Raw genomic sequence first — 72,089 nt, forward strand, 5'->3', positions numbered from 1 at the left:
CCAGGGCTCCTAGAGAAAAATAATGAGGAGTTTCACGGGGTATGACTATATAGGTCTTGTAGAGGAGAAACAGGCATTACTTTGGCGCCAGGTATCGAAGAGAGCTATGTTTAAAAATCTGAAACTAGAGCCCAAAATTTGAATAAAAATGGTAAAAAAATAGGGGGGTCGGCCTATTCAAGGGCTCCGAAAGAAAAATAATGAGGAGTTTCACGGGGTATGACTATATAGGTCTTGTAGAAGAGAAACAGGCGCTTCTTCTTTGCATGGTATAAAAGGGTGCTATATTCAAATTCTGAAACTAGAGCCCAAAATTTGAAAAAAAATGGTAAAAAATAGGGGGGTCGGCCTATTCCAGGGCTTATAGAGAAATATAATGAGGGGTGTCACGGGGTATGTCTATATAGGTCTTGTAGAGGAGAAACAGGCGCTTCTCTTGCGCATGGTATCGAAGAGCGCTATGTTCAAAAATCTGAAACTAGAGCCCAAAATTTGAAAAAAATGGTAAACAAATAGGGTTTGGCCTATTCCAGGGCTCCTAGAGAAAATTAATGAGGGTTGTCACGGGGTTTGACTATATAGGTCTTGTAGAGGAGAAACAGGCGCTTCTTTGTCGCATGGTATAAAAGGGCGCTATGTTCAAATTCTGAAACTAGAGCCCAAAATTTGAAAAAAATGGTAAAAAACAGGGGGTGGTCCTTTTCCAGGGCTTCAAGAGAAAAATAATAAGGGGTGTTACGGAGTATGACTACATAGGTCTTGTAAAGGAGAAACAAGCGCTTCTTTTTCGCATGGCATCAAAGGGCGCTATGTTCAAAATTCTGAAACTAGAGCCCAAAATTTGAAAAAAAATGGTAAAAAATAGGGGAGTCGGCCTATTCCAGGCCTCCTAGAGAAAAATAATGAGGAGTGTCACGGGGTATGACTATATAGGTCTTGTAGAGAATGAACAGGTGTTTTTTTGGGCAAGGTATCAAAGAGTGCTATGTTCAAAATTCTGAAACTAGGTCCCAAAGTTTGAAAAAAATGGTAAAAAACAGGCGGGTCGACGTTTTCCAGGACTTCTAAAGAAAATTATGAGGGATGTGACGGAGTTTGACTATAAAGGTCTTGTAGAGGAGAAACAGGCGCTTCTTTTTTCGCATGGTATCAAAGGGCGCTATGTTCAAAATTCTGAAACTAGAGCCCAAAATTTGAAAAAATATGGTAAAAATCAGGGGGGTCGGCCTATTCCAGGGTTTTAAAGAAAAATAATGAGGGGTGTTACGGAGTATGACTATATAGGTCTTGTAGAGGAGAATCGGGCTCTTCTTTGTCGCATGGTATAAAAGGGCGCTATGTTCAAATTCTGAAACTAGAGCCCAAAATTTGAAAAAAAATGGTAAAAAACAGGGGGGTCGGCCTATTCCAGGGCTTATAGAGAAAAATAATGAGGGTGTCACGGGGTATGTCTATATAGGTCTTGTAGAAGAGAAACAAAGCTTCTTTTTCGCATGGTATCAAAGGGCGCTATGTTCAAAATTCTGAAACTAGAGCCCTAAATTTGAAAAAAAATGGTAAAAAATAGGGGGGTCGGCCTATTCCAGGGTTTTTAGAGAAAAATAATGAAGGGTGTCAAGGGGTATGACTATACATGTCTTGTAAAGGAGAAACAGGCGCTTCCTTTGCGCAAGATATCAAACAGAGCTCTGTTCAAAAATCTGAAACTAGAGCCCAAAATTTGAAAAAAATGGTAAAAAAATAGGGGATTTGCCTATTCCAGGGCTCCTAGAGAAAAATAATGCGGGGTTACATGGGTTATGACTATATAGGTCTTGTGGAGGAGAAACAGTCGCTTCTTTTTCGCATGGTATAAAAGGGCGCTATGTTCAAATTCTGAAACTAGAGTCCAAAATTTGAAAAAAAATGGTAAAATACAGGGGGAGGCCTATTCCAGGGCTTCAAGAGAAAAATAATGAGGGGTGTTACGGGGTATGACTACATAGGTCTTGTAGAGGAGAAACAGGCGCTTTTTTTCGCATGGTATCAAAGGCCGCTATGTTCTAAATTCTGAAACTAGAGCCCAAAATTTGAAAAAAAAAGGTAAAAAAACAGGGGGGTAGGCCTATTCCAGGGCTTCTAGAGAAAAATAATGAGGGGTGTCACGGGGTATGACTATATAGGTATTGTAGGAGAGAAACAGGCGCTTCTTTTGCGCATGGTATCGAAGAGCGCTATGTTCAAAAATCTGAAATTAGAGCCCAAAATTTGAAAAATATGGTAAACAAATAGGGGGTGTTGGCCTATTGCAGGGCTCCTAGAGGAAAATAATGAAGGGTGTCACGGGGTATGACTATATAGGTCTTGTAGAGGAGAAACAGGCGCTTCGTTTTCGCAAGGTACCAAAAGGCGCTATGTTCATTATTCTGAAACTAGAGTCCAAAATTTTAAAAAAATGGTAAAAAACAGGGGGTTGGCATATTCCAGGGCTTCTAGAGAAAAATAATGAGGGATGTCACGGAGTATGACTATATAGGTCTTGTACAGGAGAAACAGGCGCTTCTTTTGTGCAAGGTATCGAAGGGCGCTATGTTTAAAAATCTGAAACTAGAGCCCAAAATTTAAAAAAAATTGTAAAAAAATAGGGGGGGTCGGCTTATTCAAGGGCTCCGAAAGAAAAATAATGAGGGGTTTCACGGCGTATGACTATATAGGTCTTGTAGAAAATAAACAGGCGCTTCTTCTTCACATGGTATAAAAGGGTGCTATGTTCAAATTTTGAAACTAGAGCCCAAAATTTGAAAAAAATGGTAAAAAACAGGGGGGTCAGCCTATTCCAGGGCTTATAGAGAAAAATAATGAGGGTGTCACGGGGTATGTCTATATAGGTCTTGTAGAGGAGAAACAGGCGCTTCTATTGCGCATGGTATCGAAGAGCGCTATGTTAAAAAATCTGAAACTAGAGCCCAAAATTTGAAAAAAATGTTAAAAAAATAGGGGGGTTGGCCTATTCCAGGGCTCCTAGAGGAAAATAATGGACGGTGTCACGGGGTATGACTATATAGGTCTTGTAGAGGAGAAACAGGCGCCTCTTTTTCGCAAGGTATCAAAGGGCGCTATATTCATAATTCTGAAACTAGAGCCCAAAATTAAAAAAAAATTGTAAAAAACAGGGGGGTCGGCATATTCCAGGGCTTCTAGAGAAAAATAATGAGGAGTGTCACGGGGTATGACTATATAGGTCTTGTAGAAGAGAAACAGGCCCTTCTTTTGCGCAAGGTATTGAAGGGCGTTATGTTCAAAATTCTGAAACAAGAGCCCAAAATTTGAAAAAAAAAATGGTAAAAAACAGTGGGGTCGGCCTATTCAAGGACTTCAAGAGAAAAAAAATGAGGGGTGTCACGGGGTATGACTATATAGGTCTTGTAGACGAGAAACAGGCGCTTCGTTTTCGCAAGGTATCAAAAGGCGCTATGTTCATTATTCTGAAACTAGAGTCCAAAATTTTTAAAAAATGGTAAAAAACAGGGGGTTGGCATATTCCAGGGCTTCCAGAGAAAAATAATGAGGGATGTCACGAAGTATGACTATATAGGTCTTGTAGAGGAAAAACAGGCGCTTCTTTTTCGCATGGTATCAAAGGGCGCTATGTTCAAAATTCTTAAACTAGAGCCCAAAATTTTAAAAATAAATGGTAAAAAACAGGGGGGTCGGCCTATTCCAGGGTTTTAGAGAAAAATAATGAGGGGTGTCACGGAGTATGACTATATAGGTCTTGTAGAGGAGAAACAGGCGCTTCTTTTGCGCAAGAATAGAAGGGCGCTATGTACAAAAATCTTTAACTAGATCCCGAAATTTGAAAAAAAATGGTAAAAAAATAAGGGGATCGGCCTATTTAAGGGCTCCTAGAGAAAATAATGAGGAGTCTCAAGGGGTATTACTATTTAGGTCTTGTAGATAATAAACAGGCTGGTTTTTTTTTGCGCCAGGTATCAACGGACGCTATGTTCAAAATTCTGAAACTAGAGCCTAAAATTTGAAAAAAGGTAAAAAACAGGGGGGTCGGCCTATTCCATGGCTTCTAGAGAAAAAAAATGAGGGGTGTCATGGAGTATGACTATATAGGTCTTGTGGAGGAGAAACAGGCGCTTCTTTTGCGCAAGGTACCAAAGAGCGCTATGTTAAAAAATCTAAAACTAGAGCCCAAAATTTGAAAAAAATGGTAAAGAAATAAGGGGATCGGCCTATTTGAGGGCTCCTACAGAAAAAAAAGAGGTGTGTCACGGGGTATGACTATGTAGGTCTTGTAGAGGAGAAACAGTCGCTTCTTTTGCGTAATGTATCAAAGTGTGCTATGTTCAAAATTCTGAAACTAGGTCCCAAAATTTGAAAAGAAATGTTAAAAAACAGGCGGGTCGACGTTTTCCAGGACTTCTTAAGAAAATTATGAGGGATGTCACGGTGTTTGACTACTAAGTTCTTGTAGAGGAGAAACAATCGCTTCTTTTTTTGCATGGTTTCAAAGGGCGCTATGTTCAAAATTCTGAAACTAAAGCCCAAAATTTGAAAAAAAATGGTAAAAAACAGGGGGGTCGGCCTATTCCAGGGTTTTAAAGAAAAATAATGAGGGTGTTACGGAGTATGACTATATAGGTCTTGTAGAAAGGAAACAGGCGCTTCTTTTGCGCAAGGTATCGAGGGGCGCTATGTTCAAAAATCTTAAACCAGAGCCCAAAATTTAAAAAAAACGGTAAAAACATCAGGGGGTCGGCCTATTCCAGGGCTCCTAGAGAAAAATAATGAGGAGTTTCACGGGGTTTGATTCTAAAGGTCTTGCAGAGAATAAATAGGTGTTTTTTTGCGCAAGGTATCAAAGAGTGCTCTGTTCAAAAATTTGAAACTAGAGCCCAAAATTTGAAAAAAAATGGTAAAAAAATAGGGTTTGGCCTATTCCAGGGCTTCTAGAGAAAAATATTGAGGGGTGTCACGGGGTATGACTATATAGGTCTTGTAGAGGTGAAACAGGCGCTTTTTTGTCGCATGGTATAAAAGGGCGCTATGTTCAAATTCTGAAACTAGAGCCCAAAATTTGAAGAAAAAAAATGGTAAAAAACAGGGGATGGGCCTATTCCAGGGCTTCAACAGAAAAATAATAAGGGGTGTTACGGAGTATGACTACATAGGTCTTGTAGAGGAGAAACAGGCGCTTCTTTTTCGCATGGTATCAAAGGGCGCTGTGTTCAAAATTCTGAAACTAGAGCCCAAAATTTTAAAAATAAATGGTAAAAAACAGGGGGGTCGGCCTATTCCAGGGCTTTTAGAGAAAAATAATGAAGGGTGTCAAGGGGTATGACTATACATGTCTTGTAGAGGAGAAACAGGCGCTTCCTTTGCGCAAGATATCAAACGGAGCTTTTGTTCAAAAATCTGAAACTAGAGCCCAAAATTTGAAAAAAATGGTAATAAATAGGGTTTGGTATATACAAGGGCTCCAAGAGAAAATTAATGAGGGGTGTCACGAAGTAGGACTATATAGGTCTTGTAGAGGACAAACAGGCGCTTCTTTGCCGCATGGTATCAAAGGGCGCTGTGTTCAAAATTCTGAAACTAGAGCCCAAAATTTGAAAAAAAATGGTAAAAAATAGGGGAGTCGGCCTATTCCAGCGCTCCTAGAGAAAAATAATGAGGAGTGTCACAGGGTATGACTATATAAATCTTGTAGAGAATAAACAGGTGTTTTTTTGCGCAAGGTATCAAAGAGTACTATGTTCAAAATTCTGAAACTAGGTCCCAAAATTTGAAAAAAATGGTAAAAAAAAAGCGGATCGACGTTTTCCAGGGCTTCTAAAGAAAATTATGGGGGATGTGACGGAGTTTGACTATAAAGGTCTTGTAGAGGAGAAACAGGTGCTTCTTTTTTCGCATGGTATCAAAGGACGCTATGTTCAAAATTCTGAAACTAAAGCCCAAAATTTGAAAAAAATGGTAAAAAATAGGGGGGTCGGCCTATTCCAGGGCTCCTAGAGAAAAATAATGAGGAGTGTCACAGGGTATGACTATATAGGTCTTGTAGAGGAGAAACAGGCGCTTCTTTTTTCGCATGGTATCAAAGGGCGCTATGTTCAAAAATCTGAAACTAGAGCCCAAAATTTGAAAAAAAATGGTAAAAATCAGGGGGGTCGGCCTATTCCAGGGTTTTAAAGAAAAATAATGAGGGGTGTTACGAAGTATGACTATATAGGTCTTGTAGAGGAGACACAGGCACTTCATTTGTGCAAGGTATCGAAGGGCGCTAAATTTAAAAATCTTAAACTAGAACCCAAAATTTGAAAAAAATGGTAAAAAACAGGGGGTCGGTCTATTCCAGGGCTTCTAGAGAAAAATAATGAGTGGTGTCATGGAGTATGACTATATAGGACTTGTGGAGGAGGAACAGGCGTTTCCTTTGCGCAAGGTATCAAAGGGAGCTCTGTTCAAAAATTTGAAACTAGAGCCCAAAATTTGAAAAAAAAATGGTAAAAAATAGGGTTTGGCCTATTCCAGGGCTCCTAGAGAAAAATAATGAGGGGTGTCACGGGGTATGACTATATAGGTCATGTACAGGAGAAACAGGTGCTTCTTTGTCGCATGGTATAAAAGGGTGTTATGTTCAAATTCTGAAACTAAAGCCCAAAATTTGAAAAAAATGGTAAAAAAACAGGGGGTGGGCCTATTCCAAGGCTTCAAGAAAAAAATAATAAGGGGTGTTACGGAGTATGACTACATAGGTCTTGTAGAGGAGAAACAGGCGCTTCTTTTTCGCATGGTATCAAAGGGCGCTATGTTCAAAATTCTGAAACAAGAGCCCAAAATTTGAAAAAAAAATTGTAAAAAACAGGGGGTGGGCCTATTCCAGGGCTTCAAGAAAAAAATAATAAGGGGTGTTACGGAGTATGACTACATACGTCTTGTAGAGGAGAAACAGGCGCTTCTATTTCGCATGGTATCAAACGGCGCTATGTTCAAAATTCTGAAACTAGAGCCCAAAATTTGAAAAAAAAAATGGTAAAAAATAGAAGGGTCGGCCTATTCCAGGGCTTTTAGAGAAAAATAATGAAGGGTGTCAAGGGGTATGACTATACATGTCTTGTAGAGGAGAAACAGTCGCTCCCTTTGTGCAAGATATCAAACGGAGCTCTGTTCAAAAATCTGAAACTAGAGCCAAAAATTTGAAAAAATGGTAAAAAAATACGGTTTGGCATATTCCAGGGCTCCTAGAGAAAAATAAGGAGGGGTGTCACGGGGTATGACTATATAGGTCTTGTACAGGAGAAACAGGCGCTTCTTTGTCGCATGGTATAAAAGGGCGCTATGTTCAAATTCTGAAACTAGAGCCCAAAATTTGAAAAATAATGGTAAAAAACAGGGGGTGGTCCTATTCCAGGGCTTCAAGAGAAAAGTAATAAGGGGTGTTAGGGAGTATGACTACATAGGTCATGTAGAGGAGAAACAGGCGCTCCCTTTGTGCAAGATATCAAACGGAGCTCTGTTCAAAATTCTGAAACTAGAGCCAAAAATTTGAAAAAATGGTAAAAAAATACGGTTTGGCATATTCCAGGGCTCCTAGAGAAAAATAATGAGGGGTGTCACGGGGTATGACTATATAGGTCTTGTACAGGAGAAACAGGCGCTTCTTTGTCGCATGGTATAAAAGGGCGCTATGTTCAAATTTTGAAACTAGAACTCAAAATTTGAAAAATAATGGTAAAAAACAGGGGTGGTCCTATTCCAGGGCTTCAAGAGAAAAGTAATAAGGGGTGTTAGGGAGTATGACTACATAGGTCTTGTAAAGGAGAAACAGGCGCTTCTTTTTCGCATGGTATCAAAGGGCGCTATGTTCAAAATTCTGAAACAAGAGCCCAAAATTTGAAAAACAAATTGTAAAAAACAGGGGGTGGGCCTATTCCAGGGCTTCAAGAAAAAAATAATAAGGGGTGTTACGGAGTATGACTACATACGTCTTGTAGTGGAGAAACAGGCGCTTCTATTTCGCATGGTATCAAACGGCGCTATGTTCAAAATTCTGAAACTAGAGCCCAAAATTTGAAAAAAAAATGGTAAAAAATAGAAGGGTCGGCCTATTCCAGGGCTTTTAGAGAAAAATAATGAATGGTGTCAAGGGGTATGACTATACATGTCTTGTAGAGGAGAAACAGTCGCTCCCTTTGTGCAAGATATCAAACGGAGCTCTGTTCAAAAATCTGAAACTAGAAAATTTGAAAAAATGGTAAAAAAATACTGTTTGGCATATTCCAGGGCTCCTAGAGAAAAATAATGAGGGGTGTCACGGGGTATGACTATATAGGTCTTGTACAGGAGAAACAGGCGCTTCTTTGTCACATGGTATAAAAGGGCGCTATGTTCAAATTCTGAAACTAGAGCCCAAAATTTGAAAAATAATGGTAAAAAACAGGGGGTGGTCCTATTCCAGGGCTTCAAGAGAAAAGTAATAAGGGGTGTTAGGGAGTATGACTACATAGGTCTTGTAGAGGAGAAACAGGCGCTCCCTTTGTGCAAGATATCAAACAGAGCTCTGTTCAAAAATCTGAAACTAGAGCCAAAAATTTGAAAAAATGGTAAAAAAATACGGTTTGGCATATTCCAGGGCTCCTAGAGAAAAATAAGGAGGGGTGTCACGGGGTATGACTATATAGGTCTTGTACAGGAGAAACAGGCGCTTCTTTGTCGCATGGTATAAAAGGGCGCTATGTTCAAATTCTGAAACTAGAGCCCAAAATTTGAAAAATAATGGTAAAAAACAGGGGGTGGTCCTATTCCAGGGCTTCAAGAGAAAAGTAATAAGGGGTGTTAGGGAGTATGACTACATAGGTCTTGTAAAGGAGAAACAGGCGCTTCTTTTTCGCATGGTATCAAAGGGCACTATGTTCAAAATTCTGAAACTAGAGCCCAAAATTTGAAAAAAAAATGGTAAAAAATAGGGGGGTCGGCCTATTCCAGAGCTACTAGAGAAAAATAATGAGGAGTGTCACAGGGTATGACTATATAGGTCTTGTAGAGAATAAACAGGTGTTTTTTTGCGCAAGGTATCAAAGAGTGCTATGTTCAAAATTATGAAACTAGGTCCCAAAATTTGAAAAAAAATGGTTAGAAACAGGCGGGTCGACGTTTTCCAGGGCTTCTAAAGAAAATTATGAGGGATGTGACGGAGTTTGACTATAAAGGTCTTGTAGAGGAGAAACAGGCGCTTCTTTTTTCGCATGGTATCAAAGGGCGCTATGTTCAAAATTCTGAAACTATAGCCCAAAATTTGAAAAAAAAAGGTAAAAAATAGGGGGGTCGGCCTTTTCCAGGGCTTTTAGAGAAAAATAATGAAGGGTGTCAAGGGGTATGACATATTATTAGATGATTAGATATCAAACGGAGCTCTGTCCAAAAATCTGAAACTAGAGCCCAAAATTTGAAAAAAATGTTAAAAAACAGGCGGGTCGACGTTTTCCAGGGCTTCTAAAGAAAATTATGAGGAACGTCACGGTGTATGACTACATAAGTCATGTAAAGGAGAAACAGGCGCTTCTTTTTCGCATGGTATCAAAGGGAGCTATGTTCAAAATTCTGAAACTAGAGCCCAAAATTTGAAAAAAAAGGTAAAAAATAGGGGGGTCGGCCTATTCCAGGGCTTTTAGAGAAAAATAATATAGGGTGTCAACGGGTATGACTATACATGTCTTGTAGAGGAGAAACAGGCGCTTCCTTTGCGCAAGATATCAAACGGAGCTCTGTCCAAAAATCTGAAACTAGAGCCCAAAATTTGAAAAAAAATGGTAAAAGAATAAGGGGTTTGCCTATTCCAGGGCTCCTAGAGAAAAATAATGCTCTGTGTCACGGGGTATGACTATACATGTCCTGTAGAGGAGAAACAGGCGCTTCTTTTTCGCATGTTATAAAAGGGTGCTATGTTCAAATTCTGAAACTAGAGTCCAAAATTTGAAAAAAATTGGTAAAATACAGGGGTTGGGCCTATTCCAGGGTTTTAAAGAAAAATAATGAGGGGTGATACGGAGTATGACTATATATGTCTTGTAGAGGAGAAACAGGCGCTTCTTTTGCGTAAGGTATCAAAGGGTGCTATGTTCAAAAATCTTAAACTAGAGCCCAAAATTAAAAAAAAAACGGTAAAAAAATAGGGGGGTCGGCCTATTCCAGGGCTCCTAGAGAAAAATAATGAGGATTGTCACGAGGTATGACCATATAGGTCTTGTAGAAGAGAAACAGGCGCTTCTTTTTCGCATGGTATCAGAGGCTGCTATGTTCAAAATTCTGAAACTAGAGCCCAAAGTTTGAAAAAAAAAATAGTAAAAAATAGGGGGGTCGGCCTATTCCCGGTCTTTTAGAGAAAAATAATCAAGGGTGTCAAGGGTTATGACTATACATGTCTTGTAGAGGAGAAACAGGCGCTCCCTTTGCGCAAGATATCAAACGGAGTTCTGTTCAAAAATCTGAAACTAGAGCCAAAAATTTTAAAAAAAATGGTAAAAAAATAGGGGGTTGGCCTATTCCAAGGCTCCTAGAGAAATATAATGAGGGGTGTCACGGGGTATGACTATATAGGTCTTGTAGAGGAGAAACAGGCGCTTCTTTTTCGCATGGTATCAAAGGGCGATATGCTCATAATTCTGAAACTAGAGCCCAAAATTTGAAAAAAATGGTAAAAAACAGGGGGGTCGGCCTATTCCAATTCTTCTAGAGAAAAATAATGAGGGTGTCATGAAGTATGACTATATAGGTCTTGTAGAGGAGACACAGTCGTATCTTTTGCGCAAGGTATCAAAGAGCTCTCTGTTCAAAAATTTGAAACTAGAGGCCAAAATTTTTAAAAAATGGTAAAAAAAGGGGGTTGGCCTGTTCCAGGGCTCTTAGAGAAAAATAATGAGGGGTGTCACGGGATATGACTATGTAGGTCTTGTCGAGGAGAAACTGTCGCTGCTTTTTCGCATGGTATAAAAGGGCGCTATGTTAAAATTCTTAAACTAGAGCCCAAAATTTGAAAAAAAAATGGTACAAAACGGGGGGGGGGGTTCTATTCCAGGGCTTCAAGAGAAAAATAATGAGGGCAGTTACGGGGTATGACTACATAGGTCTTGTAGCGGAGAAACAGGCGCTTCTTTTTTTGCATGGTATCAAAGGGCGCTATGTTCAAAATTCTGAAACTAGAGCCCAAAATTTGAAAAAAAATGGTAAAAAATAGGGGGGTCGGCCTATTCCAGGTCTTTTAGAGAAAAATAATGAAGGGTGTCAAGGGTTATGACTATACATGTCCTGTAGAGAAGACACAGGCGCTCCCTTTGCGCAAGATATCAAACGGATTTCTGTTCAAAATTCTGAAACTAGAGCCCAAAATTTGAAAAAAAATGGTAAAAAATAGGGGGGTCGGCCTATTCCAGGTCTTTTAGAGAAAAATAATGAAGGGTGTCAAGGGTTATAATTATACATGTCTTGTAGAGAAAAACAGGCGCTCCCTTTGCGCAAGATATCAAACGGAGTTCTGTTCAAAAATCTGAAACTAGAGCCCAAAATTTAAAAAAAAAATGGTAAAAAAAATAGGGGGTTGGCCTATTCCAGGGCTCCTAGAGAAAAATAATGAGGGGTGTCACGGGGTATAACTATATAGGTCTTGTAGAGGAGAAACATGCGCTTCTTTTTCGCGTGGTATCAAAGGGCGATATGTTCATAATTCTGAAACTAGAGCCCAAAATTTGAAAAAAATGGTAAAAACAGGGGGGTCGGCCTATTCTAAGGCTTCAAGAGAAAAATAATGAGGGGTGTCACGGGGTATGACTATATAGGTCTTGTAGAGGTGAAACAGGCGCTTCTTTTGCGCAAGGTATCGAAGGGTGCTATGTTCAAAAATCTTAATCTAGAGCCCGAAATTTGAAAAAAAACGGTAAAAAAATAGGGGGGTCGGCCTATTCCAGGGCTCCTAGAGAAAAATAATGAGGGTGTCACGGGGTATGACTATATAGGTCTTGTAGAGAAGAAACAGGCGGTTTTTTTTGTGCAAGGTATCAAAGGGCGCTATGTTCAAAATTCTGAAACTAGAGCCCAAAATTTGATAAAAAAATGGTAAAAAACAGGTGCATCGGCCTATTCCAATGCTTCTAGAGAAAAATAATGAGGGGTGTCATGAAGTATGACTATATAGGTCTTGTAGAGGAGACACAGGCGTATCTTTTGCGCAAGGTATCAAAGAGCTCTCTGTTCAAAAATTTGAAACTAGAGGCCAAAATTTATAAAAAATGGTAAAAAACAGGTGTATCGGCCTGTTCCAATGCTTCTAGAGAAAAATAATGAGGGGTGTCATGAAGTATGACTATATAGGTCTTGTAGAGGAGACACAGGCGTATCTTTTGTGCAAGGTATCAAAGAGCTCTCTGTTCAAAAATTTGAAACTAGAGGCCAAAATTTTTTACAAATGGTAAAAACAGGGGGTTGGCCTATTCCAGGGCTCTTAGAGAAAAATAATGAGGGGTGTCACGGGATATGACTATATAGGTCTTGTAGAGGAGAAACTGTCGCTTCTTTTTCGCATGGTATAAAAGGGCGCTATGTTAAAATTCTTAAACTAGAGCCCAAAATTTGAAAAAAAATGGTACAAAACGGGGGGGGGGGGTTCTATTCCAGGGCTTCAAGAGAAAAATAATGAGGGGTGTTACGGGTATGACTACATAGGTCTTGTAGAGGAGAAACAGGCGCTTCTTTTGCGCAAGGTATCTAAGGGTGCTATGTTCAAAAATCTTAATCTAGAGCCCGAAATTTGAAAAAAACGGTAAAAAAATAGGGGGGTCGGCCTATTCCAGGGCTCCTAGAGAAAAATAATGAGGGTGTCACGGGGTATGACTATGTAGGTCTTGTAGAGAAGAAACAGGCGGTTTTTTTTTGTGCAAGGTATCAAAGGGCGCTATGTTCAAAATTCTGAAACTAGAGCCCAAAATTTGATAAAAAATGGTAAAAAACAGGGGTGTCGGCCTATTCCAATGCTTCTAGAGAAAAATAATGAGGGGTGTCATGAAGTATGACTATATAGGTCTTGTAGAGGAGACACAGGCGTATCTTTTGAGCAAGGTATCAAAGAGCTCTCTGTTCAAAAATTTGAAACTAGAGGCCAAAATTTTTAAAAATTGGTAAAAAAGGGGGTTAGCCTATTCCAGGGCTCTTAGAGAAAAATAATGAGGGGTGTCACGGGATATGACTATATAGGTCTTGTCGAGAAGAAACTGTCGCTTCTTTTTCGCATGGTATAAAAGGGCGTTATGTTAAAATTCTTAAACTAGAGCCCAAAATTTGAAAAAAAAAATGGTACAAAACGGGGGGCTGGTTCTATTCCAGGGCTTCAAGAGAAAAATAATGAGAGGTGTTACGGGGTATGACTACATAGGTCTTGTAGCGGAGAAACAGGCGCTTCTTTTTCGCATGGTATCAAAGGGCGCTATGTTCAAAATTCTGAAACTAGAGCCCAAAATTTGAAAAAAAAATGGTAAAAAATAGGGGGGTCGGCCTATTCCAGGGCTTTTAGAGCAAAATAATGAAGGGTGTCATGAAGTATGACTATATAGGTCTTGTAGAGGAGACACAGGCGTATCTTTTGTGCAAGGTATCAAAGAGCTCTCTGTTCAAAAATTTGAAACTAGAGGCCAAAATTCTTTACAAATGGTAAAAAAAGGGGGTTGGCCTATTCCAGGGCTCTTAGAGAAAAATAATGAGGGGTGTCACGGGATATGACTATATAGGTCTTGTCGAGGAGAAACTGTCGCTTCTTTTTCGCATGGTATAAAAGGGCGCTATGTTAAAATTCTTAAACTAGAGCCCAAAATTTGAAAAAAAAATGGTACAAAAGGGGGGGGGGTTTCTATTCCAGGGCTTCAAGAGAAAAATAATGAGGGGTGTTACGGGGTATGACTACATAGGTCTTGTAGAGGAGAAACAGGCGCTTCTTTTGCGCAAGGTATCTAAGGGTGCTATGTTCAAAAATTTGAAACTAGAGGCCAAAATTTTTAAAAAATGGTAAACAAAGGGGGTTAGCCTATTCCAGGGCTCTTAGAGAAAAATAATGAGGGGTGTCACGGGATATGACTATATAGGTCTTGTCGAGAAGAAACTGTCGCTTCTTTTTCGTATGGTATAAAAGGGCGCTATGATAAAATTCTTAAACTAGAGCCCAAAATTTGAAAAAAAAAATGGTACAAAACGGGCGGCTGGTTCTATTCCAGGGCTTCAAGAGAAAAATAATGAGAGGTGTTACGGGGTATGACTACATAGGTCTTGTAGCGGAGAAACAGGCGCTTCTTTTTCGCATGGTATCAAAGGGCGCTATGTTCAAAATTCTGAAACTAGAGCCCAAAATTTGAAAAAAATTGTAAAAAATAGGGGGATCGGCCTATTCCAGGGCTTTTAGAGAAAAATAATGAAGGGTGTCACGGGGTATGACTATACATGTCTTGTAGAGGAGAAACAGGCGCTTCTTTTGCGCAAGGTATCAAACGGAGCTCTGTTCAAAAATCTTAAACTAGAGCCCAAAATTTGAAAAAAATGGTAAAAAAATAGGGGGTTGGCCTATTCCAGGTCTTCTAGAGAAAAATAATGAGGAGTGTCACGGGGTATGACTATATAGGTCTTGTAGAGGAATAAAAACTGCGCTTCTTTTGCGCAAGGTTTCGATGGGCACTATGTTAAAAGAAAATGGAATTAGAGCCCAAAATTCAAAATCAAATGGTAAAAAAATAGTGGGGGTCGTCTCAATCCATTGCTTGTGGAGAAAAGTAATAAGGGGTGTCATGAGGTATGACTATATATAAGTCATGTAGAAGAGAAACATGCGAATCTTTTGCCCAAGTATTCTATTGGCACTATGTTCGAAAATCTAAATTTTAATTGCTCAAAATTTGAAAACTAGATAAAGGATACATTAGATACAGTTAAGTCTGCCTGATATCTTGACTTTCGTCTAGAAATTGACAATGAGGGTCGGCTGAAAAACTTTCCGACAAAAGAGATGGATTCAGCTGCAGAATTTAGAACTTTCCATTTCTATCTATGTAGCAACATTCCAGAAGTACATATCTCTAAATCGATACTATTTTCGCAGTCTTGTATTTCCTATCATGACTTCCTTGAAAGAATGTTGCTGCTCACAAGAAAGCTATTAAATCAAGAGTTCGAAAATGTAAAGTTGAAATCATCCTATCGTAAAGTTAACGGACGCCATCACGAGTTGGTTGACAGTTATGGAATAACCGTTTCACACATGAAATAGGATATGTTCCTTATGTCGTAACTACAACCCATTCCCCATTAACCACGAATGTCACCTACCGAATTAGACTATTAACGGGGTTTGTGATAACACTATCAACACGACGGGTGCCGCATGAGGAGCATATCTGCTTACCTTCTATCGTAAAGTGGTTTTACTTAAACTGCATATGTAATAAGAAAGACGTCTAAACTGCATGAATTTGTATTGATGACTGAAGTACAAGATAACGTCATAAGTACACAACGTTGGATATACAATAATGCCGCGTTACTTTAACGTTCTCTTCTGTGCGTTATTTCCAACATTCTCCGGCCCACAAAAAGTGAAAATATAAAAATGTTGTCTCAGCTTCCTCCGCGTTGTGTGTATGTACTGTATATATACTACTTGTAGTTGCAGTTTCTTTATCGTGGTCTTTGTTGCATAGGCTTGTGTGGTGACGTCTTTTACATTTCTTGCAGTTTGATTTTGATTTACAATCCGCTACTGTAACACTGTGTCGCCCTAAACAATTAAAGCATAGTCTTTCCTTTTTTACAATTGTCATGCGTTCGTTTGGATCCGTATATTTAGTACATTCTGACGAAAAGCTGGGTTCCTTGCAGTATGCAGTGCTTATGGTATGAGATTTCTGTGTGGAATTGGTTGAATTGTTTTTGGCCAGATTTTACGTGATTTCGTGTTTGTGTAGAACGTAGCTGTAGCGCTCGGACTCTCATCTGTTTCTGTACTTTTCCAGACTCTAAAATGGCCAGCTCCTTAAAGATAGATCTCCTAAGATCACCGAGAAACCAATCAGATGAACCGTGCTCACGTGTTAAGTTGTTTTCGTATTTCACCAGGCATTTTGTTAAGTGTGACTGGTACTAATAACGAGCCATACGAGTCTTGGGATTGTCCAAGAGATTCTAGTCCACGTATGTATGTTTCTGTTCTGTCATAGTAACTTCTTAGTTGTGAAAGCGTATTCATTGGTGCGGGTATGTCTAATAGTGCCTGCATGTACGATTGGATTATCTTATGCTTTTGTCCGAATCTTTCATGTATGAGTTCGAAAGCTTTGTTGTAATTTGTGTGCGTAAGAGCAAATCCGGCAATGGTATATGACGCTTCTCCTTCTAGTAAAGATTTTACGTAGTTAAACTTTTGAACTCCGGTTAGTGTGTTGTTTTTGTGAATTGCGGAATCAAAAGATTCCCCAACGGATTGCCATTCAAGTACGTTTCCATCAAATGTAGGTAAATTCAATTTCGGTAGTTTATGAAAGTTGCTGCTATTGACGCTTGAATTTGAACGTAAAGACGTGAAATTGAGGCCAGTATTTTGTGAGTAATTTCTCATGTTTACATGGAAAATTAAGAACACAAATTTGTGTTCAGTGTGTGGGGTACCAGCTACTTATCAACACAATATCATGGAATGTACTTATTTTAAAGTTTTTTGAAATAAAATTTGTATTCTATTAAATTAAATATCTTCTTTGTCCATCAACCTCAAAAGAAGTAGAAAGCTTAGGGTCCCATTTTAAACAGGCATTAAAACTGAGGACAGGGGACTCTTGATTTATTTATAAAATATATTTATATATCATATAGATAGATTGTTTTGCTTTTTTTCTTTTTTTGTTTTCATGGTTTTGTTTGTTAAATGTATTTTGTGTATGTTTATATTATTTGTCACAAACTTATTGTTCAGAGTTTATATGACAATAAATATTTGAATTTGAATTGAATTTGAATTAAATAAGCTTCATATGGGTGAGCATATAGTTACTTTAAAACACTTAGTAGTAGGATATAATATAGAAGAGGACTCATTAAATGATATTAAATATCTCTTGACAGTCATCTTATTCACTCTACACAAATGCAATTGTATTTCAAATAATAAGATTAATCAAGTTAATGTTTATGAAATATTTAAACAAGAATATAATTACAGATATTATCTGATGGAGTATAGAAATAAAACAATAAGTAAGATGCTTAAAAATATTCAAAAATATATGTAATTGAAATGTATGATGAGTGAAAATTAATAGCTATGATAGACTTTATATTGTACATGTATGTTGTAGTTGTTGATTTTTCATTTTTTGTATGTATAAACAAACTAAACAAGACACTTTATTTATTATACTTTTTAAAAACTAAAATGATTATAATTCAACACTGATTTGTTTTACACCAAATTTCCTCAAGTAATTGTGTGTATGTTGGTATCAAATCACATGTTATAATCTTTATTCTTTTTTCTATTATATTTCAAGATACATTTAAACTTTTTCACTCTAGATACATTTATTTTGTTTCTATGACAAAATTGTTAACGAATAGTTTATAATACTTACCAAACAAGTTTTATCTAATCCAACAATTTATTTTCTCAAGAAACATGTGCTTCCTTTAGCACTAGCTTTCGAACAATGAATTGGTAACTAATTCAGCACAAAAGGTCAAGTACAAATAACTGTGTCAATGATTAAAAACAAGGGAAAATGAATACAAATTCGGAAGGCAAATTATTTTTCCGTAAACACGTGAGTTATACCATGGAATGTTATTCTTAATATGTATACACTGTATTTAAAATAATGTATATGTTATATAATTAACACTTTGATAATTTAGTATATTTTACTGAGCTTTTCCCTGGAAATTCAGTAACTAATAACAGGGATACTCGGGCTAACGCTGTTATCCGAGTAAATTGTTAAAACAGCAGATATGTAATAAAAGATATTTACTTGGTAAAAAAAAAAATTGTGATATCAATTGAAATTAAAAAATGCATTACAAATTGTGATATCAATTGAAATTGAAAAATGCATTACAAATTGTGATATCAATTGAAATTAAAAAATGCATTACACATTGTGATATCAATTGAAATTAAAAAAAAAAGTACGATCTGAGAGTACTTGGAATTACTAAAAAATATAAACAAAAACCAAAAAACAATTCATAATAAAAAGAATCTTGCATCGGAGACTTAAATCTATTAAAACATATCCCAGAGATTTCATGTTTAAACGCCATGGGTAGAAAAAAGACATGACTAGTGTAATGCCAAAATACAAATATAGACAGGCAGTAAGTTTTTTTAAGTACTTATAAATTTACCCGGATTCGATCTTAATTTCCGGGATCGATTGTAACATACTCCTAAAATTAAGGATAAGCTATTCCGTTAAAAACAATTTTACAGCCAACCTTGCTGACTCAATCTTTGAATCTATGAACGAATGCTGACTCAACCTTTGTATCTATGAACGAATTAAGTGAAGGTTTTGAGTGATAAGAGAAGGAAAATTTATCACTTATTTTTGGTGTAATACTGACATAAATAAATCTAGGAAAGGACAGTTATTGCTGCTTAATGTAACTTATACCACATTTAACTGTTCTATCATTTCATTAAATCAGATCTAATGATGGAAGATCTTATCTCTACCGACCTCGCTACTAAAGTGACTAACAAGACTAGCGTGTCAAAACATGTAATCATTTTAGGTCTGTCGTGTTGGTTGATTTATTGTTAATCTGAATGTCAAAGATTTCATACATACAAAGGAAGCTTTGACCTGGAATATACTCTACGGTGTTAATTAAATAAACCATTCACGATACAAGTGAACTTATTATGCAGACGAAACGTGCGTCTGGCGTCTGAAATTGTAATCCTGGTACCTTTGAAAACTATTTACACCACTGGGTTGATGCCACTGCTGATGGACCTTACGTCCCCGAGGGTATCACCAGCCCAGTAGTCAGCACTTCTGTATTGACATTAATATCAATTACATGTATAGGGTCATTTTTATAATTTTCCTGTTAACAAAATTTAGAATTTTTCGAAAAACTAAGGATTTTCTTATCCCAGGAATAGATAACCTTAGCCGTATTTGGCTCAACTTTTTGGTTTTATGGGTCCTCAATGCTCTTTAATTTTGTACTTGTTTGGCTTTATAATTGTTTTGATCTGAGCGTCACTGATGAGTCTTATGTAGACGAAACGCGCGTCTGGCGTATGACATTATAATCCTGGTACCTTTGATAACTATTTACACCACTGGGTCGATGCCACTGCTGGTGGACGTTTCGTCCCCGAGGGTATCACCAGCCCAGTAGTCAGCACTTCGGTGTTGACATTCATATCAATTACATGTAAATGGTCATTTTTATAAATTTCCTGTCACCAAACTTTGAATTTTTCGAAAAACTAAGGATTTTCTTATCCCAGGAATAGATTACCTTAGCCGTATTTGGCTCAACTTTTTCGGAATTATTGGTCCTCAATGCCCTACAACTTTGTACTTGTTTGGCTTTATAATTGTTTTGATCTGAGCGTCACTGATGAGTCTTATGTAGACGAAACGCGCGTCTGGCGTATGACAATATAATCCTGGTACCTTTGATAACTATTATGACTTCTGTAAACAATAATCTGCAAAGACCTATGTGATAAAGTTAACGCAATTATCGATGTACTGGATATTTGATAAGGATATATGCAACTTTTTCAACCAAGGAATCAAATAAGGATATTTGCATTTTACCCACGATTGAGAAATTCTAACGATTTTTTACACACACACAATGAAACGCATAGAAAAATAAATTAATATATATATTGTGCCTATAAGCAGATATAGCAAGTCAAATGAAATTTAGAAAATAAGTGAATTGATAACAAGTAATGACTAAAACATTTTGCATTTTTTTGTATTGATCGACGTCTTTTGTGATGATCATATTAACTGGATGGATTCACTTAGCTACTGGGTAATAAGTTTTGAAAAAAAAAAACTATCCGTACATGTACATGCAATGTACACATAAATATATTTAAGGTGGAGATATTGTGTTGATCAATTATTGTTTGATAAAGTTTTTAAAAACGAGATAGCAGTGTCATCATAAATAACATGACATTTGAAAGGATTAAAACTTTGCATACATGAAATAGACACCATATTCCACATATATTTTTGTCATGAGATAGCAGATTTTATTTTTACCTACATTTAAAGATTACTTTTAAAGATAGCTGTTTCTACGTAAGAAATCATTATACTTCAACGTATATTTGTTAAAGCTCTGCATGTGTGAAAATTATTTAAATGTGTGTTTAATTGACAACTTTATAGAACTACACATTTACATGACTTAAAAGATATATTACAGCAGTAATAAATATGAATTATGACAAATGCGAATTCAAATTCGTTATCAATTCAGGGATCGTAGATGGATCTTTATAGCCAGCAGTACAGACCGGTCACCTCAAATGTGAAGCTAGTAAGCAAATTCCAATCATTTTGCTATTTTAATTAACTAGTTTATCATGTTTATTGTTTAAAACATTATCCTATTATTCAATATCTTCATTGTTGTCGGTATCGTTATATATCATGTTGTTTTTTATTCCTGATTTCTTAATTATGTTTTCCTAATTTGTATATATCTCCCAATTGAAACGATATTCCCGGGCTTGTATTTTCTATCATGATTTCCTTGAAAGAGAATTGCTGCTCACAAGGAAGCTATTAAAAGATTTTGGTGAAGTTCGTGTTACTTTGTCTTGAGATTTCTTTGTTTTGTCTTCTGTACTTTTACATGTATTATTCTTCATGTGTTAAAACATTATACGTATCGTTGTAAACTCATGAGAAGCTAATATGAGATTGGGTACAGTAAAAGTGTAACTGTTTATATGTTTTGATGACGTAGGTTGATGACGTCATGCAAAAACTACTATATTTCATGTATTTTCTTTGTATTAGTTAGTTAACTGTATATTATATTTCAACTTACACATGTAATCAACTGTGAAAGCATATATTATGTTAAGTAAAAAGAAAAAAAAAACATTGTAATGTACTTGAAATTTGAAGATGGATAAAATAAAAGCAGTTTATTTATCTTTTGATAAAAGTTAGTTAAGGAAATTATGAAAATGATGACCAAATAAAAACAAAATAGCAATCTATAGTCGCCAATAGGTAAAATTGACACATTCTTTTTAGGAAATTTTAAAAACTACCAAACGCATTCATTCTAGAAGACGTTTTACAATTTCTGGAATCAATAATCTTTCCAAAAACCAGTACTATGCTACCTTTTGTGATTGCAATGTATAATCCTGACCTTCATATTATCTAAGAATGTTTTCATTGTAGTCCCTCATCTTCGTTTCTATGAGGATCCTTTATTTACATAACATTTGTTACTCTCCGGTAATATCCTTGCCATTGATGTGATACAGTTTCCTGTGCATTTTTGCTTGTAAGCAATAAAGATGATGAAAATATCCGAGAGACCCAAGCAAACAGAATGCACGTGGAACTCCAAGGTAACACTTCCGGTAACAACAATGTCAGATTCCCCCATTCAAAATAATCTTGGATTATGTCAAAGTCAGGATTATACAGTGCAAGCGCATTAAAAATTTGGACAGTAGTTGTTTTTTTGGAAATATATTTGAATTTGCTAATTGAAAAACGTCATCCCGAATGAACGCGGTTTGTAGTTAAAAAATATCATTCAAATGCAAGGTGCCAATTTTACACTACGATGACTATACACACAAGTTGTGACAATATCTGTGATAATGTGTCAACATATTTTCCCATGTCCTGTTTTCAATCACACCAAATCAATAAAGTACTTTTGCAGATATTGCGTATAACTCATTAACATTAATTTTGTACTTGTATTGAAAGATTGACGCAGTCATTTGTGATCATTTACCTTTAAGAAACATTATAAAGTAATCATAACTGTATTGCCTATATATGTTGTGATGATAACATAATGATTGCTAAATAATCAACAATACATCGAAAACGAAGAATCGAACTTAAAGACCAGCAAAGGTAACAAACACTGTGGTTATCCGCACCGCACTACAGTCTTGTATAACCAATGAAAAGATATGCTTATATACATCCAACTATTAAGCATCCAATATCATGTAAAAATGACTTATTTTGATATAACGAGCACATCATATAAAAACATAACATTCTGTGCAATCGTTTAAATACTAAATTCAGTCCTGGTTTCTATGATGAGTTTATTTAAATTTTAACTGTCTGAATTCTTTGTTACTTAAATGCATCCTTATCAGATAAATATGTTTGAAATATTGACACAATTCATTTCAAATGCCCTATTTCGTTCAGACTCTAGCTTTATTTGACGTCTGTTTGAGTTAACATGGCCTAGGGTCTCCTTTTGGGTTGATTTTGGAATCGAATTTACGAAAGGTAATGTGTATTAAGACTAGATGTCTAAGTAAACTTAGACAATTGACGTTTTGTCACGATGTAACTAAGACATTATTTCACATCTCGATAAGACAAAACTATAGTATATGTGAGCGAAACGGAATAGTATACCTGTTTTAAATCATATGCATAACCTCTTGTTGAACAGTAAGGTCAGATTTCATACTTACTGTATACATTGGGCTTTTTGCATGTAAAGTATAAATATTCTCTGATTTTTATGACAATTTCTTTCTTTTAATTTATTTTGGGATGGGTGGTTGTTTCTGGATTTAATTTTAAATTTTCACATCCGATCAGTGTTCTTCTGTGCTTATCTGTGTGAAGAGTGCCACGACCGATGCAGGTTAAGAAACCTTGAACTAAACCTTTAGAGGTTCGGAGGTATCCTATTGAAATGGTATTTTTTGGTGTCTATCAAACATTTCAAATCTACCATCGTTTTTCCTTTCTCTTCAAACTGGTCGACCCCTATACTGAACCACATATTTTAAGTATTGTTGATTGTTCTTTAACAGAACAAGCCTTTTATAGCTGACTATGCGGTATGGGCTTTTTTGTTGATTGCCGTACGGTGACCTATAGTTGTAAATGTCTGGGTCATTTTGGTCTTTTGTGGATAGTTGTCTCAAAGGCAATCATACCACATCTTCTTTTTTATATGCAATACATTTTTGCCAATATATACGAAGCAACCAACAATCCATCAACTAACTTTCTTTAATGAACATATGATTGTTGATTGACTGCTAGTAACTTTGATAATTACAGACACTTCAAATAAGTAGATATCGTTAAGGGTAATCTGTTAAATCTTTTCCTTTCGTAGTTCGTTGGTGACTTAAATGCAAACTGATAGTTAAATGTGCATTTGGAATCTTGCCAATATTGACTAAGTGTGCAATATTTCTTTCACGGCAACCTGGAATAAAAATAAGATATTATGTCTTTGCTACGCTGTAAAATTATTTACATTTACTAGTTTAAAGTCCGGATTTAAGACCTCCATACCCCAGTTTTGATGCATATCTTCTTCATTTATTGGCGTATCCAAAGATGTTCATGATTTGCCCATAACCAATTTGCATAATCGCCTTTTATTTTAAGTTAAAGACACTGTTTAGGGAATGCATTTTGAAGTGTTTTATTTTTAATTGATAACCTTTAGAAATAAGATCGTGTCTAAATTGACCTGCTTTATGAACAACTACAAAATAAAATGTGGATATTATATCCCGAATGAAAAAGAAATGAGCAGATTCAGCAAAACTGTCAAACCAAATCATTGTATTATAGAATTTGATAAAGGTTTTAATCTAATTGTTGTAACTAAATTTCTCAATGAAGAATTTACCAATTATACATAAATTGCGTTAAACTGTAAAAGGCAGGAACGTACATTTCAACATTTCATTATTAAACGTACGCTTACTTTATGTTGAAACGATTGTTATAACTATCATACCATTATTACATTACATTATATATAAAAGAGCCCTTAATCAGTTCGTGTGATAAGTAAGCTTGCACCATTAATCTTTATGTGACTGTTGCAAAAGAGGGACAAAAGATATCAGAGGGACAGTCAAACTCGTAGATTGAAAATAAACTGACAACGCCATGGCTTAAAATAAAAACGCAAACAGACAATTTATAGTACAGAAGACACAACATGGAAAACTAAAGACTAAGCAACAAGAACGCCACCAAAAACTGGGGGTGATCTCAGGTGTTCCGTTAGGGTAAGCAAATCTCGCAAATGTAATACATGAAACTATTATTGATAAAACTTAAAGAAATCACAATCTTATTTGAAACAGGATATTACTATTGTCGTTAAAATATGTGTAACATGTTAGCTACGCTTCATATGACATCAAATATTGCATTACATGGCTAGTGTTCGTTTGTGCTTCAACAAAATTTTATTCAAAATAGGTAGATTTCAATAGCTGTCGAAATATAAAGAGATACATGAATAAAGAATCAGAAAATCGTAATTTAATTTTGACAAACTCGTGCATACATGTATTTTTATGTAATAAGTATTTTAAGTGGAGAGATTGTACTGATCAAATAAAGTATCATATAGATTTAACGAAGAGATAGGATTATGTATGTGAATAATTATCATATGGGAAAAAATTTGAACTTTGTAAACATGCAATCTATATAAATATATCCTGAGGGAACAGATCAATTTGATCAAGTACACTTTTATAAAGATTTTTAAGGAGATAGCCGTGTCTATGTAAGTATTCAAATATTTGTACGGATTGATGTAAAGACTGTTTATACATGCAGTTTATAACGTTTTGTTTTAGTTGGCACATTTATAAGACTATAAATCTATATATATTAAAACATAAATAAGAGTGGTTTTTGTTTTGTAAGGAATTCGTAAAAAGTTTCCATACAATGCATTACAGGCTGGTTTGTCTTCAAATGTATAGCTCAGCAGGATTGTATCAATTTACCACCTTCCTAATTTACTCTTTGAATCTCATATTAATTTTACCTTATGTTTTGTCCACATCTTTCTAACGATACTCCATATCTTCATTGTTGTAACTTTGTTATTATTTTTGTTGTGTTTTTTTTTGTTTTTTTTTTCGTTTTTGGAGAGGGCCGGTAGGGGGATTCTATTCTGTTTTTATTTCTGTTTTGGTTTTTTAAAGATTAAAAGCAATAGGAAAATTATTTATGTTTAATTTATAATTTTGCCGAGGGAACAGTTATAAGATTTTAATTCCATTTTTGAAACAGATAACGTGTATTGTAATACTTAGTAGTTTTTTTCGTAGGCAATTTTATTATTTTTCTCCTGCCTTTTTCATAGCTTTTCCTTTTTTTTTTTTTTTTTTTTTTTTAACAAATGCAAGTCTTGATAGTTCATTTTATATAAGAGGATCCGAAAATTTCCAAAATAGCTTGAGCCAGTGCTTAAAAATAATACAATAATATGATCAAAATAAGATAGAATTGGTACAAAAAACCAGCTTTTTACACACTATTTTTGATAGTTTTTAAATACTATTTATGATAGTGTCGTCTACCTATGATCTTGAGATGAGAAGACAAAATTAATCACGTCAATTGAAGATAGTACTTTGATTTGTTCAGATATTGTTTAGGATTGTACTTGAATATATACAGATCTTTAATCTTTCGTAACCGTAGTCGAATGTTATCAGGTTACGGTATCTACTACAAGTATTATGAAGTATTTATAACTTAATTTTCCACGTTGTGTTTTATAAATGTTATGATAATGTTTACCGCAATCGTATATCAACTATTTTCCTGTAAACGCACACTGCGATGTTTTCAAAAATAAAACATTAACTAGTTAATATGTGTATCACATAAGGAACATAATTTAATTCAGCTTTTAGTATGAATTTAGATTCCATGCACGCATCTACAGATTTCAATTTTACTGGAAGTACTGTTTAACAGTTAAAAAAAAGATATTCAAATGCTGTTCTTATTTCCTAGAAGGACCTTTTTGAAATAAAATAGAACGTAACTGAGCATTACACAACGTTTAATTGTAGTTGACAATTCAATGAGAATGTAATATCACATTTCACTGACTGCAACCGAGAAGACCCCATGTCCAATGTCTTTCATTATTTTTTGGGGTTTCATAAACATTTTTTAACCTTGTTACATGTTTATAAGATTCTCCACCAAATATTAATGTTTTTACCACTATTAACGACCGACCTTATAATATGTGATTTGGTGACTTTAATAGCTGCCATGTCATTAACCTAATAAAAATAATAAAAATATGAGGGTGACATTTCTATAAAAAAAACATACTTGAGTAAGTATATCTTATTTGACTATGAGTGATTTATTTTATTTTTTAACTACTTTTCAGCGTTACAATTTCGTTTCAAATGTGCAAATTTGTTCGTAATATGTTTATAATCTCACTTCTGTCGTCATTGTTTCGACAAGCATGCGTGGATGTTTTTGTTGGTACTAAATTCTTAAGAAAATGCCTGTACAAAGTTTGGAATATGGCAGTTGTTTTATATTCGTTTGAGCTATTGGTTTTGATTGTGCCATTTGACAAGAGACGTTTAGTTTTGAGCTTCCTCGGATTTCAGATTTTTTTAATTTAACTGTTTTCTTATTGTTCTCTAGTCTTCTCCATCTGCTCCCATTTTTTGCTGGTATTGGCTTTACTACTGCTGTGTGAAGCCGAAGAAATAAGATCACAATATGTTAACAATTTGAAATATTATAATATGAGCATCAGCGGGTATACCTTACAATATTATCTTTTATACCTAAAAACGCACATGGATAAATGTCCTTTTGATATATAGAAACCATTTACTACCTTAGAATGATATCCAATTGTTTAGTTGATATAAGCATATATACTGAAAAGGAGTTAGCACACTCTTATATTTATCTTAACCTTGAGAATGGAAATGGAGAATGTGTCAAGGAGAAAACAACCAAAAGATTACATAACAGCCAAAGTTATCCAATGGGTCTTCAATGCAGCGAGAACATCCCGCATCCGAAGGCATTCTTCGAGTGGCCTATAATCAAAAATGTATACTAGTTCAGTGATAATGGTCGTCATACTAAACTCTGAAATATATAAAAGAAACTGTAATTGAAAATCCTACAAGACGAACAAAGGCCAGTGGCTTCCAACTTGGGACAGGCGCAAAAATGCATCGGGATTAAACATGAGATATCAACCCTGAGGCGCCATATACCTCTAGCAAATGAAGAAAAATCATTACATGACAAAAGCAAAGTAAAACTCAGTTTAAAAGAAATCCGAGTCCGATGTCAGAATAGGTTACAAAAGAAACTAAACAAAATGTCAATGATACATGAATTAACAACGGACTTCTAGCAGTTACTGACATGCCAGCTTGTTTTTTTCATAAATTAGGTCGCAGCCATAATACTTTTTCGTTATTTACCTATCATTATAAAATGACTAAGTTTTTCATTTACGTACTCTTTAATAGGTACGTCACATTTGTGTAAATCGGTTAAATCTATTTCTGTCTTAATTCGTTTTTGAATTAAATGCATACTAATCATTGCTTTTAAAATATTTTTGAAATATTGCCAATATCAATAAAGAATGTCATATCTTTTTCACGACAACGTGGGATAATAAGAAGACATTCTTTAATTCAAATTTAAGAACGTCTGTTTGTTTAGAATGCAGTATAGATAATTCTTTAAACAAGGAATTCGTTCTGGAAACGTTTTCTGTTAGTTTTACTTCTGCTGTTTAAATATACGCTGTCCAGGGTTTCATATTCAGTTTTTACGGAGATCTAACGAAAAAAAGATATATAAAAACTAGTTGTCTGAGTGCTATTAGACGCAAGTCAAAATATAATTGATATTGTCACCACGTGACAGATTCAATATTTCAAATCTCAATTAGAGAAGACAAAATGCAATATGTCTGTGTGAGGTAGAATAGTAGACCAAGTTGAGTAAACAAAAAACTTCATTTTAACCAGGTAACTTACTTACCACTCATTTTGCATAAGTTGGTCTTTTGCTTTTGAGTTGAAACAGCATTTATATTTATTTGTTTACATTGATTAAAGAGATCATTATCATGTTTAAACCTAAATGATAATTTATTTTTAAAAATCTAAACGGTTATGCGATTCAATTTTAAAATACATTATATTTATGTTTTTACTTCTTGCTTTGAACTTAGACTTAGACAAGGGAAAATGAGCACTTCGTCAGATGGAATTCCAACAGAAATGTCTGAAGACGAAAACAAAACACTTCACAGACATATTGATAGAAGGTAAGGAACGAATCAATTATCTATCTGCCAAAACATATGGAAGGCAAACACTTTTGCCGTGATGCTGGAACTAATCTTAATACTGATGTGAACATACATATGTAATGTGCATGTGACTCGAAATACCGTCGTTTCTAAATTTGATAAATATTGGAAACGAGTATAGTGCTAGATGGTTTATTTGGTTATAAAGTTACTCGTGGATTGTTGCATAACAATATACTTTCTCTAGTGGTAGACTCTCTATAATTATTACCAACGGAAGTGAAAAGCTCATGTTTTGTAAGTTTCCGTTTTCAGTTGTTGTCCTTGTCCTTGTCGTCATTGACTGTCATCAGTATCTAGGCTGCAAGGGACCCTTGCGCTTGCTGTATTTATCCTTAGGACCAGGCTGAGCTCAGGACAAAGCAATTCTCCTGACAGGAGTACAATGTTAATCATTAGGACTTTATAGAATGAGGGAAATATATTGTTTATATATTAGTCTGACCGTCTATCACTACACTACTGCACTCAGGACAAAGGAGTAAGAATGCATGTCTGCATTTCCTGTGATATCATTTGACTCTTTACCAATTCTCTTACAAAAATGATATTTTTGCCATGATAGCTTTTGTTTTAAATGTCGTCGAATTCTGTAATCCAACTACATGTTGCTATTGAGAAAATTACCGATTTTCTCGTTAGAAATTCTACACGCATAAAAATTGTTCCAAATGTGTAAAAAAAACTTCCAATAATATTCCTTAATATAATGCCTCTTGTGTAGATAGTGCTATGCCTTCTGCACGTTAAGAACCCTTATAACTAAATTTTAAAAATCAAAATGGCAAACACATCAAGGGAATAGAAAATTACTTTCATATTCCTGCATTGTTACAGGCATTTACCTATGTACATGTTGATGGATTAAACCTGTGTGTATAGCTCGCTTAATTTCTCACTTGAAAGACAGTTGCACAAATATCCATTATTTCGATAACGATGTACCGAAAACAAACCGACTCATTAGGTTAAATGTCAAACATCAAGGTACAGTGGTATGAATTGTTCTTATTTTACCTAAGGTTACGGGTGCCACATGTGGAGCAGGGTCTGATTACCCTTCCGGAGCACCTGAGATCACCCCTAGTTTTTGATGGGGTTCGTGTTGCTTATTCCTTAGTTTTCTATGTTGTGTCATGTGTACTATTGTTTTTTTTTTATTGTCTTTTTCATTTTTAGCCATGGCGTTGTTAGTTTATTTTCGATTTATGAGTTTGACTGTCCCTCTGGTTTCTTTCGTCCCTGTTTTATCATGATTAACTTCTTTAACTGGACTTACTTTATAATATATCATTTACTTGATCTTACCATGAAAATGCAACAAACGATACAGCATCCACTTTAACGATATTAATGTAAAGCGACTAATTTTGATATTACGAACACTTCAAATAAGTAGATAACATGCCAGTAAATTGGTTAAATTTTTGTTTGTCTTAATTCTTTGTTGACTTAAATGCATATCATTCAAAGCGTGTTTGAAATAATGCTAGTATTGATTAAGAATATCATATCTCGTTCACGACAACTTGGGATTAAAAAAAAAATATAACACCAATATATTTTTTTTAAAAATCAATTAGTTTTATTTGACCCATGGTTAGAGTGGCCATGTGGTCATGTTTTTTTTTATGGTTTCTTGTGATTGTACGAAAGTCAATGTGTGTTGAGACTAGTTGTCGGAGTAGACACATTTCCGCCATTTTCGTCTGTAAATGACAATTGTTTTCCACTTGTTTTGTTGATTGGTAACATTTTGTTTAATGGTTTTTTATAGAATACCCCTTTTCAATTTGTCTTAAGAGTTTATTAATTTGTAAAAAAGTAAATTTACTTTCCTATCTCTTTTTTCTGAATTTAAACACAACAAAATGAAAAATAAAAACTGTGCATTGATTTAAAGAGTCAAAACAAAGTACCTCTTAATGTTTAAATACTTTCAATAACATAGTTCAACAGATATCAATGATAATGCGTTTCAACTTAAAAGTACATTATACCTTTGTCTGCATACTTTTCTTTAACTTAAGGATTAGACAAGAGAATGTGAACGTTTCATCGGATGGAACTCCAACAGAAACGTCAGTAGACGAAAACGTTAAACTCGACAGATATAATGAATCAAGGTAATGACGAATCAAGTGTAAAGCTACTACATCATAAAAAAATGAAAAGCTGAAAAAAAGCACCATGGGCTTTCATTTATTTTCAATCTGATGTTTACTTTTAACGCACTGGAAATAATTCGGAAGAGCTCATGTCTGCATCTCTGGGAAAATCATTCTGAGTATTAACCAGCTCGATTGCAGTAAACATCTTTGCATTAATTATGAGTTTAAATTACTGTAAACTAGCTGTTTTCTGTGAGCGAGTTAAAAAAAAATTCAAACTTTCACGTTTCGAAACATTTGGGGAATATTAATTGTCACGCTTAGGTAAAACGTGGATTTTTTTTATAATATATCATGAAAATAAGCAAAACGTTACGACATTTTAGGAGTGAAGAATTTTAAATAATAAATCATAGATCATTAAAGATTAAAAAAAAGTCTTGCTTTACATACAAAATAACATAATTATGTGGTTATCTATTTTGTCATAAAACTTGAAATTTCATTACTAAACCAAATTCCTATTGATGCATACCAATAAATTTTATTTTTATTTTGCCAAGATAATTAAACATGCTATTACGATTTCATATATATATGTTCATTTTTTCACCAAAGGTACGCAAATATTATTTTTCAAAGTTGGGTATTTTAGAATTGGAAATAAACTATTTTGTCTAGTCAAAATAATTTTAACACAGCTTACGTTTACAATACATATCTGTAGATACACATTAGACCTTCAAGGCAGCTGTAAGGAAGAATGTGGAAGTGACTATATTGGTGGCCTAACAATCAAAAATAAAACCCTACCACGCGATGTAAGTATGTGAGATTTTTTCAACATATTAATTACCCTCCCTTCCACAGACATGTGGATTATTTAAAACTCATACCATTGAGGTTTAATCATAAGCAATTTCTTAAATACAATTATATACAATGAATAAATATATACTTAATACTATCTAAACGACATATCTTTAACTCATTATTAAACATGGTATAAATAAATGGTTTTAATTCAAAGGTTATCATGTACTTCTTAGATCGCTGTTTTCCATTCTTTCGAAATAAGTCGTTTCTTACACATGGTTTTAGTCAGACAAAGTAAATATTCAATCTTAAAATAATCCAACTATTTCATTTAATATAGACGTTACTGATTTAGAAACACTCATTTTAGTTGAATGCATATTTGTTAGTTTTTTTATTTGGTAAACGACAAGGACCTAGCACTGTCAGGCAAAACTATCAATTTTTACTTTTATTGTATGTAAAATCTCATAACAAATTATTTATAATCTAACACGACAATCAACTTCAACCATATACGCTGAGAATGAATTGATATCCGATGTCATAGGTATATAACGTCGAATATATTTTTGCATCTAATAAATCGCTTCTAACACACACAAAATCTGGAATATTAGTGAATATCGCTATTGGTATACTAAATTCTAAGCGGTATGATAGGCTCATTGCATCAGTTCTCGAATGATTTTTGAATATTTTGTTCAGTTGTATGTTAATTAATTTTGAAATGTTTAAGAAAGTAAGGTTTTAACTCTCTCTTAGTTAAGGTTGGAAGAATTTTAGTCTCTGCTCAGATATTTATAAATCCGTGGCTTTCAATTTTTTGGGCTTGAACGTTTCTGATGCAAGGAAATCTAGAAAACGCTTCGGATCCCCAAATTTATTTTAAAGTGGTGTTTTATTTGCTAAATAATTTAAAATTAAAATAAATTAATTAATTTACCAAAGAGATACAATGTAGGGTTATGGTTTGTTTAAATTTGAACTTGATTTTTTTTACGGATATTACTCCGCAAAATATTTCAGAAGGTCTATAAAACAAAGTCTATAAAACAGGTGATACGTGTGGATCAGCATTTGCTTACATGTTTGGTTAAACTGTCTTTATATCTATTTTATGTTGATTGTTTCACTGAATCTTCGTGTTTCTATGTATGAATTTGGGGAATTGGTTAGGGATTTGTCGTCTGATCTATTTTATCTATAAAAAAAATCGACCTATATTTATTGGTTTTTGGTTTATTACTCGCTGTTATGGCAAACAAGTTTAGCTTTCTAAACAATTAGCGTTTTCTAGCTTTCTGAAAATTTGTTTTAATGTGATATTCAGATATTGGAAGCTTAAAAATGTACCAAATTCTTGTTGCATTCTACATAAATTGTTGTCAAAAATGGTATAACTCTATCACAAATCAATAAAATCAGTAGGTTTCTGGTGTGAATGATGTAATTTATGATAACGGTCTAAAATTAAATGTTAGTGATATAAGTTAATGCTTCATATAACAAAATTCAGTTTTGGTATTTTAATGTGTAAATACATGAAATAATAGCTGTTAAAATGCGGACTGTTAATGTTTTGCAGACGAAACAACTACCTTCTGTTGATGAAAGAAAAAGAGATTCGAGACTGACTTATGAGTCGAACAAAGAAGATAAGGATACAGTTGATATAAAATCCATTAAATTGGTTGTCTCAGATGTCGAGACAATCGGTAATATCACAGATGAGGCGACATCTCAACAGAATTTAACGTCTATTGCTGCATGCTCAGAAAACGTTTTAGAGACGGAGAGTATGGACTACCCTATCAAGAGAAATCCAAATCATGATAGTTCTTACCATACTGATAGTAATGATCATAATCAGACTGCCAATGCAAATATGACACCTAACCCACAATCGTTTGAAACGTCAAGGTCACTAAAAAACACGGAACCCAAACCTGCAGAACCACACACACAGGAAAGTCAGGATATGAAACCGATCAACGAAATAACAGATGGCTACTTAAAAACAGCCTTGACATTAGATTCAAATTTAACAGACCGCCAACAGAGCCTTGTGGAGTCACAACCACATGGAAACCAGAACGTTAATAGAAACAATTTCGTTATAAATGTAGATAAATCAAATGACGTTTCGGAAACAACACAAAACACTTCTAAGATTCCAGATCGTGATGATAATAACCAGTCGTCACAGTCAACAAGAACAACCACAGCACAAATCTTGGAGTCGCAAGAAAGACCGGACTTTGATAAGAACAAAGTGGAAACAGAAATAGAAAACACAGATGACAACATAAACATTAACGAAGATGTGTCGGAGAAAAAAGAGTGTAAAGATTACAATCAGAAAGTAGAAGCCGGCATTGCACATAGCTCACCAATTACAGAGACATCAGAAAAACAAACAAACACGGAAACAAAAATAAAAACAAGAGAGGACAAAACAGAGAGAGAACTTCAATCAAGTCCAGAACAGCCTAGTGCATGTATGCATACACCAGGTCAGCAGGATAAACCAATATCTGAAATCAAAGATACATATATGGGAACGCAGGAACACAAAACAACAATGACAACACGACAATTAGCCATCCTCGACTTTATGAGTAAATTCGGTTTAGATACAGTATATCCTCAGAAGATTACACTTGTGGACGTTATGAAAATACGGACACAATCAGAAGAAATCACTCTATCCCAATTACCATGGATGGTTTTAGAAAATTTAATGATGATGAACTCTACCTGTCGTGATAAAATACTGCAAGATTTTCTGGAGAGAATCTCTAAAGAAAACGATACTGATAAAAATTCCAAAATATGTGTTGACGAGGAAGATAATTGGGCAGAATTAAGTATGTTTGACACTGACACAGAAGACACGCAAATCAATGCGAATCCGCTTGACCTTTTGGTAGCCATATTTCTCTGCAGTTGTCAATCCCTTAGGAATGTTTTAGCAGCAAAATTATTCATGTGCAAACTAGCAATCCCCGTTGTTGTTCCATCTGCAATAAACGAACTGACTCTAACAAACTCTGTTTTCCATTCTGTTGTATTAGACGAAACAACACCTAGTAATCTCGTTAGACAAACATTAGCGATAAATTGCCATTGTCACATTGTAAGCTTTGTTCGATTTGGGAGACCATCCATTTCAAAGTCAAAACTAATAAACACCTTACTTTCCGACAGCAACCATGAAACATTCTTTAACGAAAACTGTCCTCTAGGAACTACACCTAAAACAATTAGCCAAGGTATTATAGAAGCTGCTTGGTTCCTTCCATCAAGAGAAACAAAAAACTTTGACAAAATCACCATGTTTTTGAACTTAAGAGGGAATTCTCAGACGGAACAAAAACAGTTGCAATTGCTCTCAAGACTTTCATCTGTTATGGTAATTTTAGTTGATCTAGACACTCTTCAGGACACAAATACGCAAGACACTTTGCATAATTTGCAAACTGTAGTTACTGGTGGAGTTGTTTTGGCTTTAGATGCCTACAAATATGACAGTAGAACGTCTAAAGAAATTTGTCAAAAGTATTCAAAACAGATCCCTGAGCAAAACATGAAAACTAAACTGTGTCCTTTGGCAATGAATAAACAAAATGTGCCCGTATCTGAAGTTAAAAGAATCCTATTGGCGCAATTGTCAGCTGTGCTAAAGAAGACAGATGCGGAACCTCTTTCCACAAGGATAGTTGTAGAAACTGACACAGATTTTAAACGGAATAAAGATTCAGATGACCTTAGAAAAGCAAGAGAAAAGGCTACAGATGTATTAAAACTAATTCCTAAAGAAGTAATCGATGTTAAGAAACTTATAACTCCTTTACAAGGAGAGCCATGGCATATCTGGAGCGAAAATTCTAAAATCATTAACAGAGCATCGAAATGCACCTCCCCTCAAGAAAGGTCATCTTATCAAGAAGAGATGAAAAAACAGCGTCAGTTACAACTTAAAACCGTAGCAAATATGCATGAATTCATGCAGATGTCAATAGATATTTTTGAAGAGTTTTTAAATAATGATCACTGTTTTGGTGTGGTCACTGAATGGATGAAACTTATGTTGAATGATCGATCAAAAACCGTGACGTCTAATTGTTTGGCACGCTACCAGTCTGATTGTCAAACACTTGAGTTAGCTAAAGGTGTAAACAAAGATATTAGCGAAGCAGAAGAACAAGTTAAGAAAAGCAAATCAAATCTCAATAGTGCTCCCTTTCGGTTCGAACATTTAATGAGAGAATGCGGACAAATTTTTGAATCAATTGAAACATGTAAAAGTTACGAGGATGGAATGAGTAGTGCAATTGAAATGTTATCAACAACGCTCCCAAAAATTGCAGCGAAACTTCTTTTACTTGGTGAGCCCTTGGAAATTCTTGATGGCGATACCACACACGTTCCATTAATGTGGGTTGAAGCTGTTCTTTATCAAGTCAAACAATTAATACATGATAAAAAACTTTTGTCTATATCCGTTGTTGGCCTCCAAAGTTCCGGAAAATCAACACTACTCAACACACTGTTCGGATTACAATTCGCAGTAAATGCCGGTAGATGTACAAGTGGTGTTTTTATGCAATTAGTTCCTGTAAGCAAGGTGAATTATGGGTTTGACTATATTGTTGTCTTTGATACAGAGGGATTACGTTCTCAAAGGTATGACGGAACAGGCGAATTAAGACATGATAATATGCTCGCTACGTTTGTGATCGGTTTGGGAGATATAACAATAGTCAATGTGAAAGGTGAAAATACTTCAGAAGTCAAAGACATCCTTCAAATTGCAGTTCATGCATTTTTGAGACTAAAGCTTGTCAACAAAAAACTAAATCTTAAGCAAAGCTGTTTATTCATTCATCAAAATGTTTCGGATGCCGGTGCAATTAGTAAAATGTTGGAGGAAAGACAGATATTTGTTCAAAGCTTAGACGAAATGGCAAAAGCAGCTGCCGAACAAGAAGACGTCGCAGATATTCAAACGTTCAGTCAAGTTATTGATTTCGACTGTGAGAAAAATGTTTCGTATTTTTCAGATCTCTGGCTAGGAGATCCACCAATGGCACCTGTAAATCCAGGTTATTGTAAGCGTGTAGGTGAAGTTAGAAATACAATCCTAAGCAATCTTGCATCAAAAAGGAAGACATATTTGACTATTACAGACACAATAACGCGTATAAAAGACATCTGGAATGGAATTTTAAAAGACGACTTTGTATATAGCTTCCGTAACAGTTTGGAACTAAAGGCTTACAACGAAATTGAAAGAGTGTATCATGCAATAGTATGGGAACTTGAAAAGTTTCAGTATGAATTTGTATCGACAGTTACAATGGGCAAACTCAGTCAGGAGTGTATCGATAATTTGGACGCCTCCGCAAATGACTCTCTTCGTACCTTTTCATCAGAATTAGAAACAAAAATGAAAGCTCAAAGAAAACGGTTGGTTTCTTTTATTGAAACAAACAATTTAACGGAAGTCATGATTCAGTGGAAAGAAATGAAACTAAAAAGGATGAATATTATTTCTGAAAACTTGATAATGAAATCCAAAACTGACATGAATAATATAAAAGAGGAAATAAAAGCAAAAATGATTCAACGAAAAGAGAGAGTTAAATACGAAAAACAAATAAATGAACTTGCCCAAAAATTTGCCAGGAACTTACAAGGTATAACGCCGAGTAAAGAAGTAATAAAAGATACGTTTGACCAGAGATGGAGTATCTGGTTGAATGAGTTGAATTTTAAGGACATAAAGAACTCATCTTCAGTCGCAGATCGAATTGAGGCAATGTTATTTGAAGAATTTCAATCTGAGCTGGGTTTCATGCACAGCAGAGGGGATTGCAGTGTTGTTAAAAGGGAAAATTTGAAAGGGAGTATTAAGAGTTATAGCATTTTGGATGAACATATTAGCGTCAGGAACATGTTGAATACAGATGAGCAGGAGGTAGAATCGATTGAGGTGTACAGGGAGCAAGCTGCATCAATAACTGATGATATTTTCCACCAAATAGACAGAAGAATACAGGAACTTCGCAAGCTTGATGTACGATTTGACAACTTGCATGTCCGTGAAATCCTTAACATAATATCTGCGAACTTTAATGATCATAATGAACATACTTCCAATGACTACAAGTTCAATTTGCACTCTACATATAGAGCTTTTATAATAGAACATGTCGTTCGACATTTAGTAATTGTATTTACAGAGTTAGATCAACAGTACGACTCAAAACATAGTCCTCGAAGTCAAATGGAGGAATATAAACACACAGTCTGGACTCTTTTTACAAATCTTTTTGAACAAAAAACAGAGGACATGATAACTGTTGGCTTTTTTAAAGACGCTATGTTGAAAATTGTGACTGATCATGTTTCTACTCTAGTTCCTATGGATGTAGCAAACAAGGTGATGGTCTCATTTTCTCGGGAAAAGTATACCTTGATGAAAACAATTATGATCGAACTAGCACGAAACAACAATTTTGATGCATACATGGCCTTTGTTAAGGAACCAGCTACTTTTACTAGAAATTGGCTTTCGGACTATTTGTACAAATACATTTTCCATAACAAAACTGATGATATCCACCATTACGGCTTACTTGCAAAGAGCAGAACAACTAAAATATTCGAAACGGTATTAACGGCGATATCTGAAACTACAATACTCTTAGAAGAGAAGGAGAAAGTTTGTTCATCTAAATGGATAAATGTGTTTGTTCGTAAAATGAAAAAATATGATATATTACCAGTTACTGAAGAGATTTTTGTCCATGTACTCGACCGAAATATATCCGATATTTTAAATTTCAAGAAGGTTCTTTTCGAGGAAATGAACAAGGTAGAAAACCAAGTCAACAACACATTTATTGAAACCACAAGCGATAACGTGCAGTGGAAGAAGGACGTTCTTGGTTTAATTATGGAAAAGTTATGGGGCTGTGAGGAAAAGTGTATGTTCTGTGCAGAACCATGTATGATTACTGATAAATACCATGTTACGGAAGGCAGACCACATCAATGTATACAACATCGTCCAAAAGGCATCAGCGGCTTCACTTACGAGTGGAACAAGTCACTTGTAGTAAACTTTTGCAATGAAATAATCCAAACAGAAGCCGACTATGTGGCCTATGACATAGATGAATATAAGGGGAAATCACGACAATATAAAGACTACAGAAAACATTACCCAGACTGGGACATTCAGCCAACACATGACACGTCAAAATACTGGATGTATGTTATGTGCACTTATCAACAGAAACTAACTGACATATATCAAAGGAAGACACTTCCCGATATTCCTGCTATTTGGTACGATATAACGCTTGAAGAAGCCATAAACAGCTTGTAAAAATGTTTTCACAAAGTGCGTTATATACAAAGCAAGGAACTGCATATAGTGAGAAATATCACTATTATTTTCCCTTATTAGTCTTTGACATTTTTCAAAAAAATTTGCATAATTTATCTTTGTTTGAAAAAAAAACGCAAATACTTGCCATGAGCGTGGTTTTATTATGACCAGTTCTACAGACAAATTATCCAATAAGATGTTCGCCCCTTATTGTCTGTTAACAAGCATAAGGACCATGAAACTCAAGTTTCAACATTTTAAATAGAAACACCAAATAAAAAGAATCGAGCTTTAAAACAATTAAGAACTATGTTTATTTCTCAAAATCAATATCTGTAACGAAATGCAGGGCTAAATTCCTAAAACCGACATATTCTAGGTGAATTTTTTTCGATCCTTTTTTCTGTATGGAACCAGATGTGAAGTACTATATATATTGTGTTTCACAAAAAAATTATTTGACGTGAAGGTGGAAAAGAAAGTAGTGTCACCTTTTATATGTATTAAAGTTGTCAACTTAATATATAAAACTGCAAATGAACATGTACTGTTCTTTTGTGAATTTCGACACTATGTGAGCACAGGAATTTCAACAGTTCTTTGTATGTTCAAGGAGCTAGTTTAAAATAACAGTAAACTTTTTTTTGCACTGCTTATTTATTTGATTTTACTTCTTTTGATCGCTCTTATTTGACTGAGTACCTAGATGTCCAATCGCAGAGTAGGTAACTTATATTATCCGGAGTCGGTAATATAAAAATGGTCTACTGCCTAATAGTAATTACTTTTGTGGGATTGTTTAAAATTTTAGACATACTGTGTCATATGAGGTTTCTGTTAATTTCTGTATTATATATTTAGATTTTTTTATTTAATATTTAATATTTAGAATTCACTTTGTTCATAATGATATTTGATTTGCACATAAACTTTTAGTTCATTCTTTTATTGATGAAATTACATGGTTAGTCGGTTGTCGCATGACCATTGCTAATATTCCCCTTTTACTATGGAAAAACATTATCATTTTTTTATGACACATATTTCGTCATATATATATATATTAGCAAAGGTAGATATGTTTATAAAATTACTTTTTTATTGTTATCGATTTTTATCATCGATTGTTACCAAAATGCAAACTAAATGTAGTCTTTACTTTAATCACGAATAATCAATATAGGTTGTATTTGTAAATACAGCTGTTTCACAAGCCACACCTCTTTCGGGGCGATATGTAATATTCATAGATATGTTAATTTGTTAACGTAGTGGTTCTGAGGTATGATCTCTGTGTTTCATCTCATAGAGACATAACTTTGAAATGTTACAAGGATAGAACAACATGGAAGCGCCTATAATTAAATTCTTTGGAGGTCCAAAAGTGGAGGAAGGGTAGCATAGAATTTTAGTATAGTTTAAACTCTTCGAAGTTCAAGGCATATACATTGAAAAAATGCTGCACAGCCCTATATTTTGACCTTTGAATAAAAAAGAAGTGAATATCAACTTTCGGTTCTGGGATGTAATTTCATAGTAAACTTCATAGTAAAAGTGGCACAGTTTAATCCGCAAAGGGAGTTACTATGGGAAATTGCATTGTCTGTATTTACATAATTGCAATCTATATGAATACATTATCCATGTCTTATTTACTATGTAGACGAAATATATACTACTAACATTAGAGACTTTTTTTTAGTAACCTAATTGTAAACACTTTCGGTAATTAAAATCAACGAAATAAATGCAGAGTAATACATTACCAATATCATATAGTTAAGCTTATCATCATGAGACTCAATATAATATGTATAAGCCCGAGGTGCCAATAGAGTGTCTACTGCTGCTTACTCCAATTTGTATTACATATGCAGAATGTAGCATGTGGAATTTTCTTTAAGTATATGATAAATGATATTATTCTCTATAATTATGATTTAAGTAGGTTTTGCATAAAAATAATTTTTTTTAATACAGCTTATTCGCCTGAAGAAAATGTATACAACTGCTGTAAAAGGTTAAAAACTAAATTCACCCAGCGAATTTCATTTTAAAATATGGGAATTGTCTGACGTATAATTTTTTAACAAAAATCGTATGTTGATTTTTTTTGATTTTTTTTTTGTCGAAAAAATTGACTTTAACAAAAGATATTTATTTAATCAACTTTTGCTTCGATCAATATGTTACTTAATTGATTTTGAAATATTGACTTCGATCGTTGGAATTATAGATATAGCATATTTTCTAAGTTCAGTTAAACTTAATCAGAAGATATCATTTAAGTCTCAAAACAAAGTTTGTCATTTTGGTAATCGCCAACCCTCGTCTTTTCAGAATGTTCAAATGACTTGCGTCCGAAGCGCTTTTCTGGATTTACCTTCATCAGGAACGCTCAAAGCCAAACATTCGAAATCCGAAGATGTATATAAGTACTGAAAATCGTTGAAGAACTATATATCAAATACCTAAAACAGATAGTCAAATTCATCTAAACCAAAATTTTGCCCGAGGGAGTTGAAACCTTAGTTTCATAATAATTTCAAAATTTATCAACGGACAATTTGATCAAAGTTTGTTAAATCATGTCAATACCGAAATATTGACTACTGAGCTGATGATACCCTCGGGGACTGATAGTCCACCATCAGAGGTATCAACCGGATGGTCGAGATCCCCATCAATAAACCATATACTTTCTCCATTGACATGTATGTCATACATCAATACTGTTAACAAAGCACAAGGAGTTCATTGATCAATTTTTATTCTTATTACAATACACATAATTCAAATTTTCAAAAACGCGTGAAATCTTAATCTTCCATTTATAACTATTCGTATATGTACGAATTGGTTGTAATCATAACCACTTAAACATATAGTTGCTTGTTTGTCAAGCCAACACTATCTGAAGTTTAAACTTTTGGACTGAGTCATGTTTGCATATATTTAATATATTTTATTCATTCCAACTATAAATATCTTCAATTGGCCAATATTGTTTTGGTAATTCATTGTAATATTTTCAACGTTTTATCTAATTTTTGAACTGACAAAATTACATATCAATCTACTGGTACAAATGTACATGAACATTGTTAAAGATTGAAATAACCATAGGCGACAATGGTAGCCTTTTTCGTGATACAGACTTTAGAAAGTGATTTTTTTTAACAAAACCTTGCCAGAATCAAAGAAAAGCTATTAGGACAGTATTTTTTGGTCAATAAAATATAGGTTCGCTGAGCTTTTCTTAGCGTATTTTGTACTTATCTCCCATGCCTGTCAATTTTCCCCTTAAAATTACGTGTCTCGTCCTAGCGTTGAAAAGTTACCTCAGTGCCGTTAGTGCTACGGAATTTTATTTTTGTTTTGCCTTCTGTATAAAGCAGAGTGCACGAAGTCTTTAATAATAAAAAAAAATAAGGGGCGCACATATCGACCAATTAGGATTAGCTATACTCTTTATTCTGAATACCAAAAAATGGCTGCGCCTATAAAATCCAATGGTGTATCCCTGTCATAACGGAAAAGAATTTTTCTTTTATGATGCATACAAATAGGTTCATATACACTGTGTATCATCGCCACCGGAAATTGGGTACTAACGAAGCGGAGAGAAATAGAAAAAAAACTAAACAAGTTAAGATTTCATTCAATTTAAAGCATTTCCACTCATTGGATGAGGGTGCCGCTTAATAAATGATTTTCTGATATATAATTCTTTAAATTATTAGGCAGATAAGTACAAAATTAATACAAGATTATGTGTAATACTCCAAAACTTGCCACTTAGTACCGGAAAATTTCGAGGTCGATCGTCCTCTGTCGCCCCATTCTCAAGATATTGAACTGTTTTTCATTATTTTTCCAGACACGTTTTTAGATTATTATAGTGTGGCATCATATTTACTGAAATTGTTTGCCAAAAACATGTATTTTAAAGAATATAGACCATGAAAAATAAAGTCTAGTGTACGGCAACTTGCTCGTGTTGACAAATTTACTGTATGGCAACTTGTTTTCAACTGTATGGCAACTTGCTAATTTTAGAATAGTTATTTACCGTCCTTTTAAAGAAAATAAAGTATTAAGTTCAAATATCTAAGGGGTGGGGGTTACCCTTTTATGTTAAACTGTTTTTGTCTTTTTCAAGGTTTTAATTTGTTTAAAACTGTTATTTGACTGATGAATTTAAAAATCCTTAACTGTTTTCGACCCTTTGTCTGTAATCTATTTTCTTAAAATTTGCAATGTTGTTAACTGTTTATTTGAAATTGAGATTCCAGCTATATGTTACTTAATACTTAAAGTGTTCACTGTTTTTGACATTATTTTCTCTGTTAACTGATTACAAGAATCACATGAAAATTTGCTGTCCATTCCTTTTTTTACGTTGCTTCCGCAAAGTAAAAAATCTTTGAGTATAGTAAAATTGAGAATGGAAATGAGGAAAATGTCGAAGAAACAGAAGCCCGACCAAATAGAAGAAACTACCCAACGCAACGAGAAGAGTATGCACTAGGATGGGGTGTCAATTCACAGATAGGAAAAAACTTAGAATTGACACTCATAATTTTTGAACACCCTCTTTCCCTTGAGTTATGCATGTGTATATTTATGGAAAGAGAATCGTCCATAGATTTGATTTCCAATAGTAATAATGGTGAAATATAATCTTTTTTTGTGTAACCATGGCAACAATCAGCATTTATTTGATACCAAATATTGCAAGATAGGGGGTTGAACATGTCACAAAGATCTCAAAAATTTGGTCCAAAGGAAAATGTCAATCAATAAGAGTGAAATCTTTCCTGAAACCATAGACATATATCTATCAAAAGGTAAAAAAAAATATGCATTTCTGCTGTTTTTTCCCATAAAATTGAATTGAAAAGATCGAGCGTCAAATCTTTGTTGAAAAACAATACAAAATTTTTAAATCTATGGCGGTACGGATAGGAACGTATCGACGTTCAAACTGAAAAATGGCTTTTAAAACATGTTAAAAACAATCTAATGTGCATATAAACTCACTAGGAAGGCTATATTATTATTCAACTATCTAAAAATCAATTCAATTGTACAAAAACTTTCATATTTAGAAAATTCACCATGGCCATAATGCGAAACTAAACTTGTAACTGTGTATTGATATACCCGAAGCTGTCTCCTTAGTGATCAATCATTTAACAACAAAAAGGGGGTAGAAGTTCAATGTTTGTTTCTTGAAACATATAAATGAACCAAAATTTAAAAAAATGAAATAAATACAAGACTATATACAAATGTAGCAAAGATTACAGACTCAAGTTTGGTCATGCAGGTGCAACAAATGCGGCAGTGTTAAACATGTTTAGGGATATCTCATACCCCTCTTTATACGTCTAACCAATGTAGTTATATCTGCCTTCTATTTGTTATGTATCAAAAACGTTAAAAGGAAAGGCCACTTCTTATACAGCTAAAACCCTGGTCAGTCCTATGATGAAAATAATTCAGAAGTATGTGGAATATTTGATAAGTTATATTGACCCTGGGTACCTGGCCGGAATCGTGAAAAATAAAGTACCTTTTCATTTTGCAATTCGTAAAATAACTGAACAGTGTGGCCTGGTAGAAGAGGCAGAAAAATGAGGACTTGGTTCTCAAATTGATGTCATATTTGCTAGTCTAAGACTTCAGAAATGTAAAGATGGACCAAGGCTTTTTTTTATATCAGCTCAGAGTTCTTAATTGGGACTTGGAGATGAAAGAGCGCTTCAACTTCACCTTACATGTTACTTTCTGATTGATACACTGGTTTTGATGATTTAAAATAAAAATGAGTAAACCTTCGTAATTCCTTTTACTAAAATCATGTAAGCAATAAGTCGTATGAATACCCTGACTGAGATGTAACCATAATTTAAAAGAGCTCCCGCCATAAAAAATAATTATAATGTTCACGCCCTATAGTATTCACTCATTCAAACTGTTTGTTACACTTTCCTACGCCATGACGATAACCCAAGTTTACTACGACTGATTGTCATAAAACATTTACTCAACAATATACATAACCAGAAGCCTCCCTTTTGCTGTTTGAAGCATTTTCGATTATTCATGACATAGTCCTTTTTCTTGGAGTCGATCACTCCGTCTGCTTTTCCATCCGTTCAATTGTCTGTCCATGTGTCAATAAAAAAATATGGTACTTGCGTGTGTCTTCTGAAAATTAGTCAGCTTTATAAAAGATTCCTTATGAAGCTTGGCATTTCTGCGACTTTGTACAGTGGTTTTCAAACTTTTGAATACATTGAAGATAATTATGCACTTCCCCTTTTCATTGCTTTTGGGTTCGTTTGGAAAAAATGGTAATTAAAGTTGCTGTTAACTCTTACCAATATTTAAAATTTGTTGTTAACTGTTTTTGCCAAAATTAAGTTGTTGTTAACTTATTAACGGACCCCCTTTCCCCCATCTAATTATGCATTAGATAAAATGGTTAATGCATTTGATAGAAATACCTTTTGCTTGACAGCATTTAAGATGTATATAAATTATATATTTTTAAAACGAAACTGACAAGAAAATTAATTCGAAATGCAATTCACGATTTGTTTTTCCTTACTTTCGATGAAAACAAAGTATTTTCTTAATTTTGTCTGTCCGAATTCTCGATCCTGTGGTTCGGTGGTTGTCGTTGCTTCATCTCTATCTTATTTGTTGTTTTTATAAATTGTTTTGTTACACTGTATATAAGTTAGGCCGTTAGTTTTCTTGTTGAGTCCTTCCATATTTTTCTGTCGGTGCTTTTTATAGCCGACTATAAGGTACGAGTTTTCGTTGTTGAAGGCCGTACGATAGCATAATTGCTTGCATACACTTTATTTTATCCTGATGGATAGTTATCTTATTTGCTATCATACCACATCTCCACTGCTTTTATATAAAAAAAAAAAAAAAGCTAGCACCAACAAAAGATGAATGGACGGTTTATTTTATTGAACTTACACAATTCAACTTAACAACAAATAAGACAACAGTCGTTAGTAGTATACCGATATATAAATGTATTTAGGATAATATGGTTGAAAAAAACCTTTTTGTACAAAATCGAAAAGCGGTACGCAACGAGGCCTTCTGAACTGAATTAACGTCATATATTTAATAATATTTGATAAGTAAGACATTTTGTATATTTGTAAGCCTGTAAAGCTTTGATATCAACAAAATATCGTCACTTGATATTATTTTAACACTGATTAATTTCCTCTTAAAATTATAATATATTGCAAGAAGCCGTACAGACAAAAGTTGTTATTTTGCAATTCGCCGTACAACGTCCTGCAATTCGCCGTACAACAAACAAACAATGTTTTTGTCCATATTCTTTAAAATACATGTTTTTGACAAAAAATTTCAGTAAATATGATGCCACACTATAATAATCTAAAAACGTGTCTGGAAAAATAATGAAAAATAGTTCAATATCTTGAGAATGGGGCGACAGAGGACGATCGACCTCGAAATTTTCCGGTACTAAGTGGCAAGTTTTGGAGTATTACACACAATCTTGTATTAATTTTGTACTTATCTGCCTTATAATTTAAAGAATTATATATCAGAAAATCATTTATTAAGCGGCACCCTCATCCAATGAGTGGAAATGCTTTAAATTGAATGAATTCTTAACTTGTTTAGTTTTTTTTCTATTTCTCTCCGCTTCGTTAGTACCCAATTTCCGGTGGCGATGATACACAGTGATATATGTAACTTATGAGACATCTTGCGTTTAATTATTGGGAAACGAAGTATATTTTTGTCAGTGCTATTGTTTTTTATTATTGATTGTTAGCTAAGATTATTACCAAACTAACTGTAGTCTCTATGTTGTCGAGAAAATAAGCAGTTTATGAATGTATTTTTAACGTTTTATTTACTTTGTGAATGAAAGTTAATAAATTGTTGAGATCCCTATCCTAAACTATATTTGTATTCTCGCTTTTCGACTTATAATTAACTGAATGATATATATGGTCAAATCCTTGGGGTATGTATATGTATAAGGACTTCGTATGACAGATGTTACAATCATTCTTGATTTATACTACTTTCTTAAAATTACTTATAGTTGATTCCAGTACAGGATCCCTCAAGGTTCCTCTTCACCAGACTCACTATTTAACTGTAATATCTTTTAACTCTATGAATTAAAGTTATAACCATTGGAAAATTTCTTTTATTGTCTTTATTGTAACCATTTTTTATAAATAAAAATGAACGAAAAAAATTCGGATTAAATCATTACCTATTTCATTCATCAAGTTCCGCTTGTCCATGATCCCGAGACTACCGTATTGAGACTACAATTAATTCCTCTATCAGTTCTTTATAAATGTTTTGTCGCATTAAAAAAAAATTGTGTCTCTCTTTTGTGTGTGTAATGTACAGTACAGGTCCAAAAATATACAAAATTTTCAGAAAAATTTCATGTTTACATCATACAAATTTGGCCAATACACATCCATATCCCTACAGGCAAGTCAAGCGATGTTCCGAAATTCAAAAGTGTAAATAGTACCATTTTGCACCTGGCCTAACCACTCTTTCCTTATCAAAATCAGTTAAAATAAAACATCCAAACGTTTATTTCAGCTCTCTTCTTTCATTTCCACCTCAGAAAAACTAAGAAGTGTATGAAAATGGATAGAAAAAAATAAAAAAAAAATTAAAGGGATCTATTTTAGTGTTCAAAGAAATGCGGGATCATTAATTGTGGTCCTGGGCCAGACTTGGTATGTTAAAGCGCTCTAATACAGTTACCTTTATCAGTCTCAATATTAAACCTGTCATTCGCATAATAATATAAATAAGCTTTATTTAGAGTCGGCAAGGTATACAAACATAGACAAACATAAGCTCTAATGAGCTTTTAACCGACACAAATGTGAATAGCATATAACAATACAGAAAGGTACAGTACATTTGCCTTATAAACAACAAACGTAATAAACCTAATATATCAGGTTTCTCTTGTAGTAGATAATTACGCTCTTCTATAAAGTAGAAATGGAGAACGGTTATCTTTACTTTGATTGTCCCCACTACGGGGGCGTGGTACTCCCTCAACCTTGTTTCTGAAGTACACGATAGCTATTCATTCCTTGATAATAATTATCCTCTAAAAGTTGTTTTATCTTAAAAAAAAAGCATATAATAAGACACTAAGACGTGTTAATTGCTAGTGACATTTTGAAGCTGAATGACTGGATTTTATCTCAATCGAAGCTGTATCAGTATACATATCAACGATGTAAATTTCCTGCGCCGAAAATGTCAACGTAAAGAATGTCAATAATTTAACTAAAAGTATCCTTTTCTTCTTTTACACAATTGTGTTTATCTAATTTACACAATTGTGTTTATCTAAATGACAAGGAGGTCATGCGATATCACCGTATGTTCGGTTATATCAAGGTTATCTATCCTGTCAAGTGTACCAATGGTATCTATTTCATCTATACTATTAAACGAGAAGACCTCATTTTTGGTGTCGCTTCTCTTCTTTCCACAATAAATTAATCAACACGAATCTGTGTCCTATGTGTACAGTGCATAGTCGCATTTGTCATCCATTCATATGATTATTCAGATTGAGTTATTTTGGGAGAAAAACGAGAAAAAAGACATCCGGATATTGTCCCGTCATTGGACGAAACTTTAAGTCAGATTATGATTCCGGTTTGCGTTTTTCTGTATACTTTGAACAAACAAATAGTACGAATAAAGTGTATTTTAATTCTGTTCAGAGTTTATTAAATGGAGAGGGTCTGTATACTATGTCAATTGACCACCATGGATCGATTACTAAACTAAGAATTGAAAGTAAATACACTTTATTTATATAGAGATAAGGGAGCTACCATTTGATTTTTATGGGGGGCTAGGATGAAAATTTTTGTCCTGCATTTTTTTTTTTTTTTCACTCTGTTCGGTCCTGCCTTCTTTTTGTTTTTAGTTTATCCTGACTATTTTTTTACCTAAATTGTCGTCCTGACTTTTTTTTTTAGAAGTGTCTCATCCTGCCTTTTTTTTTCACTCAAAACTCCTGTCCTGCCTATTTTTTTCAAATTTCATCCTAGCCCCCCCCCCCCCCCCCCCCCATAAAAATCAAATGGTAGCTCCCTAAGCGCTAAAATAATTCATGTGAACTTTTGATACCTTTTTTGAAATTCTCCATTCATTAAATAAAAAGATGTGGTATGATTGCCATGTTGAGACAACTCTCCACAAGAGACCAAAATGACACAGAAATTAACGACTATAGGTCACCGTACGGCCTTCAACAACGAGCAAAGCATACCCAGCTTTAAAAGGCCCCGAAATGACGATGTAAAAAAATTCAAACGAGAAAACTAGCGGCCTTATTTATGTACAAGAAAGGAACGAAAAAACAAATATGTAACACACAAACAAACCACAACCACTGAACTACAGGCTCCTTACTTAAATGTTCATAACATACTAAATGTATGTTCATATTGAAATTGATAGAAAACCAAAAATTGGGAATTTTGGAAATAAAGGAGGATGTACAAAACTTCTAACAACACTTTACATACTTTTAACTCCGCTCTGAATGCCCGCGATTTCGCGGGTGTGTTCTAGTAGAGAATAATACATGGCAAAATCCGTATCATATGTCGTATCATCCCGAGACATCAATATCAGCCCAAGGGCCTTTAGGCCCGAGGGATGATATTGGTCGAGGGTGATACGGCATGTGATACGGATTTTGCCATGTATTATACACTTTATCATATATTTCAACAGAAGAGTATTATATTATATGAACTGTTTTCTGATGCATAGCACTGGGTTGCCTTCAGTTCTACTTTTGTCTTGTTTCAAAGGCCTTAAAAGAACTGCTCAATTAGTTATCCGAAGCACCTGGGTTACCTTACAATTTGCGTGCTGTTGTTTTAAAAATATTTTGTATATTATTGTATTAATTTGTGTGTTTTGTATTTTTCAAAGTTGCATTTAGTGTGCCAAAAAATATGAAAACTTGACGTTCGTGACGTCACATACAATATGAAAACTCGACGTTCGTGACGTCACATACCAAACAATGACGTCATTCAAAAAATTTACCTATTTTGAGGAAAAATTTTCTTAAGCAAAAAAAAAACCAAAACTGACTTTATGTAAAAAAAAAAAAAAAAAAAAAGTAGGGGTGTGATAAAGGGTATGCGATAAAGGGTAGGGGTGTGATAAAGGGTATGCGATAAAGGGTGCGCATCAAAGTTGCGCGATATGGATTAAACAGCAGGCTATTTATCACATATGCAAAACTACTGTATTTACTACTAAACATATGATAAAGTAGTTTACACACTTTTGTTAATATCAGAAAACTATATATCTCTAATACTAAAATAACGAGGTCCCATTTGTTAGCCGTCATGGGGTAAAAACGACAAATCAAAGAATTCAACTTTATTTATAGGACAATAGTGTTGATTACAAATTACACCATTCCAGACCCTTTCGTTTTCATTGCCAATACAATACAAGTTCCGTGTCGAATCCGATACCGATACCAATAGTATATTCACCTATGTATTACCTGATCTGCACGTTCCGCATCTGACAGACGCACCACCAAACGGTGTATTTAGGATTTGCTATATACACGGGTCATAATCACAGGGTTGACACTACTAAATTCCATCATTGTGACTGAGTATATAATGCACCAACTATTGACATTTATACCCTTTTTTATATTTCTAATATAATGTTATAATTTTGATATTCACCCCCCCCCCCCCCCCCCCCCCCAAAAAAAAATATCCTGTTGTCCGGTGAAGTATTCTGAAAACTGATTCATTCAAAGAATATCCTAATTAAATAAACAGGCTTCGGATTTCCACCAATATGATAGATCATATAGAAAACGTGTCCCTAACTGATCTGATTTTATTATAGCTAAAGCATATGGTACAATTTTGCATGTTAAGGGTCTTTTAAAGTTTGTCCCAAGAGGTGATTTCCCTCCTGTAACCAGTGGAAATGTTAGAAAGACCAAGATTTGACCTCTAGTAATGTCATGAGAAGAGCATCAATTCATGCATGTATATATAGGCAATTGGCAGCCAGTTTGATAAATCCGAACTCCCTAAAGATCATAATTTAGAGAAGAATAATAGTGTTGTTCTCTCCTGCTACAGCTTTTTGTGTACCTTTTGAGGTTATTTCGTTGTCAGCAATATAACAGTACATGTGTTTTTATAGTATCTTATCAAATTAGACATTTTCAGATATTGTCTCTCCTACAAATACAGCTTATTTCTTTGTAACATCAGACTACAATAGTGAATACCTTACCAATAAGACATAAATATAGAAGATGCAGAGGCATTCAAGAACAGCCTCACATCTAGAGTAGTCACCCAACAAACATTTAATTTTAATTTCACATGTAAATTGAGTTTTTAGTGAGCACCATATCGAATGCCTTAATAAGAACTTGCGTGATGGTTCTTCGACTCTTGGAATTTCAACGATGTAGATGAGGTCATGAACAAATAAAAGATGAAAACTTCGCATGATATGGCATCTTCAAAGTCAGGAACCAGATGTTCAGTGCCGTGGTTCATAATTGGTTTCTAAGTTGAACTTCTAGTCAGTCAGTGAGGTATTGTGGGTCCTTTATTGAGCACTTCCTGTGATTGGAATCGAGAACAGGGTAATGTAATGTTCTGTCCTGTGTGTTTAATATTTGATTTTATGTAAATGTCATGATGATTTATTTGTCTAGATTGTATGGAACACCAATAGTGTGCATAATAAGACAGTTTTGGCATTCCATAATTGTAATATATGTGTATGTAATCATTTGGAATTACTCAGACTTTTAATCTGTTATGGAATAAAACCACGTCTTCGTAGCTCCATTTATGTCTCAGACTATGTTAAATTCAGCAATATCGAGCATTCATACAGCTAGTTTGCCTCCTATTCAAATAGTCCTGCTATGTCAAAACTTTATCTTATTGTGACTTGTGCTGAAAACTTATACCTTTGATTGCATATTTAAAAGTATGATTTGGATCGTACTGTTTCCCCGAAGTTTAGAAGTATAAAAAGGTACTTTTGATATTAACAGTAGGTCGAAGATGCTCTTATGCTACATGTAGTATCTTAATTTCATACTTTCAGAAATTTTCCACAGGGGATGTAGTGATTACAAGTCCATAAGGGACTTATCATTTTTTATCTGGGAGGGGGGCTGGTCATGTTTTTTCTGTATGTGGAAAAGGGGGGTTGAAGGTTTTTTTTAAATTCAAAGTGGGGGAACAATATTTTTTGGGACAAGGAAATAAGTAGTTCACATACTTCAAGAAACAAAATGTCAAGAAGAACATTACAACAGTCAAATCAAAATATATTTTTTTAACACCATTGATATTCAATTAAGTAAGACATCACAAGACATTGGTGATGTAGGAAGCTACCATTTTGTGTTTTTTGTCGATATAAAATGCATTGGTTTTGTTATTATCAGCTTGAGAGAATAAGTATACAAAAATGTATTTAAAATTAGAACGAAATCTACAGCAATTTGTGAAATTTTTTGACCAAAATTATAAATCACGCCACATCATGAAAGAATATAGTGTAGAGTAATAAATTCTCCAATAAATGATTAAATATTTTTCTACTCTGCATACAAACAGTTGAATATTGATACAAACGATGATTCTGAGACCATGAACAACACTAATGACCACTAATGTATCTTTTTGTTTTTGTGACAATAAATGAGTAATTGAACTGTTCAAGCTGAAAGCATGAACTATCCATTTAAAAGTTTAGCGATTCAATGGAGGTTTCAAAAAGGCCTTACGTAAAACTTAAGTTTTAGCAGCGTTCAAGAGAGGGACATATAGTAGATCCCTCTTAGTAAATAATGTGTTGTTCCTGCTTCAAAAAGTTTACTTTTTAATGTATATTTTTACAGAGCTACTTAGGATCAAGTTTTCTTTAATAGCCCAATATAGGAAATCAGACACACAAAAAAACCAGAAAAAGCTACGCAAAGCACTGGCTTGCTCTACCTACTAAAATTCATGGAAGAGTCCTATTTCAAGGCAATTTTCCCTCAAATATGTTTTTGGACTCAATCAATAATTTTTTTCAATATTTTCGTGAAATAAAATGATAAGTGTTTTGCATGTTAAAATTTTGGCATGTTTAATAGAGGGGGGGGGGTTATAATTTTATTAATGTTTTACTAAGGGGGAACAACACTAAATAAACCCTTTACATGTTTATACCGCAGTCTCACTAGACCACGATCGCACTACGATCTGTGAAAAAAATGCAAATTTTGATGATCGTAGTACGATCGTGTAGATCGCAGTAAGGTCGTATCACGGTCGTGGTGAGGTCTTCAAGATCGTGATGAGCGTGGCCAACTTTGAACACGGGGGATCAATCAAAAATAGTGAAATATTATGGGGGGATCAAGAAATTTTGTATGTATGATTTCAAAATGACCAGTCCCCATTTTAAGGTACAAAAAGGTAGGCACTTAAAGTTAACCATCGAGAGACGTTAACCACCGAGAGTCGGTTTTTAGACCCGCCCAGTGCACCTAAGCACGCCTACTTTTGGAGCTCTTTAGTATGAAGATAAGAAAAATATACGAAATTACGGAACTGTATACCCTGTTTTATCCTTGTTGTTGGTGTTTCTTGCGCATGCGCACAAAGCACGGTGATAGTTACGGTTACTGACTCAGGAACCTTGTATATTATATACGTTTAATAAACTGGATCCTTGTTGTGTTCAGTTATCGATACACTACGATGGAATTACGGACCAGTTTAACATAAACATGGTAAATAGATAGACAGCTGATAATCATAATTGATTAAGAAATAACCTGGAGAAGAAATGAGTTAACTATTGATTACAACAGAGACGAGAATGCCATCGTGTTTGTTCTGCTAAAAAAAGCAGGAACATTGGAGTTTATGGTTAGATTTTAAATATTTATTGTCTCCAAACTGGGTAAATTTGATATAGTAACACCCCCCCCCTTTTTTTTTAAATAACTCGAGAACCACACATCTCGCTCGCTTAACAAAGTAACAATAAGAAATAATTATTGTTAGTTTCAAGAATAATTAATCGTCAAAACTTATCCCCTCCCCGACATCAAAGGAAGTTAAATGTATTATCCCAAAATTAGACCAAATTTTTATGATATAAGGACGTCTTGACAGGCTATTATTTTATTTTGTTTTGTTGGGGTTTATTTTGCTTTGACGTCTTCCTCCTGTATGAAAAAAAACATAATAGACCCCCCCCCCTTTTTCCCCATAATATAGCTTTTTAAGAAGTCATAACTATTTGGACTACCCCTGAATATATTTCAGACAGACTCTTCTCTAAAAAAATGTAAACATGATTTGAGAGAAATCTTTGGAATAGTTTTTTAAATGATTTAATTATGTCATGTATATAATTGACATTAACATAGTTATAAACTGAGACTACTAGTATAACACATAGTGTTATAGTAGTCTCAGATATAAACTTTCCATTGTATTGACCAATATGACTAACTCATATGCTCTTTCCCATAAATGTCACAATATCAATATATTACAGTAAAACTGATAGTTTGATGACATTGTTTAAGACTTTTGATCTCAGGTCAGCCTACACTGAGTTTAAAACTGTAATTTATTCATTAAAACAGTTCAAGACATGTACCTTCTGAAATGTGATTCCATCAAAATTAAACCTAAGGCATAACATACTTAGTGTGCAGAAAGTGCCACCAAATAAATACTGATTTGTAAAATTAGATGATGATATTTGTGAAGTCAAAGATATTATAGCTAGTTATAACTGGTTTTAGATATAAATCTGAGTAAAAGGTTGATTTATATGTGCTCTTTCATGTTTAGATTATAATTTAAATTTAATCTTTTGAAGTTTTTTTTATAATATTAAGACATTAAAATCACAATTATTTATTTATACACAAAAAAATAATTTTTGTCCTTTTTTAGTTGAATGACTGTACACAAACATTATACACACATAATTTTGATAATTCTGTAATGTTTTTTTTCTATAGCCCCAGAATGTGACAAAAGACTTATTAATCCAGATTTACAAAAAATAGAAATAGTTCAGCTACCATAAGACTGCTATGACAAAAAATTTGCAGTTTCCAGAATTTGAGGTAGAGTATAGTTAGGAATAGTTTGATTATGCAGATGCTTAGTTTGCCATAAACAATTATGCCCTTGATACAAAAGCAGAGGAAACAAAAAAGTATGAAAATAGTTGAAAAAAGCAATCATTATTACCTAGTCATATACTGTAAATAGAAAAAGAGAAAAGCACTGGTTATGATTTGGTATTTTTAATAGCATTATCATTTGTCCATAACTTGGAATATATACTGGATTGAGCTTGACATTTATTTAATATCATTGACACATGGTTGCAAGAAATGAAAGATGGTAATTTAAACCTAGCAATTTTATTAAGATTTAAAAAAAAGCTTTTGATTTGGTAGAATATGACTTTCTTTGTTTAAAGCTCGACATGTATGGATTTAGTGAGACTACTGTTAGTTTTTTTAAGTCGTACCTGAATAACAAAAGGTATACATTTGTAATGTTAACTCTGAACAACAACATGTAAAATTTGGTGTTCCCCAATGTTCTATACCTTGTCCTCTATTGTTTGTGCTATTTATAAATGACCTTCCCTTATGCATTAAAAATTGTGAAACAGACCTATATCGTTGTATATGCTGATGACACCACTATTCATAAATCAGGGGGAAACATCTAGAAAATATAAATGATGATGTTCAAGAAGATTTATACAGGGTTGAAGAGTGGTGTAAAATGAATAACATGTTCATAGATGAAAATGAAACAAAATGTTTGATTACTGGAAAAAAGCAGAAACTATTCAGACTTTTCAACCAAACTTGATAATAAATTAAAGTATTACAAAATTCTTCATGTGAAAAAATATTAGTTTCAAAATTGACAGCCCACTAAGTAACTGGAGAAATCAAATTGACCAAGGTTGTGCTAATATATCATCCAGAATATACCATCTTTCTTAAATACATTTTTTTTTATATAACTGCAAGAGAACATAATACAATGGGTGTTCTGCCCCTAATTGACTACTGTTGTATTATTTGGGATGAATGTAAAAATTGAGGGATAACAAGAATTTTAAAAATCCAAAAAAAGGGCAGCATGATAAATTCTAGATGCAGATCTGTTATCCCTCTTGGTATATAGGAGCACTATATTCTATGTTAACCTCCGCCAGTAGGTATAAACAAATACTGTTGATAGACGGTATATGGGAGCACTATATTGTATGTTAACCACCGACGGTAGGTATAGACAAATAATGTTGATAGACAGTACATAGGAGCACTATATTGTATGTTAACCACCGACGGTAGGTATAGACAAATACTGTTGATAGACGGTATATAGAAGCACTATATTGTATGTTAACCAACGACGGTAGGTATAGACATATACTGTTGATAGATGGTATATAGGAGCACTATATTGTATGTTAACTACCGACAGTAAGTATAGACAAATACTGTTGATAGACGGTATATGGGAGCACTATATTGTATGTTAACCACCGACGGTAGGTATAGACAAATACTGGTGATAGACGGTATATAGGAGCACTATATTGTATGTTAACCACTGACGGTAGGTATAGCCAAATACTGTTGATAGACGGTATATAGGAGCACTATATCTTATGTTAACCACCGACCGTAGGTATAGACAAATACTGGTTATAGACGGTATATAGGAGCCACTACCGACAGTAGGTATAGACAAATACTGTTGATAGACGGTATCAAAGAGCACTATATTGTATGTTAACCAGCGACGGTAGGTATAGACAAATACTGTTGATAAAGGGTATATATAAGATCACTTTATTGTATGTTAACTACCGACAGTAGGTATAGACAAATACTGTTGATAGACGGTATATAGGAGCACTATATTGTATGTTAACCATCGACGGTAGGTATAGACAAATACTGTTGATAGATGGTATATAGGAGCACTATATTGTATGTTAACTACCGACGGTAGGTATAGACAAATACTGTTGATAGACAGTATATAGGAGCACTATATTATATGTTAACTACCGACAGTAGGTATAGAAACATACTGTTGATACAAGGTATATAGGAGCACTATATTGTATGTTAACTACCGACGGTAGGTATAGACAAATACTGTTGATAGACGGTATATTGGAGCACTATTTTGTATGTTAACCACCGACGGTAGGTATAGACATATACTGTTGATAGATGGTATATAGGAGCACTATATTGTATGTTAACTACCGACAGTAGGTATAGACAAATACTGTTGATAGACGGTTTATGGGAGCACTATATTGTATGTTAACCACCGACGGTACGTATAGACAAATTCTGTTGATAGACGGTATATAGGAGCACTATATTGTATGTTAACCACCGACGGTAGGTATAGACAAATACTGTTGATAGACGGTATATAGGAGCACTATATTGTATGTTAACCACCGACGGTAGGTATAGACAAATACTGTTGATAGACGGTATATACATGTAGGAGCACTATATTGTATGTTAACTACCGACACTAGGTATAGACAAATACTGTTGATAGATGGTATATAGGAGCACTATATTGTATGTTAACTACCGACAGTAGGTATAGACAAATACTGTTGATAGACGGTTTATGGGAGCACTATATTGTATGTTAACCACCGACGGTACGTATAGACAAATTCTGTTGATAGACGGTATATAGGAGCACTATATTGTATGTTAACCACCGACGGTAGGTATAGACAAATACTGTTGATAGACGGTATATATATAGGAGCACTATATTGTATGTTAACCACCGACGGTAGGTATAGACAAATACGGTTGATAGACGTTTATGGGAGCACTATATTGTATGTTAACCACCGACGGTAGGTATAGACATATACTGTTGATAGACGGGATATAGAAGCACTATATTGAATGTTAAATACCGACAGTAGGTATAGACAAATACTGTTGATAGACGGTTTATGGGAGCACTATATTGTATGTTAACCACCGACGGTAGGTATAGGCATATACTGTTGATAGACGGTATATAGGAGCACTATATTGTATGTTAACCACTGACGGTAGGTATAGACAAATACTGTTGATCGACGGTATATAGGAGCACTATATTGTATGTTAACTACCGACGGTAGGTATAGACAAATACTGTTGATAGACGGTATTTAGGAGCACTATATTGTATGTTAACTACCGACAGTAGGTATAGACAAATACTGTTGATAGACGGTATATGGGAGCACTATGTTGTATGTTAACCACCGGCGGTAGGTATAGACAAATACTGTTGATAGACGGTATATACATTGTAGGAGCACTATATTGTATGTTAACCACCGACGGTAGGTATAGACAAATACTGTTGATAGACGGTATATAGAAGCATTATATTGTATGTTAACTACCGACAGTAGGTATAGACATATACTGTTGATAGATGGTATATAGGAGCACTATATTGTATGTTAACCACTGACGGTAGGTATAGCCAAATACTGTTGATAGACGGTATATAGGAGCACTATATCTTATGTTAACCACCGACGGTAGGTATAGACAAATACTGGTGATAGACGGTATATAGGAGCAACTACCGACAGTAGGAATAGCCAGATACTGTTGATAGACGGTATCAAAGAGCACTATATTGTATGTAAACCAGCGACGGTAGGTATAGACAAATACTGTTGATAAACAGTATATAGGAGCATTATATTGTATGTTAACCACTGACGGTAGGTATAGACATATACTGTTGATAGATGGTATATAGGAGCACTATATTGTATGTTAACTACCGACAGTAGGTATAGACAAATACTGTTGATAGACGGTTTATGGGAGCACTATATTGTATGTTAACCACCGACGGTAGGTATAGACAAATACTGTTGATAGACGGTATATGGGAGCACTATGTTGTATGTTAACCACCGACGGTAGGTATAGACAAATACTGTTGATAGACGGTATATACATTGTAGGAGCACTATATTGTATGTTAACCACCGACGGTAGGTATAGACAAATACAGTTGATAGACGGTATATAGAAGCACTATTTTGTATGTTAACCACCGACAGTAGGTATAGACAAATATTGTTGATAGACGGTATATAGGAGCATTATATTCTATGTTAACCACCGACGGTAGGTATAGACATATACTGTTGATAGACGGTATATAGGAGCACTATATTGCATGTTAACAACCGACGGTAGGTATAGACAAATACTGTTGATAGATGGTATATAGGAGCACTAAATTGTATGTTAACTACCGACGGTCGATATAGTCAAATACTGTTGATAGACAGTATATAGGAGCACTATATTGTATCTTAACTACCGACAGTAGGTATAGACACATACTGTTGATACACGGTATATAGGAGCACTATATTGTATGTTAACTACCGACGGTAGGTATAGACAAATACTGTTGATAGACTATATGGGAGCACTATATTGTATGTTAACCACCGACGGTAGGTATAGACATATACTGTTGATAGATGGTATATAGTAGCACTATATTGTATGTTAACTACCGACGGTAGGTATAGACGAATACTGTTGATAGACGGTATATAGGAGCACTATATTGTATGTTAACAACCGACGGTAGGTATAGACAAATACTGTTGATAGATGGTATATAGGAGCACTAAATTGTATGTTAACTACCGACGGTAGGTATAAACAAATACTGTTGATAGACAGTATATAGGAGCACTATATTGTATGTTAACTACCGACAGTAGGTATAGACAAATACTGTTGATACACGGTATATAGGAGCACTATATTGTATGTTAACTACCGACAGTAGGTATAAACAAATACTGTTGATAGACGGTATATAGGAGCACTATATTGTATGTTAACCACCGACGGTAGGTATAGACAAATACTGTTCATAGATGGTATATAGGAGCACTATATTGTATGTTAACTACCGACGGTAGGTATAGTCAAATACTGTTGATAGACAGTATATAGGAGCACTATATTGTATGTTAACTACCGACAGTAGGTATAGACACATACTGTTGATAGACGGTATATAGGAGCACTATATTGTATGTTAACTACCGACGGTAGGTATAGACAAATACTGTTGATAGACTGTATATGGGAGCACTTAACCACCGACGGTAGGTATAGACATATACTGTTGATAGATGGTATATAGGAGCATTATATTGTATGTTAACTACCGACAGTAGGTATAGACAAATACTGTTGATACACGGTATATAGGAGCACTATATTGTATGTTAACTACCGACGGTAGGTATAGACAAATACTGTTGATAGACGGTATATAGGAGCACTATATTGTATGTTAACTACCGACAGTAAGTATAGACAAATACTGTTGATAGACGGTATATGGGAGCACTATATTGTATGTTAACCACCGACGGTAGGTATAGACAAATACTGGTGATAGACGGTATATAGGAGCACTATATTGTATGTTAACCACTGACGGTAGGTATAGCCAAATACTGTTGATAGACGGTATATAGGAGCACTATATCTTATGTTAACCACCGACCGTAGGTATAGACAAATACTGGTTATAGACGGTATATAGGAGCCACTACCGACAGTAGGTATAGACAAATACTGTTGATAGACGGTATCAAAGAGCACTATATTGTATGTTAACCAGCGACGGTAGGTATAGACAAATACTGTTGATAAAGGGTATATATAAGATCACTTTATTGTATGTTAACTACCGACAGTAGGTATAGACAAATACTGTTGATAGACGGTATATAGGAGCACTATATTGTATGTTAACCATCGACGGTAGGTATAGACAAATACTGTTGATAGATGGTATATAGGAGCACTATATTGTATGTTAACTACCGACGGTAGGTATAGACAAATACTGTTGATAGACAGTATATAGGAGCACTATATTATATGTTAACTACCGACAGTAGGTATAGAAACATACTGTTGATACAAGGTATATAGGAGCACTATATTGTATGTTAACTACCGACGGTAGGTATAGACAAATACTGTTGATAGACGGTATATTGGAGCACTATTTTGTATGTTAACCACCGACGGTAGGTATAGACATATACTGTTGATAGATGGTATATAGGAGCACTATATTGTATGTTAACTACCGACAGTAGGTATAGACAAATACTGTTGATAGACGGTTTATGGGAGCACTATATTGTATGTTAACCACCGACGGTACGTATAGACAAATTCTGTTGATAGACGGTATATAGGAGCACTATATTGTATGTTAACCACCGACGGTAGGTATAGACAAATACTGTTGATAGACGGTATATAGGAGCACTATATTGTATGTTAACCACCGACGGTAGGTATAGACAAATACTGTTGATAGACGGTATATACATGTAGGAGCACTATATTGTATGTTAACTACCGACACTAGGTATAGACAAATACTGTTGATAGACGGTATATGGGAACACCATATTGTATGTTAACCACCGACGGTAGGTATAGACAAATACTGTTGATAGACGGTATATATATAGGAGCACTATATTGTATGTTAACCACCGACGGTAGGTATAGACAAATACGGTTGATAGACGTTTATGGGAGCACTATATTGTATGTTAACCACCGACGGTAGGTATAGACATATACTGTTGATAGACGGGATATAGAAGCACTATATTGAATGTTAAATACCGACAGTAGGTATAGACAAATACTGTTGATAGACGGTTTATGGGAGCACTATATTGTATGTTAACCACCGACGGTAGGTATAGGCATATACTGTTGATAGACGGTATATAGGAGCACTATATTGTATGTTAACCACTGACGGTAGGTATAGACAAATACTGTTGATCGACGGTATATAGGAGCACTATATTGTATGTTAACTACCGACGGTAGGTATAGACAAATACTGTTGATAGACGGTATTTAGGAGCACTATATTGTATGTTAACTACCGACAGTAGGTATAGACAAATACTGTTGATAGACGGTATATGGGAGCACTATGTTGTATGTTAACCACCGGCGGTAGGTATAGACAAATACTGTTGATAGACGGTATATACATTGTAGGAGCACTATATTGTATGTTAACCACCGACGGTAGGTATAGACAAATACTGTTGATAGACGGTATATAGAAGCATTATATTGTATGTTAACTACCGACAGTAGGTATAGACATATACTGTTGATAGATGGTATATAGGAGCACTATATTGTATGTTAACCACTGACGGTAGGTATAGCCAAATACTGTTGATAGACGGTATATAGGAGCACTATATCTTATGTTAACCACCGACGGTAGGTATAGACAAATACTGGTGATAGACGATATATAGGAGCAACTACCGACAGTAGGAATAGCCAGATACTGTTGATAGACGGTATCAAAGAGCACTATATTGTATGTAAACCAGCGACGGTAGGTATAGACAAATACTGTTGATAAACAGTATATAGGAGCATTATATTGTATGTTAACCACTGACGGTAGGTATAGACATATACTGTTGATAGATGGTATATAGGAGCACTATATTGTATGTTAACTACCGACAGTAGGTATAGACAAATACTGTTGATAGACGGTTTATGGGAGCACTATATTGTATGTTAACCACCGACGGTAGGTATAGACAAATACTGTTGATAGACGGTATATGGGAGCACTATGTTGTATGTTAACCACCGACGGTAGGTATAGACAAATACTGTTGATAGACGGTATATACATTGTAGGAGCACTATATTGTATGTTAACCACCGACGGTAGGTATAGACAAATACTGTTGATAGACGGTATATAGAAGCACTATTTTGTATGTTAACCACCGACAGTAGGTATAGACAAATATTGTTGATAGACGGTATATAGGAGCATTATATTCTATGTTAACCACCGACGGTAGGTATAGACATATACTGTTGATAGACGGTATATAGGAGCACTATATTGCATGTTAACAACCGACGGTAGGTATAGACAAATACTGTTGATAGATGGTATATAGGAGCACTAAATTGTATGTTAACTACCGACGGTCGATATAGTCAAATACTGTTGATAGACAGTATATAGGAGCACTATATTGTATCTTAACTACCGACAGTAGGTATAGACACATACTGTTGATACACGGTATATAGGAGCACTATATTGTATGTTAACTACCGACGGTAGGTATAGACAAATACTGTTGATAGACTATATGGGAGCACTATATTGTATGTTAACCACCGACGGTAGGTATAGACATATACTGTTGATAGATGGTATATAGTAGCACTATATTGTATGTTAACTACCGACGGTAGGTATAGACGAATACTGTTGATAGACGGTATATAGGAGCACTATATTGTATGTTAACAACCGACGGTAGGTATAGACAAATATTGTTGATAGATGGTATATAGGAGCACTAAATTGTATGTTAACTACCGACGGTAGGTATAAACAAATACTGTTGATAGACAGTATATAGGAGCACTATATTGTATGTTAACTACCGACAGTAGGTATAGACAAATACTGTTGATACACGGTATATAGGAGCACTATATTGTATGTTAACTACCGACAGTAGGTATAAACAAATACTGTTGATAGACGGTATATAGGAGCACTATATTGTATGTTAACCACCGACGGTAGGTATAGACAAATACTGTTCATAGATGGTATATAGGAGCACTATATTGTATGTTAACTACCGACGGTAGGTATAGTCAAATACTGTTGATAGACAGTATATAGGAGCACTATATTGTATGTTAACTACCGACAGTAGGTATAGACACATACTGTTGATAGACGGTATATAGGAGCACTATATTGTATGTTAACTACCGACGGTAGGTATAGACAAATACTGTTGATAGACTGTATATGGGAGCACTTAACCACCGACGGTAGGTATAGACATATACTGTTGATAGATGGTATATAGGAGCATTATATTGTATGTTAACTACCGACAGTAGGTATAGACAAATACTGTTGATACACGGTATATAGGAGCACTATATTGTATGTTAACTACCGACGGTAGGTATAGACAAATACTGTTGATAGACGGTATATAGGAGCACTATATTGTATGTTAACCACCGACGGTAGGTATAGACAAATACTGGTGATAGACGGTATATAGGAGCACTTTATTGCATGTTAACCACCGACGGTAGGTATAGACAAATACTGTTGATGGACGGTGCAAATGAGTACTATATCGTATCAGGGATGATTCCACTATATAGTTTAGGGCCGCTTAACGGCCCTTAAATCGGCCAGCGGCCCCAAAAAAATGTTTGTGAATATAAATTCCCAATTCAGGAAAATAAAATAAAAATCGGTAATTCCGGAAAAGTTTCCGTCACCGATTACGGCAACTATAATTTTTCATAGTTTGTCGTCAAACGTAGTAAAAACTGGATAAGAATGATGACTACGATTGCATTTTATTAACAACGATTTAATTATGTCAACATGAGGTAAACAATTTCAGCAGCCGGATTCAATTGATTAAAATGTTATGGGATAATTTGATCTCGTAAAAGTAGATCGCTCAGCAGGTTGATCAAAAACATGCTTTTTGTCAAGATGGGTGTCACAGCAGACCTCGGCAAAGAGCAAATTAAAAATTTGGTGTAACATTGATGAATAAATTTTAATGCGCGCAGATCTCAGATTGCCCAATAGAGCCGGTTATATTTTTGTTGAAAATAATGTTGATGATAGACCATTCATGAAATGACCACCGGATTAAGTATAAGATATCTCATATGATTAAGATAGCTTTTAAAAATGAAATTATATAAGATATCTCATATATTAAATGAGATATCTTATATAAATCTTATATATCATACAAATCTTATACATTATATAAGATATCTAATATATTTTGAGATAATTTGAAATTCGAATAAATAGCTAAACGGCTTGCCATAGGTTTATGTTAGCTGGTATATATATATGTTTTTGTAATAGGCATCGTTTACCAAAGTTAAGATGATAGTGAATCATGTGCAAGGATATTCATGTATTACAACTTCCCTGGTCTGAATCCAATAACTTCTTCAATCAGTGTACAGGCGAAACTTAATACATACATTGGCATGACACGGGTTATGTTCTTCTCATATATGTTATGATGGTATGATACTAAACCCCTAACGGGAAGGATTGTGCCTGATGTTCATATGATGAAATCATAATCTTTCAGTCAGTTTAATTGAAGTCTGGAGCTGGCATGTCAGTTAACTGCTAGTAGTCTGTTGTTATTTATGTATTATTGTCATTTTGTTTATTTTCTTTAGTTACATCTTCTGACATCAGACTCGGACTTCTCTTGAACTGAATTTTAATGTGCGTATTGTTATGCGTTTACTTTTCTACATTGGTTAGAGGTATAGGGGGAGGGTTGAGATCTCACAAACATGTTTAACCCCGCCGCGTTTTTGCGCCTGTCCCAAGTCAGGAGCCCCTAGCCTTTGTTAGTCTTGTATTATTTTAATTTTAGTTTCTTGTGTACCATTTGGAAATTAGTATGGCGTTCATTATCACTGGACTAGTATATATTTGTTTAGGGGCCAGCTGAAGGACGCCTCAAGGTGCGGGAATTTCTCGCTACATTGAAGACCTGTTGGTGACCCTCTGCTGTTGTTTTTTATTTGGTCGGGTTGTTGTCTCTTTGACACATTCCCCATTTCCATTCTCAATTTTATTTTCTGTTTTTACGGTATAATGATATTATTTCGTCTTAGATTGTATGCTTAAAAAATTCCCAATTGGTATAAAAATTCCCAAATTGATGTTTAAGGGACCCATTTGAAAACACCTGGAATCATCCCTACGTATGTTAACCACCGACGGTAGGTATAGACAAATACTGTTGATAGACGGTATATAGGAGCACTATATTGTATGTTAACTACCGACGGTAGGTATAGACAAATACTGTTGATAGACGGTATATAGGAGCACTATATTGTATGTTAACTACCGACAGTAGGTTTAGACAAATACTGTTGATAGACGGTATATAGGAGCACTATATTGTATGTTAACAACCGACGGTAGGTATAGACAAATACTGTTGATAGATGGTATATAGGAGCACTAAATTGTATGTTAACTACCGACGGTAGGTATAGACAAATACTGTTGATAGACAGTATATAGGAGCACTATATTGTATGTTAACTACCGACAGTAGGTATAGACAAATACTGTTGATACACGGTATATAGGAGCACTATATTGTATGTTAACTACCGACAGTAGGTATAGACAAATACTGTTGATAGACGGTATATAGGAGCACTATATTGTATGTTAACCGCCGACGGTAGGTATAGACAAATACTGGTGATAGACGGTATATAGGAGCACTTTATTGCATGTTAACCACCGACGGTAGGTATAGACATATACTGTTGATAGATGGTATATAGGAGCACTATATTGTATGTTAACTACCGACGGTAGGTATAGACAAATACTGTTGATAGACGGTATATAGGAGCACTATATTGTATGTTAACTACCGACAGTAGGTATAGACAAATACTGTTGATAGACGGTAAATAGGAGCACTATATTGAATGTTAACAACCGACGGTAGCTATATAGGTATAGACAAATACTGTTGATAGATGGTATATAGGAGCACTATATTGTATGTTAACTACCGACAGTAGGTATAGACAAATACTGTTGATAGACAGTATATAGGAGCACTATATTGTATGTTAACCACCGACGGTAGGTATAGACAAATACTGGTGATAGACGGTATATAGGAGAACTTTATTGCATGTTAACCACCGACGGTAGGTATAGACATATACTGTTGATAGATGGTATATAGGAGCACTATATTGTATGTTAACTACCGACGGTAGGTATAGACAAATACTGTTGATAGACGGTATATAGGAGCACTATATTGTATGTTAACTACCGACAGTAGGTATAGACAAATACTGTTGATAGACGGTATATAGGAGCACTATATTGTATGTTAACAACCGACGGTAGGTATAGACAAATACTGTTGATAGATGGTATATAGGAGCACTAAATTGTATGTTAACTACCGACGGTAGGTATAGACAAATACTGTTGATAGACAGTATATAGGAGCACTATATTGTATGTTAACTACCGACGGTAGGTATAGACAAATACTGTTGATAGACTGTATATGGGAGCACTATATTGTATGTTAACCACCGACGGTAGGTATAGACATATACTGTTGATAGATTGTATATAGGAGCACTATATTGTATGTTAACTACCGACGGTAGGTATAGACAAATACTGTTGATAGACGGTATATAGGAGCACTATATTGTATGTTAACTACCGACAGTAGGTATAGACAAATACTGTTGATAGACGGTATATAGGAGCACTATATTGTATGTTAACAACCGACGGTAGGTATAGACAAATACTGTTGATAGATGGTATATAGGAGCATTAATTGTATGTTAACTACCGACGGTAGGTATAGACAAATACTGTTGATAGACAGTATATAGGAGCACTATATTGTATGTTAACTACCGACGGTAGGTATAGACAAATACTGTTGATAGACTGTATATGGGAGCACTATATTGTATGTTAACCACCGACGGTAGGTATAGACATATACTGTTGATAGATGGTATATAGGAGCACTATATTGTATGTTAACTACCGACGGTAGGTATAGACAAATACTGTTGATAGACGGTATATAGGAGCACTATATTGTATGTTAACTACCGACAGTAGGTATAGACAAATACTGTTGATAGACGGTATATAGGAGCACTATATTGTATGTTAACAACCGACGGTAGGTATAGACAAATACTGTTGATAGATGGTATATAGGAGCACTAAATTGTATGTTAAATACCGACGGTAGGTATAGACAAATACTGTTGATAGACGGTATATAGGAGCACTATATTGTATGTTAACCACCGACGGTAGGTAAAGACAAATACTGTTCATAGATGGTATATAGGAGCACTATATTGTATGTTAACTACCGACGGTCGATATAGTCAAATACTGTTGATAGACAGTATATAGGAGCACTATATTGTATGTTAACAACCGACGGTAGGTATAGACAAATACTGTTGATAGACGGTATATAGGAGCACTATATTGTATGTTAACCGCCGACGGTAGGTATAGACAAATACTGGTGATAGACGGTATATAGGAGCACTTTATTGCATGTTAACCACCGACGGTAGGTATAGACATATACTGTTGATAGATGGTATATAGGAGCACTATATTGTATGTTAACTACCGACGGTAGGTATAGACAAATACTGTTGATAGACGGTATATAGGAGCACTATATTGTATGTTAACTACCGACAGTAGGTATAGACAAATACTGTTGATAGACGGTATATAGGAGCACTATATTGTATGTTAACAACCGACGGTAGGTATAGACAAATACTGTTGATAGATGGTATATAGGAGCACTATATTGTATGTTAACTACCGACAGTAGGTATAGACAAATACTGTTGATAGACAGTATATAGGAGCACTATATTGTATGTTAACCACCGACGGTAGGTATAGACAAATACTGGTGATAGACGGTATATAGGAGCACTTTATTGCATGTTAACCACCGACGGTAGGTATAGACATATACTGTTGATAGATGGTATAAAGGAGCACTATATTGTATGTTAACTACCGACGGTAGGTATAGACAAATACTGTTGATAGACGGTATATAGGAGCACTATATTGTATGTTAACTACCGACAGTAGGTATAGACAAATACTGTTGATAGACGGTATATAGGAGCACTATATTGTATGTTAACAACCGACGGTAGGTATAGACAAATACTGTTGATAGACGGTATATAGGAGCACTAAATTGTATGTTAACTACCGACGGTAGGTATAGACAAATACTGTTGATAGACAGTATATAGGAGCACTATATTGTATGTTAACTACCGACGGTAGGTATAGACAAATACTGTTGATAGACTGTATATGGGAGCACTATATTGTATGTTAACCACCGACGGTAGGTATAGACATATACTGTTGATAGATGGTATATAGGAGCACTATATTGTATGTTAACTACCGACGGTAGGTATAGACAAATACTGTTGATAGACGGTATATAGGAGCACTATATTGTATGTTAACTACCGACAGTAGGTATAGACAAATACTGTTGATAGACGGTATATAGGAGCACTATATTGTATGTTAACAACCGACGGTAGGTATAGACAAATACTGTTGATAGATGGTATATAGGAGCACTAAATTGTATGTTAAATACCGACGGTAGGTATAGACAAATACTGTTGATAGACGGTATATAGGAGCACTATATTGTATGTTAACCACCGACGGTAGGTAAAGACAAATACTGTTCATAGATGGTATATAGGAGCACTATATTGTATGTTAACTACCGACGGTCGATATAGTCAAATACTGTTGATAGACAGTATATAGGAGCACTATATTGTATGTTAACAACCGACGGTAGGTATAGACAAATACTGTTGATAGACGGTATATAGGAGCACTATATTGTATGTTAACCGCCGACGGTAGGTATAGACAAATACTGGTGATAGACGGTATATAGGAGCACTTTATTGCATGTTAACCACCGACGGTAGGTATAGACATATACTGTTGATAGATGGTATATAGGAGCACTATATTGTATGTTAACTACCGACGGTAGGTATAGACAAATACTGTTGATAGACGGTATATAGGAGCACTATATTGTATGTTAACTACCGACAGTAGGTATAGACAAATACTGTTGATAGACGGTATATAGGAGCACTATATTGTATGTTAACAACCGACGGTAGGTATAGACAAATACTGTTGATAGATGGTATATAGGAGCACTATATTGTATGTTAACTACCGACAGTAGGTATAGACAAATACTGTTGATAGACAGTATATAGGAGCACTATATTGTATGTTAACCACCGACGGTAGGTATAGACAAATACTGGTGATAGACGGTATATAGGAGCACTTTATTGCATGTTAACCACCGACGGTAGGTATAGACATATACTGTTGATAGATGGTATAAAGGAGCACTATATTGTATGTTAACTACCGACGGTAGGTATAGACAAATACTGTTGATAGACGGTATATAGGAGCACTATATTGTATGTTAACTACCGACAGTAGGTATAGACAAATACTGTTGATAGACGGTATATAGGAGCACTATATTGTATGTTAACAACCGACGGTAGGTATAGACAAATACTGTTGATAGACGGTATATAGGAGCACTAAATTGTATGTTAACTACCGACGGTAGGTATAGACAAATACTGTTGATAGACAGTATATAGGAGCACTATATTGTATGTTAACTACCGACGGTAGGTATAGACAAATACTGTTGATAGACTGTATATGGGAGCACTATATTGTATGTTAACCACCGACGGTAGGTATAGACATATACTGTTGATAGATGGTATATAGGAGCACTATATTGTATGTTAACTACCGACGGTAGGTATAGACAAATACTGTTGATAGACGGTATATAGGAGCACTATATTGTATGTTAACTACCGACAGTAGGTATAGACAAATACTGTTGATAGACGGTATATAGGAGCACTATATTGTATGTTAACAACCGACGGTAGGTATAGACAAATACTGTTGATAGATGGTATATAGGAGCACTAAATTGTATGTTAACTACCGACGGTAGGTATAGACAAATACTGTTGATAGACAGTATATAGGAGCACTATATTGTATGTTAACTACCGACGGTAGGTATAGACAAATACTGTTGATAGACTGTATATGGGAGCACTATATTGTATGTTAACCACCGACGGTAGGTATAGACATATACTGTTGATAGATGGTATATAGGAGCACTATATTGTATGTTAACTACCGACAGTAGGTATAGACAAATACTGTTGATATACAGTATATAGGAGCACTATATTGTGTGTTTACTACCGACAGTAGGTATAGACACATACTGTTGATACACGGTATATAGGAGCACTATATTGTATGTTAACTACCGACGGTAGGTATAGACAAATACTGTTGATAGACTGTATATAGGAGCACTATATTGTATGTTAACCACCGACGGTAGGTATAGACAAATACTGGTGATAGACGGTATATAGGAGCACTTTATTGCATGTTAACCACCGACGGTAGGTATAGACAAATACTGTTGATGGACGGTGCAAAGGAGTACTATATCGTATGTTAACCACCGACGGTAGGTATAGACAAATACTGTTGATAGACGGTATATAGGAGGACTGTATTGTATGTTAACCACCGACGGTAGGTATAGACAAATACTGTTGATATACGGTATATAGGAGTATTGTATTTTATGTCAAACATCGACGATAGGTATGGAGAAAATCCGACAAATACTGTATACAGACAGTGTATAGAAGTACTGTATTGTATGGTAAACACTGACGGTTGGTATGGACAATTTCTGTATCATGCATCAATTGTAAATAATTATTAATGTGGAGATCTGGTCTAATTTATCATTTTCTCTATTACATGCATGATAACTGCAACAATTGAATTGAAATAAAAGTGATAATATTTCTATTGTAGGTTATCAAGATTTAGTGTTTCCATACAAGTGACAAAGATTGAACAACAAAAACATCTCAAACTTTACAGGACAGAGTAGACTATTTTCACTGTGCTTAGTTTTGTCTTTATGTCTAAATTATGATACCTTTGAAAAAACCAATAAAATATGGAATAACATTTATTTCTATCTTATAAAGTGGAGTCATTGAAAACATAAGAATATATTGCTATCATATATGCAGATCAGCAGCCCATACATTTGCTATAGCACATAAATATGGGACCAATAATTTCAAGTTGCCTTTTAAAAAAGACCTTATTAATGTTATGCGAGATACCACCAAAGACCACTAGGTGTTGATCAAATGATATTGTAAATAAGAGGGTTGTCCAAAATATTTC

At 34.6% G+C, this 72,089-nt stretch overlaps 2 long non-coding RNA genes across 2 annotated transcripts; both read left to right on the top strand.

The window, feature by feature from the left end:
• The first annotated feature begins 24,686 nt into the window (after positions 1 to 24,686).
• LOC143042423 (uncharacterized) lies at positions 24,687 to 42,765 on the top strand. Its single transcript, XR_012967984.1, has 5 exons — positions 24,687 to 24,831; positions 28,306 to 28,401; positions 30,477 to 30,572; positions 31,285 to 31,378; positions 32,962 to 42,765. It is a non-coding gene; the product is annotated as an uncharacterized LOC143042423 (long non-coding RNA).
• A 10,917-nt stretch (positions 42,766 to 53,682) lies between these two features.
• On the top strand, positions 53,683 to 71,858 carry LOC143043485 (uncharacterized). Its single transcript, XR_012968421.1, has 3 exons — positions 53,683 to 53,813; positions 54,926 to 55,033; positions 71,706 to 71,858. It is a non-coding gene; the product is annotated as an uncharacterized LOC143043485 (long non-coding RNA).
• The last annotated feature ends 231 nt before the right edge of the window (positions 71,859 to 72,089 follow it).

The sequence above is a fragment of the Mytilus galloprovincialis genome, chromosome 8 (genome assembly GCF_965363235.1).
Source record: "Mytilus galloprovincialis chromosome 8, xbMytGall1.hap1.1, whole genome shotgun sequence".
Lineage (NCBI taxonomy): Eukaryota > Metazoa > Mollusca > Bivalvia > Mytilida > Mytilidae > Mytilus > Mytilus galloprovincialis.